Source organism: Puma concolor, chromosome F2 (genome assembly GCF_028749965.1).
Source record: "Puma concolor isolate L17-30 chromosome F2, mPumCon1.1.hap2, whole genome shotgun sequence".
Classification (NCBI taxonomy): Eukaryota; Metazoa; Chordata; class Mammalia; order Carnivora; family Felidae; genus Puma; species Puma concolor.
This window is the reverse complement of record NC_141684.1, coordinates 18,027,687-18,099,775: the sequence shown is the minus strand read 5'-3', so window position 1 is coordinate 18,099,775 and position 72,089 is coordinate 18,027,687.

The following is a 72,089-nucleotide window of genomic DNA, read 5'->3' as shown; positions in this document are numbered from 1 at the left end:
CAAATGTCATCCCTCTTGTCCCTCCTACTCCCTCTTCTCAAGCAAGCACTGGTCTACTGTCTGTCGTTCTGTAGTACTTTGAATTTCTTAGGATTTTATGAAAATGGAATCATATGGTATATGTCCTTTTAAAAATGTGGTTCCTTTCACTCTGCATAGTTATTTTGAGGTTTATCTAGGTTATACCATGTATGGAGTTAATTCCTTTTTTTTTTTTTTTTCAACGTTTATTTATTTTTGGGATAGAGAGAGACAGAGCATGAACGGGGGAGGGGCAGAGAGAGAGGGAGACACAGAATCGGAAACAGGCTCCAGGCTCTGAGCCATCAGCCCAGAGCCTGACGTGGGGCTCGAACTCACGGACCACGAGATCGTGACCTGGCTGAAGTCGGACGCTTAACCGACTGCGCCACCCAGGCGCCCCGAGTTAATTCCTTTTTAATGTTGAATAGTATTCCATTTTATGACTACCAGCTTGTCCTAGCACATGGTGATGGACGTTTGGATGATACCAATGTTTAACTCATATGAATGAAGCTGCTGTGAACACAAGCATCCAAAACTTTGTAAAAGCAGACACTTGTTTTCATTTATCAGATAACTGTCTAGGAGCAAAATGGCTGAATTATGTGTCAAGTATACATTTAGTTTTGTCAGAACTCTTTTTCAAAGTGGTTGTACCATTTTGCTTGCCCACCAGAAGTTCATTGGAGCTCCAGTTCCTCTGTATTTCTCCAATACTCGCTATGGCTGGTGTTTTCTTGTTTTTGTTTTGTTTTGTTTTAACCATTCTAATAGGCATGTAGGGATATCATTGTGATTTTGATTTACATTTCATTAATGACTAATGATATTAAGCATGATTTAATGTGTTTACTTGCCAACTATGTAAATCTCTTTTGGTGAACTTCCCGTTTAGATATTTGCGTTTTTGTTGTTTTGTTTTTGTATCATGGAACTTTGAAATTTCTTTATATATTTTGAATACAAGTCTATTATTAGTTAAGTGTTTTGCAAATATTATCTTTTCCTTCTCTTTACAGACTTTTTAATCTATTTCTGGACTCTCTATTCTGTTCATTAATCTATTTCTCTATCTTTACACCAATACCACATTTTGATTACAATAGCTTTAAAATAAGTCTAGAAATCAGGCAGTAATAGTCCTTCAACATTTTCTCTTTTGTCAAAGTTATTATGGCTATCTTAGGTCCTTTGTATTTCCATAAGTGTTATAAAGGTTTATTTATTTATCAATCGATTTATTTATTTATTTATTTAGACAGAAAGAGAGAGAAAGACAGAAAGAGTTGGGAGGGGCAGAAGGAAGGAGAGAATCCCAAGCAGGTTCCACACTGTTAGCACGGAGCCCAACACATGGCTCAATCTCACAAACCATGAGATTGTGACCTGAGTCAAAATCAAGAATCAGATGCTTAACCAACTGAGCCACCCCTTTCCATAAGCATTTTAAGTCAGCTTGTCAACTCAACAACAGAAGGAGAGGGAAGAAGAGAATTCTAGCGGAAATTTGGTTGTGGTTTCTTTGAATATTTAGGTCAATTTGGGGGATAAATGACAATATTGAACCTTCCAATTCAATGTTAATCACTATTTCTGAGAAAGAAGTGAGGCAGCATGTTTTGGTTTGGTTTTCTTGTTTCTTGTGCTGAGGTTCGCTGAGTTTCTGGTATCTGTGAGTTAATAATTTCCATCAAGTTTCTTTCAAATACATTTTCTCCTCTTTCCATTGTGTCCTCAAGTTCACTAGTCTTTGCTGCTGCAATGTCTAATCCACTCATATTCCCATTTAGTGTAGTTTTCATCTCATAAATTTTGATTTTCAACAGTAGAGTTTAAATTTCTTATCTTCCATACCTCTACTTAACTTTTGAACATGTGGAATATGGTTATACTAACATTTTAATGTCTTTACCTGCTAATTCTAACATCTCTGTCTATACTGGGTCATTTCATTTGATTGCCTTTTTTTTTTTTCTTATTATAGGGTACATTTTTTTGCTCCTTGGCAGGTCTGATTTTGGTTTTGTTTACTTGTTGTAGTCATTGTTGTTGTTTTAGTGGATGACAGATATGAGTTTTACCTTGTTTGGTGCTCAATTTTTGTCCTCTTTTTCCCCTTCTCTTCCTTCCTTCCTTCCTTCCTTCCTTCCTTCCTTCCTTCCTTCCTTCCTTCCTTCAATTCCTTGTTGCATTTTGTATTTTTCAGTTTTGTTCTGAGATGCATTTAAGTTACTTGGAAATAGTATGACATTTTCAGATCTTGCTTTTAAGATCTGTCAGGGGCAAAAGTTTTTTTTAATGTTTATTTATTTTTGAGAGACAGAATATGAGTGGGGGAGGAGCAGAGAGAGAGGGAGACACAGAATCCAAAGAAGGCTCCATCCAGGCTCTGAGCTGTCAGCACAGAGCCTGATGCAGGGCTCGAACTCCTGAACCGTGAGATCATGACCTGAGCCAAGTCAGACACTTAACCGACTGAGCCACCCAGGTGCCCCAGGGGCAAAAGATTTTTAAGAGCAATGTTCAGTCTAGGGCTAATTATTCCTTGCTATTGAGGTGTGATCCTTCTGTGTACTTTATTTGATAGACTACGAATCATGATATTTTTCCAGTCTGGTTGATGGGAGCAGGTACTCTTCCTGGCTCTTTCTGAGCTTTGTTTTACCTTTACTTCTAATTCTTTCAGGTGGATCTTTGCCTCCCTTCAGGTAGTTTCCTTGTGCACATGTGGAATAGTATTCAGCTGAATGTTGCTCTATGTAGATAGAAGAGAACATCCTCTCCAGGTCTTTTGAGTTCTCTTCGCATGCAGCTTCCTCCTTTCTGGAACTCTGCCATATAACTCCACTTGCCTTAGTCCTCCTAGACTCTCACCTCCATTACCTCATCTCAGAGAGTCCAATGTATTCTGCCTGGGTTTGCCTACTACATGTTGGAAATTCTCGCAAGGCCGTATGGTGTGGTAACCTTAGGCTTCACTCCATTTCTTTTTTCTCTCTCAGAGATCCCTCTCTTCAGCGATTGAAGTCAGATGTCTTGCAAACAATTCTTTCATACATTTTATAAATATTTTGTTGGTTTTTGGAGGGGTTAATCTGTTTCCTATTGTTTCCTTTTATCTGGAAGCAAAAGTCTATAGACTGTATTAATTAGGTGACTAATTATAGCAAATAAACCCCAACATCTTTTTTAAAAATTAGAAATTACTTCTTTCTTACACAACCCAATGTGGTTCTTGCCTGCCAAGTAGATGCTAATTCTTGGCGTGGTAACTTAGGGATCCAGGTTCTTTGCAGAGAATGGCTCTAGAATTATCTAGGTCTCAGGAGTATTTTGTATTCAGTTGGCAGGCAGGAAAAGTGAGAACAGAGAGGATACATTATTTCTTAATTACCTGGCCTGGAAGTGGTATCGCTTTTGCTCACTTCTCAGTGATGAAGGCTTTAAGGTCTCATCTGCAAGCAATGAGGACAAGGAAATGTAGTCACTTCCCACAAGAAACTTTATACTGTGGAAGGATTTGGGGTGGACAATAGTGTGCCTATACTACATGATCCCTTAATTTTTCAAAATACTGACATTTTATAAAATCTTTTATGTATGTTACTTCATTTTGTCCTGCCAGTGCTGTTTGAAGTATATGTCATTCATGTCTTCATCTTCCCAAATATCCAGTTGTAGGAAATGAGGCTCTGAGACTGAGAGACTTCCTTAAACTCACTTAGCTGGTAGTGACTTTATCTGTGACAAAAGCAAAGCCTTCTGATCCCAGTGCAGGCATGGTTTCCTCACATCATGCTATTCTCAGTGGATCCTGGGGAATTCAACTTGATTTAACTGTTTATACTGAAACCAACCCCTCCTCTCCCTGAAAAATATTTGAGATGGACTTGTATAAAGTTGTAAGAAAATTAAAACCATACAATTATACAATTTGTTTCTATTTGCTCTTGACCGATTTGGGAAATAAATTAATTGAGCAAAGTGAACATATTTATTTTTGGGTGCTATAAATCTTTTTGCAAGTTCTTAAAATTCTGGGACCATATTATTTATGTCTATTTTCTTAGCACTTTGCACAATGCTTGGGAGAAAACAGTCCATTTATTTTTATTTGAACAGTTATTATTAGGACTAAGATGTGAGGAAAAAGTACAGGTAGAGAAAGCCAAGCATTTGTTCCTAGAATTAAATGAGAAAAGCTACACTTTTTTTCTTTAACACATTTTGAGCAAAATAACTTCTAATCACTTTATGGTCACGTTTCTGTTCTTGAATATATAGCTTGGATATAGATACTGAAAATTGTTGAACTTAACATACAGTTATTTAACCAGTTAAGAATCCATGCTCCTCTAAGTGCTCTAAGATGATATAGGGGAATGAGAGACTATCTCTGTGCTGGTCCAGAAGTTTTTTGGGGGGGCTTTTAGTTACTTGGCAGACAGGCAATTTGAATAGTCAACTTTCCTCTGCCTTGGATGCCTTCTTCTCTCATTTAATAGCTTAATTCCCTCTACTAAAGAGAAATACAACTCAAAAACAACCCGGTAACCAAAGAAATATCATGGTGCCCATCCAAGTTCTCAAGTGAGAGTAAGATGTACCAGCATGTCACCACGCTAGGATTTAGGGACAGTTGCACAATACATTTCGTAACATGAAGAGACCCATCAACTGCCAAGATAATTTAATTGTTAAAGCAGTCAAAACCCATCAGCTTGAACTTAATTCAGCCTAAATAATGTGTTCTATCCCAACAGCTCAAATGGCTGAAAAAAATTTCCCAAGTTATTATATGCTATACAGAAGCCAAGGTGTACATTTTTTTATTTGCCCAATTAATCTTATGATTCTCTACAGCCCTACGTGCTATTCTTAAATGTGTGTATCCATTAAGTAATTCACACTTTACCTTTTTATTATTCTATTCAGTTTGGATTTTTTTTCAATTAGTATTATTGATTGCCTCTGATTGAATGAGAAAATGTGGCTCAGGAACAAAATCAGGCTTCTGGCTAAGTTGAAGTAACAAGCAACGGACTTACTCTGCTATATGAAACAAGAAAACATTCTCAATAAATATGAGACACAAAAGTTTGAAGACACTGTAAATCAGAATACAAAGGATGGTGATCCCTGAGAGATGAGAACCAAATGAACTAAGCCCAGAGATTGCCCCCAGCTTACTGCCTTGAAAGAATCTCCAGGCTTCTGTGCAGGGAGCAGGAACCTGGTAGAACCCAGAGAACTCCCTGAGTTGAAGAGATGGTTCTGAGTTCGGGAAGAACAAAGAGCTAGAATTTCCAGAGAAAAGTACTAGAGAGGTGACACCTGCACAGACATCTCTGGTGATTCTATAGCACTGGTGATGAAGATAAACCAACAAAACAGAAAAGGGAAGTGTAGAAGTAGACTCACACATTTTAACAACTTATTTTGAAAAAAGTGCAAAGCCTTCATTAAGAGATTAGTCTTTCCGGCAAATATTTCACAAATGACTAGTCAACCATATGCAAAATCAGTAACTTTGGTCTATACATTGCAACATATACAATAATTAACTCGAAATAAATTACAATATATAATATACAAAGTAAAATACAATAAATACCAATTTTAAAATTCAAAATGACAAAACTTATAGAAGAAAACATAAGAGAAATTCTTTTTGACCTTAGGTTAAATAAAGATAACTATAGATATAACGCCAACAGCATAGTCCGTTAAAAAAAAGATAAATTGGGAATTCATTAAAATTTAAAGTGTCTTGGGGCGCCTGGGTGGCGCAGTCGGTTAAGCGTCCGACTTCAGCCAGGTCACGATCTCGCGGTCCGCGAGTTCGAGCCCCGCGTCGGGCTCTGGGCTGATGGCTCAGAGCCTGGAGCCTGTTTCTGATTCTGTGTCTCTCTCTCTCTCTGCCCCTCCCCCATTCATGCTCTGTCTCTCTCTGTCCCAAAAATAAATAAATGTTGAAAAAAAAAAATTTTTTAAAAAAAATTTAAAGTGTCTTTTCTTCAAAAGACACTGTTAAAAGATGGAAGAGACTAACCACAGAAAAGGAGAAAATATGCACGAAACTAATACCTCATGTGTGGCTTGTATCAAGAACTCCTAAAACTCAGTAAGGAAACAAGCCAATAAAAAATGAGCAAAAGATGTGAACAGACCCTTCATCAAAGAACATGTACAGATAGCAATTTAGCATGTGAAAAGATGCCCAGTATCATTGGTCATTAGAGAGAAGCAAGTTAAAACCACACTGGGTTACCATTTTTTTTTTTTAATTTTTTTTTTCCAACGTTTATTTATTTTTGGGACAGAGAGAGACAGAGCATGAACGGGGGAGGGGCAGAGAGAGAGGGAGACACAGAATCTGAAACAGGCTCCAGGCTCTGAGCTGTCAGCACAAAGCCCGACGCGGGGCTCGAACTCACGGACCGCGAGATTGTGACCTGGCTGAAGTCGGACGCTTAACCGACTGCGCCACCCAGGCGCCCCTGGGTTACCATTAAACATGTATTAGCATGACAAAAATGTAAACGACTGAACATGCAAAGGGTGGGCAACAATGTGAAGGAACCAAGATTGCGTAAGCATTCATGGAAACGTGAAATGTAAACTATTTTAGAAATCATTTTGGTAGTTTCTTAAAATGTAAAGGTGTACCTACCATATAGTACAGTCATTTCATCTTATGTATTTACTCAAGAGAAATGAAAGCAAATGCCCGTATAACAAATTGAATATGAATATTTATAATGGTCTCAGAATAGCCTGAAACTGGAAACTCGAATCCTCATCAACAGATAAATAAAGTGCTGTATCCACACAATGGAATACCACTCAGTAGTAACTGGGAATGAATTATTGATACAGATGAAACATTGAAAAATGTTTAATTATGCTCAAAGAAGCCAGAGGGATAAAAAAGGAGTTCATACTATATGATTACATTTATAAAAATTCTAGATAATGTGAAATAATATATCACGACCAAAAGCAGATCGGTACTTGTCTGGGGAAGGCAGGTGGAGGTGGAGCTGTGAGGAGAGGCAAGAGGAAAACATTAAAAAGAGGCATACATTCAGAGAAAGACAGATACCATATGGTTTCACTCTTATGTGGATCCTGAGAAACTTAACAGGAACCCATGGGGGAGGGGAAGAAAAAAAAAAAAAAAGAGGTTAGAGTGGGAGAGAGCCAAAGCATAAGAGACTGTTAAAAACTGAGAACAAACTGAGGGTTGATGGGGGGTGGGAGGGAGGGGAGGGTGGGTGATGGGTATTGAGGAGGGCACCTTTTGGGATGAGCACTGGGTGTTGTATGGAAACCAATTTGACAATAAATTTCATATATAAAGAAAAAAAAAAAAAAGAGGCATAAACACTATCGACAATAGCCAAAGTACGGAAAGAGCCCAAATGTCTATCGACGGATGAACAGATAAAGAAAATGTAGTGTGTGTGTGTGTGTGTATATATATACACACATATGTATATGTGTGTATATATATATATATATACACACATATACATACAATGGAGTATTACTCAGCAATCAAAAAGAATGAAATCTTGCCATTTGCAATCATGTGGATAGAACTAGAGGATATTATGCTAAGTGAAATTAGTCAGAGAAAGACAAATATCATATGATTTCACTCATTTGTGGAATTTAAGAAACAAAACAGATGAACATAAGGGAAGGGAAGCAAAAATAATATAAAAACGGTGGGGGGGAACAAAACATAAGACACTCTTAAATATAAAGAGCAAACAGAGGGTTGCTGGAGGGGTGATGGGCTAAATGCGGAAGGGGCATTAAGGAAGACACTTGCTGGGATGACCAATGGGTGTTATACATAGGGGATGAATCACTGGAATCTACTCCTGAAATCACTGTTGCACTATATGCTAATTAACTTGGATGTAAATTAAAAAGTAAATTAATTAACTTAAAAAAAGGCATAGGGGTGCCTGGGTGGCTCAGTTGGTTGAGCATCCGACTTTGGCTCAGGTCATGATCTCGAAGTTCATGGGTTCCAGCCCTGCATTGGGCTCTGTGGTGACAGCTCGGAGCCTAGAGCCTGCTTTGGATTCTGTGTCTCCCTCTCTCGCACTCTGTCTCTCTCTTAAAAAAAAAATAAACATTAAAAAAAATTTTTAATAAATAAATAAAAATAAATTTAAAAAAATTTAAAAAGGCATCAATTTTGGGTGATGATGGTTACACCCTGTTTTGATTATGGTGTTTTCATACAAATATTCAAACATGTCAACATAACAAGTTATTCTCTTTCAGTATGTGCAACTTATTGTTATGTTAGTTATACCATAATTTAGTTGTTTAAAAAAAGAAATGTCAAATTTCTTCCATTAAATCGACAGGTATTTTACTGAACAACTACAATGTGCTATGAACTATTTAAGATACCAACAGACTAGTGAAAAACACAGAAGTGGATCTGATGTCACAGAGGTTCAGGTATCAGGGAGAATGTGGGTTCTAAGAAGTCGTTGCATCAAAATGTTGTACATGTTATGCTATGAGTAAGTACAAGTTATTCGAGGAAAGCAGACATAACTATTATAGGCACTGTTGTCAATGCCCAGTCCTGATCCCAGAGGATAGCAAACACTCTAGGTCACCTGTAAATTTGTGGGGCATTTCCTGTACACTCAGTTGGATTTCTACCTTAAGCACCTGCATTTTTCTGCCTGAGGGTTTTCCTTGGTTGCAGGAACATGGCTGATTAGGCCTCAAGTTCCAGGGGGTAAACATCCAAGGCAGGCACTCAAAAAATAATCCATGAGAATTGCTTTATAAATTCTCCAGCTTCTTTGCCACTCTGTGGAACAACTCTAAGCTGTGTTCCATATGGTCTCAGACTGGCCCACGGGTTGAGACCCAGTTACACACAGCAGTAAACTGTCCATTAATGTACCACTTACCACTTTCCTCCCTTTCTGCTTTCACTTCCTTCCTCCTTATGATTTCTGAGATCACCTTCACCGAGCTCCATGGGTACATAAACCTTCATCTGGGGTTTAATTTTGGAAAAACCCAAATTAAAGAATTTAGTCAGAATTGTATTTAAAAAACTAAACAAAACACCTTGTCTGCTATGTGGAAAATAGTTCATAGGGGAAGTACCCTACAAACTAGGGGAAAGTAGGGAAAGAGAGACAAATCTCTTTTCTTTATACTACACAGCTTCCCTGGGGCAATATCACTAGGCATACATTAACTAAACTAACAGACACTGGTGGGCTATGATATAGGCAATACTTGACTAGGAATAAGTAAACCCACTCTTACTTGGCTTTTGCCACTAACCAGCTGGGACATCCTAGGCAAGGTAATTACTGTCTCTGGGCATCAGCTTCTCCATCTGTAGAATTAGTACCTTGTTTGGGGTGCCTGGGTGGCTCACTCGGTTAAGCATCCGACTTCAGTTCAAGTCATGATCTTGTGGTTTGTGAGTTCAAGCCCCGTGGTGGGCTCTGTGCTAACAGAGGGCTCAGAACCTGGAGCCTGCTTCTGATTTTGTGCCTCCCTCTCTCTCTGCCCCTCCCCTGCTCATGTACATGCTCGCTCACGCTCTCTCTCTCTCTCTCAAAAATAAAATAAACATAAAAAAATTTAAAAAAGAATTAGGATGTTGTTCCAGGTATTCCCTAAATACTACTTCTGTCCTAACACCTTATAATTCTATAATTCTATAAACTAAGAAATGATTTTTCAAAAATTCACAGATAGGGGCTTTGGAGAGATATTTACCTGATTCAGAAAACATATTAAACAGGGTTGATCAGACAGTATGCTTATAACCATTCATGTCTTACACAGAATTCCTAATTTTAGGTTGTTGTTTATTTGTAATAATGAGAGATAATTAAGGTTATAGGAAAAATAGTAAAATAAAAAAGTACTTTGATTCAAGTTTAAGTTATGTCACTGCATAGTTGGGATACAGCATGTCTCCTAATATTTTTGTGTATCATGTCCTAAAATTAATGGGAACAATAACATCTACTTCTCAGGATTGTTTTAATGATCAAAGATTGACTATAATTTACAACCACTGAAGAATTCCATATACATGAGCTTTGGTTAAAATATGCACATTAATGGCTTTGATCCTTTGATTAATTTTTGTGTTATGGAAAAATTAGCAAAGATTAAATATAACATGTAGTGAAATGGTAATTAAGTTTTAGCTCAGAAAAATAATATAATAGGAATATGAGTCTTTTACTCTGGGAATTCTGTTCCCCCATGTTTGAAAATAATGGATTAAAATTCAAGGTATGATGGGCAATTTGGTAAGAACAGGACATTCCGGTCCTTACCATTCTTCCTATAAAAACCAAGTGTCACTTTGGGGTTAGGTCTGTATCTCTCAACTATCTTTGTAAAAATAAGGAGTGGGTGAGATCAACAAAAATTTGTAAAAGCCAGGTAGTAGGGATACAGCTTAACTTTTACTTAATTCTCACAAAGACTCTGAAGTGCCTGATATTATGTATTTTGCAGGTGAGGAAACTGATGGTGAAACGAGGAAAAATATTTTATTCAGATCCAGCTGATGGAGCCAAAATGCAAACACAGATCAACTTGGCCCTTGTCAAAAATTCATGAAGGTAGAAAATTTAACGCAATTGTGTATAGAAAACGAACAGACATCATAGTTATACATGGAGAGAACCTCTGAAAATATTTGTTTTCAGGATCTCCATAAAAATCATCCTAAGCTTCAAACACATGTCTTTTCTGATTCAATAGCAAATAGAGTCAAAGATGAGCAACCTTCCAGAGAAGGGAATAACTAAGCAGGCCAAGGTGGATTTCCCATGCCCTTTGTTTTTTAATGTTTTATTTTATTTTTTTGAGAGACAGAGCATGAGCAGAGGAGGGGCAGAGAGAGAGGGAGACACAGAATCCAAAGCAGGCTCCAGGCTCTGAGCTGTCAGCACAGAGCCGGATGCGGGGCTTGAACCCACAAGCGCGAGATCATGACCTGAGCCAAAGTTGGACGCTCAATCAACTGAGCCACCCAGGCGCCCCATTCCATGTTCCTCTACTCACATATCCTCAAGCAGATGTCTCTTCTTTTCCACCCATTGGGCAATGACTTCAAACTGGAAATTAGCCTCCTAGCACTATTGGATTCAAAAGATTCTTCAACATTTAGAAGACTATAAAATCCAGTGTTCACACCTGAATCTGTTGTTGAGTGCAGAATCTTACTTTGTCTCTTTGTGATTTTACAGTTCTATAATTAGCAAACTGATATCAGATATAATCAAGATGCCTAGATATTTGATTTAATTATGAACTCCGGAGCTAGCAGTGACTTCCATAGAACAAAGTATAGGAGTACAGTGCCATACCTGTATTGTTCTTGGTTTCTCTTGAGATTTTTTTTTGCGGGGGGGGGGGGGGGTAACTAAAATTCAATTCATGCATACTTTCTTTCACTTTTTAAAATTTTTTTTTTTCAACGTTTATTTATTTTTGGGACAGAGAGAGACAGAGCATGAACGGGGGAGGGGCAGAGAGAGAGGGAGACACAGAATCGGAAACAGGCTCCAGGCTCTGAGCCATCAGCCCAGAGCCTGACGCGGGGCTCGAACTCACGGACCGCGAGATCGTGACCTGGCTGAAGTCGGACGCTTAACCGACTGCGCCACCCAGGCGCCCCTCTTTCACTTTTTAAATGAATATTAACTGAGCATTTGCTATGTTCCAGACAGAGTTCCAGGGCCTGGGATGCAATTTCGAATAGGGTGATAAGGGCAGGTCTCAATCAGAGTGTGATATTTGAACAAATATCTGAAGGAAGTAAGGAAGAGAGTCACGCAGGTGTGTGTGTGTGTGTGTGTGTGTGTGTGTGTGTGTGTGTGTGTGTGTGTGTGTCAGAGGTTGGGGGAACATTGTAGGCAGAGGAAAGAGCAAGTGTAAAGGCCCTGAGAGTGAAGTGTCACTGCATGGTTTGAAAAAGAGTACTAACAGGTGACTGTGGTTGGAAGGGTTGAGCAAGTAGTAGAGTAATAAGAAATATGGTCAGGTAGTTAACAGGGGCAAGATCATATAAGGCTTGTGATGCACTATGAGGGCTTTGGATTTTATCCTAAGTAACAAGGGGAAAAGGTTTTGCTAAGTTTCAGAGGGTTCACTTGAGCTGCTCTCTTGAGATCAGACTCCGCCTGGGTGGGGTGGGGGGCGGGAGGACAAAAACAAATAGGCTTCATAGGCAGTGTTTGCAGTAATTTAGGGGAGACAGTGTGGCCAGAGTAGGCGCATTTTTAATGGTAGAAAGAGGTTAGATTATGTATTTCTTTTGAATGCAGACTTAAGGGGTAATAGATTGGATGTGAGATGTTGGAGGACAAGAATCAATGATGTCATGACTCCAAGTTTTGTGGAAGGATGGACTTACTATAAATTACAATGAGAAAAAGAGTGGGGGGGGTAATTTTCAGTAGGGTAGGAACATGAGAGGAAATCAGGAGCTCAGGATAGTATGAGATTCTATTAGACATACAAGTGGAGACATTGACTATATATTGAATATATAAATCCTAAGTGTAAGAGAGAGGTCTTGGATAGAAATATACATTTGGAGACTATCAATAAGTAGAAAAATAAAAATAGAACATTTGAGGCACCTGGGTGGCTCAGTGCTGTCTGAGTGGCTCAGACTCTTGACTTCTGCTCACGTCATGATCTCATAGTTTGTGAGTTTGAGCCCTGGGTTGGGCTCTGTGCTGACAATGTGGAGCCTGCTTGGGATTCTCTCTCTCTCCCTCACTCTCTGCCCCTCCTCCACTCATGTGTGTGCATGCGCTTTATCTCTCTCTCTCTCTCTCTCTCTCTCTCCAAATAAATAAATAAACCTTTAAAAGAGATATGATATTTGACGAGACCATCAGGAAAGTGAGTGAAGATAGAGAAGTTAAGAAATGTAAGGAAATGCCTTGGAGCACTCAATTGTTAAACATCTTAGGAGATGAGAAGGGAAAAGCACAGGACAATCAGAATGGGGGTTGATCCTTTGGGGAGTAAACAAGGAGAGTATGATATCTTGGGCACCATGGAAACAGTCTTTTAGGGAGAAGGAGGTAGTCAACTAAGAAGTGAGAATTGACCATTAAGCTTATCAGTGTGGAGGCCGATGGTGACCATGACAAGGGTCTTTTTTTTTTTTTTTTTTTTTTTTTTGATGGAGTAATAAAGGCAAAATTCCATTTGAAGTGGTGGGTTTAGGAGACAATAGGAGATGAGGAACTGTACCTGTCCAGTCCAGACAATCCTTGCAAGGAACTTTGCTTTAGGGAGACTAGGGAGTTGGGTGATAACCAGCACACAGAAAGTAAAATCAAGAAATGTTCCCTTGTAAAAAAAAGAGAGAGAGAGGGGCACCTGGGTGGCTCAGTCGGTTAAGTGGCCGACTTCGGCTCAGGTCATGATCTCGCGGTCCGTGAGTTCGAGCCCCGTGTCGGGCTCTGTGCTGACAGCTCAGAGCCTGGAGCCCGTTTTAGATTCTGTGTCTCCCTCTCTCTGACCCTCCATTCATGCTCTGTCTCTCTCTGTCTCAAAAATAAATAAACATTAAAAAAAATTTAAAAAAAAAAGAGAGAGAGAAATATCAGTATTTGTGCTGATAGGATTAATTCAGAAGGTAGGAAAAAATAATGATACAAGGGAAAGAGGGCATTTAAGAGGGCGGCATTCTTAGTAAGTAAAAGAACAGGACTTAGCTCACTTCAGCTAGGGCTATGGGCAGCTTGCTGACCATAAAAAGGGAGAAAGCAGAGTACGCAGATATAAATACTGCAAAGTGGATAGATATGAAAACAGGAGTTTATAAAAATTCTCTTCTGGATGATTCTATGAGAGGCAGTGGTCTTTTATGCCTGCTTTTGCCGTACAAAGGCAGGGTTAAATAGTTGTGACAGAGACCATATGACCCACAAAACGAAAATATTTTCTGCATGGTCCTTTTCAGGCAAAGCTAACCAAAGAGATTGGAGCTTCTAAGTTCCAGCTTAGTCATGTATTCAACATTTTTTAAAAGTTTTTGTTTACTTATTTTGAGAGAGAGAGACAGAGAGACAGAGACATAGAGAGGGAACGAATGAACACAGGAGAGACAGAGAGGAAGAGAGAAAATCCCAAGCAGGTTCCACACTCAGCACAGAACCCAATGCGGGGCTCTAACCCACAACTGGTGAGATGATGACCTGAGCTGAAATTAAGAGTCAGATGCTCAACCGACGGAGCCACCCAGGTGCCCCATATTCAACAAATTTTTAATAAATGTCTACTATATACCGTGTTCTTTGCAAGGTAGTGGGAGAGAAAGAGCTACTGAAATTGACATTATCTCCCATTATTTCCCCTGCTCATGATGTCTGGTTATTTTCTCAACATACCATTGAAACAGCCACTGCCAAGATCATTGGTAAGAACTTAAATAAGAGTCTCTATCTTATTTGTTCCCTTGGCCAATTCTGAACATTTTAACACATACATAGATAGACTGGACGGACCCATATTCTCCAGACCCTATAGTCATCCTTCATCCTCCTTACATGGAAAGTTTTAGCTTGTATTTCAAGAAACCAGAGATAATCACAGATGACTTGAAAATCACTGTCGTGGGAGTTTGGAAGGCATTCACCAAAATGAAATAATGGAGGAGGTGTTGGGTCCATAGGAAGAAGTCAGAAATAGTGATTTGGGCCAGAAAGAAATGCAATTTTGAGAATCATTAGCATATAGATGATAGTTGAACCTATGGGAGTAGGAAAAAATGAGAAGCCTATGGGTTATTCAAGGAAGTTAAAAATAACCAGAAGACAACAGAAGAGTGCAAGTCAATTCAATTTAACTAACTGAGTTTTCCCCAGTTCTCACTATTTGCCAGGATGAAAGTGGAATTTGAGCAAAGTAATATAATCAAACATTAAAAAGGGATGAGGTACAAAACCAATCTCAAATTTCCATATTACTTGGCAAAAAAAGGTGTAAGGTGGTATTTCATTGAATGAATTTATAAAATATAATGTATTTAACCATATTTTGAATACATTTCTACAACTATGAATTATTTAGTGCCTTGTCATTACATTTACACAGAGAAGCCACCCAAGCAGTTTTTTCATTTAGATTTCCACACAATATTTTTTTTTCAATTTTTACAAAATTTATTCAGAATAGTATATTCCTTATCTGCATGCACTACTTCGGAGGTTATTCAAAAGGGGTATCTTGGCATCCTTCTGGCCACTTTTCCCATTAGAACATGTTAAAAGTGGCTGTATTGTTGAATGATGGCCTGAATTTTTTTTTAAGTTTACAACTTTCCCACTTTTTTTTTTAAAGCCTTGAAACATTGTTTCCCATGATGGCTGAATCAAAGCAATGTTGCCCTGTGATAATCTTTCCATCTTTTTGTTTCAATCTGTAATGGGCAATAAAACTGTCAGCTTCCTAATTCTTCCTCTGCCCACCTCTCTTTATGAGCCTGAAGCTCATTTATAAAAGGGGAAGCTGTTAGGTGCTCCGTTGGTGGCCTGGGTTCTCAGAAGGATACAATTTCACAGAGAAAGCAGACTTTGGGTATTTCTCTTCCTTTTTTTTTTTTATTTTACAAAAGCACTTCTTTTTAAGAAAGGCAAGAGAAGCAAGTCAACGTGTAGCCAATTTGATTAGAAAATTATAAATCACGTGGCACTGATTTCAAAGAATTATGTAAAATAATAAAACTAAAAAATAAGTGTTTATTTTCACTAAGTATTTAAGCTTCATTTTTAAAGCAAAGTTTTTTTTCTAATATATATAAAATGCTTTTATAATATATTATGGTGGCCTTAGTTTCTCAGTTGCAGTTTGAGAGGACAAACAGTTGTTTTACAAAATGCAGTCCCTCTCCGAAGCAATATTCATCTAGATCATGGTTTTTCAATCTTGGCACTAAAGGCATTCTGGATCAGAAATGTTTGTGAGAGCCCATCGTGGCCCATACCCACTAGATGTGAATAGTATCCCCCAAGTTGTAGCAATCAAAAATGTTTCTAGATATTGTCAAATGTTCGGGAAAGGCGGAGGGGGAAGAGAAGAAATAAGATAAATTTAACAAAACTGGTTTTATTTAATTGTAATTATTGAAGGAAGAATTTGATGAAGAGGTTTTGGAGTTTTGGGCTTGTTTTACTCTAAGTCTTTGTCCCTCCCTCTCTCCCCGCCTCCCTTCTGGCCAGCCTCCCACCACCCCACTCCCTGCTGTCCTGTCTCCCTTCTTTTTCTCCTTCTTTGCTTTAATGGGTGAACCATAATTCAACAAAAAACTTTATATGGAAATCCAAAGTGTAAAAATGTACATGAAAGTCCAAGTGTAAAAGGCCAACAGATGAGCTGCACTCCTTAAAATGTATTTATCATGATTTTTATTTTCTATATTTTATGATGTTTTGACATCTTAAAAAGCTTGCTGGCCAAAGAGAGATGGCTCCTCCCAGAGCTAATCCTTTCTAAGTAAAGGGATCGACTGAGAACACTTCTCTCCTAGACAAGCCAACCAATCTGAGTACCTAGCTACAACCTCCTGCTTGTCTAACTGCACACACCAAGCCAGTAAGTACCCCCTTACCCTCTCTTCCATGTATCAGGCAACTAGAGATCACCCCTAGAGCTCAGACCTGCTGGAAGTTTTCAACCTAGTGAATCCCAAACTCTACCCTCTGCCCAGCCTTGTCTTTCCCCATGGAATCCCCAATAAAGACCCTCACCCAGGATCTGCCCTTGCTCCTGTCTTCTGCCACCTGACTCAAACCTAGTACTTTGGCCCAGCATGACGTGTGATGACCCCTCTCTGGGACAGGGGAGTAAAATTAACTTCTTCCCCCCAAGGCCCATTTGCATTTCTTCCTATGGCAAAACCAACTTTACCATAAAAGTCAACACTTAACTGTTAAAAGTACATATCTATTTACTTTTCCATAGAAGCCCAATTTGGAAAATGTTACATGGAAGGCTAATGTTGTACAAGTCTGATAGAGGGGCTGCTCTCCTTGGGATGGTGTGGTCCTAAGACTGACTGTATTAATCACCTTCCCCCACCCCTGTATTTTGTGATAAGTAGGAGTTATAACCAACATTTACATTCTTAGAACATTTACCCCCTTGACTTTGCCTTATCTTCCAACTATCCAGTCAGTGATCACTGAACAGGTGCTGTCTATAGCTTGGCTTCTTTATCCTCATAAATGAACTAAGATATATATTATCACCCCAAAATTAGAGAAGTGGTTAATTAAATGATTGCCCAAATGCAATTGTTATTCTTTTCCATTGCAATATACTTTCTTTTTCTTTTATTTGAGAGAGAGCACAAGTAGGGGCAAGGGGCTGAGAGAGAGAGAGAGAGAGAGAGAGAATTTTAAGCAGGCTCCATGCTCAGTACAGAGCCCAATGGGAGGCTGGATCCCATGATCCTGGAATCACGACCTGAGCCAAAATCGAGAGTCAGACACTCAACCAACTGAGCTACCCAGGCGCCCTGCAATATACTTTCTTAACTTGAATCTCAAATAAGAATGAGCTACTATGTTTGGGTTATGCCAATTACAGTATATACACCAACATAAAAGGGTAAATGTTGTAAGCCTGAAACTAATGTAACACTGTGTGTCAACTACACTCAAATTACAAAATTGAAACTTAAAAAATGTTTAAAACGACTAACTTGTCATGCTTTATTTTATAGATTAGTTCAACCTCATCCATCGAAGTTTTCCTGGCCTTGGTTTGCTTCCCCACAACTGACTGCCTTCAAACTAAAATGCAGATGTAAATGTGCCACCTTTGCTAGAACACCATGATGACTTCCCATTATTTGTCATATATGAAGTAAGCTCCTTAAAGGAGCAGACGAGGTTCCCTAAGATACATCTTTTGCCTTCCTCTCCAAGTTTATAACTCATTCATAACTGTTTCTGTGTCTACTCCCACCTTCTCTGTGTTTCTGACCTAAGTGCATGTGTGTCTCCTCTTGGAAGAGACCCTTCCTATTAGCTAATTCCTTTTTCTCTTTTGTGATGCAATTTATGGATTGTCAACCTTGGTAAAAATAATTCTAATCTTAATTCCAGGTTATATACCCTTCCATTCTTAATACTTTACAACAGCCTGTTATCTCTATCATTATTCTTAATACAGAGCAATATAATTATCTCTTTTGATATGTATCTCCTCTATTATCTGATACCTTTTTTGGCAACTAGATTCTGAAATTAATTTTGTTATCAATACGTTGAATAGAGGTAGGGATGTAGGGAGCATTGTATAAGTCTTTGTTAGATACATGTATTAATTTTATCTGAATAATCTCAATTTACAACTAGGTTACATTTCTGTAATGTTACTTAAAAAAAAAACTCCTTTAAATATAGTACAGTCTCCCAGGCTTGCCTAGAAAGTAGAATTGAGTGCAAATCTCAAGATGAGAAGGTGTGGAGATATGCACAGAAACCTATCACCTTTTTTGAAAAGCAATTATATGACATATTTTTTTCTTACTTATTGCCACAGGCAGAATCGTCTTTGAGAATAAAGGATGGCATATGATATTTCGGGGAAATTTAATAATAATCAGAAATAGACCATGACTCACTGAGCTTTTAAGTGAAAGGAAAAATAGTTTCAAGTTACAGTTTCCAATTTAGATAGACATATAAGCCACCTGGAAGGCATATGTGTTTTACACTCTGAAATTAAAGTAAATGAGTACAGGGAGGGGAGTCAGAAGTGAGAGGGTCAAATGGTCTATGGACATTTAGGTGATCTTGTTGAAGTCAATTGTATTCTTATAAGACCCAAAATGATGAAGGCCATAGTATATAAAAAAGCTCAGGCTGTCCTTAAATGAGGTTGGTGGTCAGAAGAAAAAAAGTTTTGCAATCAGGTAGGTACAGGTTTCAAGGTGGTGTGCATTTCATGACATTATTGTCCTGGGCCAGCTGCTCTGTCCTTTATAAAACCTCAGTGACTCCTCATACCACACTCATTCGCTAAAACTCTATTTGTCTTTCTTTGCCAATATAGTGAGATTGTACTGGAAGTTCAAAGGAAAATTATGTTCTACCCTAACCAGGTTAACTTCTTTCTTTGACTCTGGAAATGAAGTCTAAAGTCTCACTTGATTATACCTGTAAATTAAGGGTGACATATCACTCATCAGGGATAAATTTCAATGATCTATTCTCAGAAGGCACCTTTAGGCTAAGACCACAAAAGCCCAGCATGAACACAGTATCCAACAGTGATGTAATGCGTGAACAATTATGAAATGAGTCACTAGGATCCTCTACCTTTGCAAAAGCATTTCTTTTTGAAAGCTGTATTTTCTGAAATTATCTTTCCTTCCTCTGCTCAGTAGCCTCGAGGGCTCAGCACTCTACTACTAAACTTTTCCTTGAGGTAAAAGTAAATGCCTGACCTTTCCCAGCTGGTCATGCTTGAACTTCACTGAACCACACCTCAACTCCAATTCTGTGGAACTAGAATTTCTTAAAATCCTACTGAAGTGTCAGTGATTACCTAATTATCATTAGACTATACAGAATTTTTATACCCATTTTACAGATGATAAGAAGAAGTATTAGTACAGTACGTGATACCTTTCCCTACTTCTTAGAATAGCCTATACAGCTGGCTAAAAGTAAGGAACATTTCAAGGTCAGAGGACAGTTTGCCTTTTGGTTTGGGATACTCAGCAAGGACTGGCAGGGATGTCCAGGGTGCACGGTGGGCTCTCAACAGACTCGGAGATTTATTCACAAACCCAAGGTCATGCGGTTGATAAGGAATAAAAGAGCCCTTTAAATTTAGGCCAGTTTGAACATAAGATCTCTGTTCTTTCTGCTCCAATGTACTGAATTCGTTTCAGACTCTCCAAAGTAAATTCATACTTGCTTCATGTGATTCCCACTGCAGAGATTTATGGTCCATTGTTTATACCCTGTCTTCCCAAATCTGGCTCAACATTTTCTATTTTCCTTGTGATTCTAATTACATTTTACATGCTGACTACATTTTTTTTATTAAATGTCCCCCAATGTCTGCTTTACTAGTTATATGAGGTAGAATCACTGGCTCAGCTTTCTGCTCTGAAATTATTTTTATGGAACATGCTTTAGAAGGAAAAGAAGCTGTTTTTCTCCCCTCAAGCATTTTGAAATCCCACTGGAGAGGCAGAACATAAAAATCTAACCCCTAAGGGAAAATTATTTGTGCATACACACACAAATTAATAGCATGGATTTTGGAGCTTTAGATTATTGGGATTCAGGGTAATTTTGATGGTGCTCTGGGATGATATTAAATTGAAAAACTTAAAACAAAAGTGATGCCTTGCCAGCTGTCTCCTGAAAGTATATGGACTTTTCTTGAGCAAACTGGATAAAAAGACATTGTGAGGCGCTCTTGCAGTATCCGGGCGGGAACGACCAGACACTTCTGGGCTCAGTGTCATTAATGAGACGGGATTAAGGCCAAGTGAAGACTCCATATATTTTCCCAAGTGTTTACCTCCAGTTCTAATGTCTTCTTTGCTTTCTAGACTTATGCATTCAGTTGTTCAGACGTGGATATTTCATTTTTTCAAAGGAAACTAAACCTCTGTGCCTGGGGCTTAACATCTCATTCTCCTTTCCACACCATGAAACTCCCTCTCTCCCAGGGTTCCTTTGTGTTGGTGAAGGAACAGCCTCCACTCTAGTTGAAAAAGCCAAAAAGCCAGGAGTGAAAGTTAATACTTTTTGCTCCTGGAGTCTCTAGAGGCAGCCCCGCAGTATCTAAAGATTGCTAACGTGCTTCAATTTCTTTCTCCCATTCATGCTTCCTGATTCAAGTCCCAACCAGAGCTTGCACAGAATCCCGAAATCTCCTTCCAGAGGTCCCTCCTGTATTCATACTTGCCTTCCTCTAGAATGTTACAGTGTGACAACAGGTGTGTGGGGTTTTTCTTCTTTTTGAAAGTTAAGCATGTTTAACCCTGAAATAACTCTGCTGAAAACACTTCAGCAGCCTCTCAGAGGAAAACTTGACATGCCTCTGAAGCCACACACAGTCTGGTTAAGCCTCTTTTCCAAACCCAGCTCATACCATGGTCCTTCTGCCTTACAGGATTCATCCTCCCTGGTCTTTCATTTCCTTAGAGGAGACAAGTGGAGTCCCTTCCCGTATAAAAACCACTGAACATACTGCTGCCTCTGCTTGGGGGAAGGGGGAGGTCTTCCCCTAGAAATCCTTGTATTTTTTTTATATGTCACTGCAATCATTCCTCACTTTGGTCTATCATCACTTCCTAAGGAAACCCTTCCCAACTCCCTAAATCAACTCAGGTTATTTCTAGAATGAACTGAAGTACATAACAAAAACAGCAACAAACCCAGAAGTATATGGCTGGGAGATCAGTGTCCAGGGCTTAAATTTGATTCAACCATTATAGCCTTATAGAACAGTTTGGAAAACAAACCCTATAAACCTTCTTCCTAGAAAAACAGAATCACAGGCATAAAAATTTGCCTAAGATTGTATAAACCACTTCCTGAAGACCATGTATTTTGTAAGCACACGTTAAAAATTCTCGTGATTCTTCGGATTTCATGGGTAAAATGCATTTTTGCAATCCCTCCCACAGAAACCTAGATTAAAGCGATCTAGAGGCCACTTCAGGAATTGTGTGGTTTTTTTCCTTTTTTAAAAACACATATGTGTTCCCAGTATTGATCTTCACACCATTGTGAGAAAAGATACTCTAGAAACATCACCTGATAGCTGAAAGACCAGAGACATTCTTTGAAAATATTCTGGTTATAAGATACATAGGTGCCGGGGACAAAATGTACAACATGATGACTATAGCTAACAATAGTGTTTTGTATATTTCACAGTTGCTGAGACAGTAGATCTTAAAATTCTCATCACAGAGGAAAAGAATTGGGACTGTACAAAATGTTATATTTTGTTTGTTTTGAGGTGATGAATGTCAACCAATCACACTGTGGTAATCCTTTCATAATATGTACAAAGATGAATATTATATATTTTAAACTTACACAGTATTATATGCCAATTACACCTCAAACTGAAAAAAAAATATTCTGGATCAGGAAAAGATGAGATCAATAAATTTAAGATGTAATGAACTTGCCACACCACATGAATATGTATGCAGACCTATATACCAGCCTGTGCAGAGCATAAAATATACTTTGTAAAACTGTTCATTATTGTCGCAATTTTCTCTTTCCTTATGGACATCTTCACCGTATGCCATTACAGGTTTGCCTTGATTCAGTTGTTACCTCAAGTTGGTGCTCTGGGTTCAACTGTCATCAGTAACCTGACCTCTTGGTACTCTGGCACGTTTTATTTCAACTCCAGATAGGGCACCGTTTGTAAGAAATTGGAATCGGCTACTGGAACTCCTATGAAATACGAACCACAAGGCAGTCCTATATGCCAGACGCTGTTCCATCAACTTCAAGTTTCCAATTGAGACATTTAGATGGAAACAAGGAAGTAAATTTACAGATCCTGTGAAACTGTGTTGGCTGAATCTAATGCTGAAATGCTTGAGTCACTGTGTTACATAATCATTGCCTTTATGTGGGATTACGGTCACCATCACCACCACATGGGCACTGGTCACTTCACACAGCAGTCGTACCCAAGACTTCAACAGAGCAAGTTGTGCCCAAGTTTCAAACTTAGAATACCCACTGTGTTCCAACAGCTTAGAGCAGACCTGGCACGTAGTAGGTGTCACGATGTGTTGAATGAGCAACTATGTGCACACATTGAATGCACGATGAAGGAATGTAGAAAACGAAGAGCGATTTTTTTTTTCTGTCTCCCCCATACTCTCTTGCTTAGGCATCTGGAAATGAGTGTGGTTTGAGGGCTGCACACTAATATCTGATCACATTCTGGCTGGGTGATATTAGGAAATAATTTCAGTTGTCTGTGATTTTACTTATTGTAAAATTTCCAACAGAAGTCTGACTAATTGGAAATGTCCTGTGACCCATTTAACTCACCAAATGAGAATGGCAATATAAAAAGCAGACAAAGATATTTGAAAATAAGCTTCAGTGGTTTGCCATGACTTCTCTACACCTTGAATTCATTTTCCTGTGACTTCAAATCCAGTGGCTTCGGGCCTGTAGGAAGAGCTTTGAGTTCAAAATTGTGACCGGTCCTCCACAAATCACTGTAATAACTCTGGAATCATTCAATACAGGATCACTTCTAGTCACCACACTCTGCCTATTAAGGCTAGAAAGTGGCTGGTATATTTTAGAAGATTTTTTATCAGGTAAAAAAAAAAAAAAAAGTGCTCGGTAGTCCCTATCTACAATTCTTGAGTCCACTAACTGTGAATTAGTTTATCTTTTGTCTCCTGCAATTTGATATGTATTTGTCCTCCCACTGTTTTCTATTCATGTTTGTATCCTTAGAGGAGTTTTTGCTTCTCTACTTTGATTCCCACACTTCCCCTTTTCTCTTCTCTACCCAATGTCATCCCCTATCTTCTTGCCTTGATTACTCCCATTGCACAGCCTCATTCCACCCCACCTTGGAATATGCACACATACCTCCTATGCTAAATGAATGGTGACAGCTATTAGAAAAAACTTACTGCTCTCCCGCTCTTTTCAAGTATGGCTTAAATTTTGCTTTCTTTACCACCATTAAACACAAACTCTTAGAGGTCTATTCCCATCTTTTGTTTTCCATCATTTATTTTGTTCCTTTAAACTCTGTACTCAAATTTCTTGGCAACATAGCATAATGCTTCAAAGTGTAAATTCTGGTGCCAGATTGCTGGACTTCCCATTACATCCTCAGTTCTTTATAGTTGAATGATATTGGGCACCAGATATAAAATCGTAATGCTTCACTTTTTGCCTCTGTAAAACAGGGATTTAATACACACACCTCAAAGAGTAATTATGGGATTGAGTTAAAATAGATCGTACAATTAGAAGAGTACTTGTCACACAATGGGCACTCTAATGATGTTAATGTCTTCATCATCATCATCACCATTCTCAGTAATATTTAGGTCACTCAACTTTTATTTTTATTTTTACTTTTCATTCAATTTATTTTTTTTATTTTTTCAGAGAGAGGGAGAGTGCAAGCCAGGAAGAGGGGCAGTGGGAGAGAGAGAGAGAATCCCAACACATGGCTTGATCCCATGACCCTGGGATCATGACCTGACCTGAAATCAAGAGCTGGATGCTCAACCAACTGAGCCACCCAGGTGCCCAGGTCACTCTTTTAAAATCAGATTTTCATCAAGCATTGTTCTTCCTGATTTACATTTGCAAAATGTGGCCCTGTTGACTATTTGTGTCAGTGAAAGTCCAGTGCAGAAGCCAACCACTCTACATATTTCAAGCAGTATGGAACTGAATATTGGGAATTCGTTGCTTCCAGCATTGTTTGATGGTTAGGAGGAGGAGAAGTCAGAAAGGACACCACTGCTCTACTGAATCCAAGAGCAAGCTGTCATTGATATGACTCAGAGGTCAGGATACTGTTTCTGCTCTTGCTGCTTCCATCACCACACATACCACTCTACTCGTGAAGCCAGGGTCTAGCTACTAGAAACCAAATTCTATGACTAAACAGTTTCTACAGAGTCATATTTTACCCTATTGCTGGTTAACGGAAACCGCAGCAGGAAGGAAATCTATATCTCCTTCAAATTTTAGGCAAAAGAGTTTTGGACATGTAGTTTTAGCTTCTTTTTTTCTTCTGTTTTGTCCTAAAACTTCTATCCTCATAACTTCAACTGTCACTTCTGTACAGCTAACTATTTACCAAACCCCCATTCACAGCTCTGACTTCCTTTCTCTAATTTCAAATATGTAACTGCAAGAAATATTGGAAACTTCCTCGTGTGTATTATACCATAGCCTCAAACTTGATATACTTATAGAACTAAACAACCAAACACAAAACTGAACTCAACTAACTCTCTGTGTATATGATTTATAATTAGTGATCCATTTTTCTCCCAAGTGCTCAGGTGCAAAATCTGTGTTTATCACAAGCTCAGATTTCTCTTACTCTTTCTTGGTACATGGTTACATAATAGAAAATCTAAAACAATGAAAAGACTGCACGATCTCCAAATGATCTTCCATACATATCAAATCTCTGATTTTGGCTTTTCTTAAAAATGATCAGTAACAGCTGGAATTTACATTCCTTATCATGGCATGATATTACAGTGAATTTCTTTAGCTCTGAATTACAGTGGATGTTTATATTTAACCACATACAAGTGGGAATACTGACATCCCACTGTGGAAATTCAGGAGTCTAACAAAGAGACTCACTGGATAGAAAAATTGTTACGGCATATAACCTACTGGCTAGGAATTAGATAAAATCAGACAGATTCAAACTTTGTCTTCTTTCCTTGTTTCAAGTTTTTACTTAAATTCTAGTTAGTTAACATATAGGGTAACTAGGTTTCGGGAGTAGAATTCAGTGATTCAGCACTTACATATAACACCCAGTGCTCATCACAAGTGCCCTCCTTAATACCCATCACCCATCTAGCACATCTCCCACCTACCTCCCTCCATCAACCCTCAGTTTGTCTCCATAGTTTAGAGTCTCTTATGGTTTGCTTCTCTCTCTCTCTCTCTCTCCCTCACTTTTTTGTCCCTTCTCATTTTTTTAATCTGTTTTATTTCTTAAAGTCCGCATATGAGTGAAATCATACAGTATTTGCCTTTTTCTGACTTATCTCACTTAGCATAATACACTCTAGCTCCATCCATATCATTGCAAATGGCAAGAATTTCATTCTTTCTTATGGCTAATATTCAATTGCATATATATATATATATATATATATATATATATATATATATATGAACACCACATCTTTAGCCATTCATCAGTTGATGGACATTTGGGCTCTTTCCATAATCTGGCTATCGTTGATAGTGCTACTATAAACAAGGGGGTGCATGTGCCCCTTCAAATCAGTATTTTTGTATTTTTTGGGTAAATACCTAGTAGTGCAATTTCTGGGTCACAGGATGGTTCTATTTCTAACTTTTGGACAAACCTCCATACTGTTTTCCAGAGTGGCTACACCAAGTTTGCATTCCCTTTCTATGCATCCTCACCAACATCTGTTGTTTCCTGAGTTCTTAATTTTAGCCATTCTGACAGGTGTGATGTGATATCTCACTGTGATTTTTATTTGTATTTCACTGACAATGAGTGATGTTGAGCATCTTGTCATGTGTCTGTTAGCCATATGTATGTCTTCTTTGGGAAAATGTCTGTTCATGTCTTCTGCTCATTTCTTAACTGGATTATTTATCTTGGGGGTGTTGAATTTGGTTAATATATTATTGCTGATATTGATGCCATACTCCCTTCTTTAGAATATGTCTTAGGATAATGCTGCAGTTGGTATAATTTGATATTCATTATTACACTTTATAGATCCACAGCTATAAAACTTATTGGAACCACTCAGGGACCTACGGTACAATTCAATGTCAAGTCCTAGGGTTTTGTGTAGGTAGCAGATGAACTATGTTTCACAGTTTGGAAGATGAGAGGAAATATGGAGGTCTGGATCAAGTCCCCACAATCAATTTATAAATATTGGTATTTAAAGTGATTACCTTGGGGCGCCTGGGTGGCTCAGTCCGTTGAACATCTGACTTCAGCTCAGGTCATGATCTCGCAGTCTGTGAGCTCGAGCCCCGCGTCGGACTCTGTGCTGACAGCTCAGAGCCTGGAGCCTGCTTCGGATTCTGTGTTTTCCTCTCTCTCTGCCCCTCTCCTGCTCATGCTCTGTCTTTCTGTCAAAAATAAATAAACATTAAAAAATTAAAAAATAAATAAAGTGATTACCTTTGTGCATGGTGGGGGGAGATTTAGGTGCTAACCAGAATTTGAGACCCATTAGCCTGAGTCACATTAAAATTGTTCTCTCCTACTAAATATAATGATAGGCTATGTTGATATTTACTAATAAAATGTGAGGTTTTTTTTAAATTAGCTACACACTACAAATATGCTAAAGTGAACAATGTAAGACAAATCTTACAATACTAAAGAAAATGTGAACACTCTCACTATGCCTCTATTTCTTTGTTTCTATAGTGGCTTAGATTGTATGTTGAAATAGGACTGAAGGCCCACTATAATATTTTATTGCAAATCACCAGGGATCATGCACTTTGGGTGAGAAACTGTCTTACAAAGACATTGCAACTGATAAAATAAGGAGTTCCCCAAACTCTATACATGGAGCTGGCTTAGTAATAATGGTAACAAAAAAAAAAGAACTCCTTCAATACATGAATGAAGGAATTTATTAATTAACTACTTAATTAGCTTGATTTGCCATTACACTTTTCTCCTCTCAGTTCAATTCCAAAATTAAAAAAGCCTTTATTTTTTACATGAGATTTCAAATAACTGAACTGTGTCAAATGTGGACAAGTTTTTCCCCTGCCTAAATCAGCAGCTTTTAGAACCATTTTTCATTATCGGCAGCTCCTAGATGTACCCATGGTGTATAGTTGCCAAGCAAATTTGAGAGTCCTCAAGAGAACTGGGTCAAAGAATTGAGAGCATCATAGGGAGGAGGAAGCATCACCAAGGCATGAGCACATGTTGTTCCTCACCACGCCGAGCACACCAGTGCACAGAGCACACCCTGGGACATCCCACCCGACACGTATTTCCGGCTTCATCTGGGGGAAGCAACAAATTCACAGTCTCTGCTTCCTCATGGCAGCAAGAGACTTGCCGAAAACTGATATGACTTGAGCTTGTCTCCCTTCAAGTCATAAAACATAATATCCAAAAGAGTCAAACATGTTCTCTCCACTGTGACGGGGGTGGTGGTGGGGAAGCTCTGCCTGCTTGGCACAGCCAGCTCTTTAACGGGAAGGCAGCAAGGAGTTTTGCAAGGCAAGGGAGCTGGGGGAACGCTCTGAAAGCCACACCTCTGCCTTTTGGCACTTTAAATCAACTGAAACCATTCTTTGGGGACTGGGTTTTGGAAAACTTTCATGCTCATGATGAAAGCAAAAGTTCTAACAGAAGGTCTGTCGCAGAGCTAGGAAGTAAACTGCAAGAGGACCTTCTCAAAGAAAAGCCAATGTTCTCAAGAGATGGCAGCCCACTTGGGACAGATGTTGAAGGCTACCTTGGGAACACAGACCCTGCCATTATGGAGTCTGCAGTAGAGTAGGAAAGTAACATGCACAGAAATACAACCTTGGTAGAAAGTAGTACATGCTAAAAGAAAGGTACAGATAAATTGCTCATGGGATCAAAGAGTGGAAGAACAATTACTTCCATTTGGGAGAAATTATCAAAAGGTTTATAGAATATGTGCAACCTACAAATAGTATACAGTAAAACATAAAGTTGGAGTAGGGGCGCCTGGGTGGTGCAGTCGGTTAAGCGTCCGACTTCAGCCAGGTCACGATCTCGCGGTCCGTGAGTTCGAGCCCCGCGTCAGGCTCTGGGCTGACGGCTCAGAGCCTGGAGCCTGTTTCCGATTCTGTGTCTCCCTCTCTCTCTGCCCCTCCCCCGTTCATGCTCTGTCTCTCTCTGTCCCGAAAATAAATAAAAACGTTAAAAAAAAAAATTTAAAAAAAAAAAAAACATAAAGTTGGAGTTAAAAAAAACTGGAAAATAATTTGAAGCCTTCACATCTCAAGGAAAACCATCGTGTGTCATGTTATTTTACCTTTATTGAATTAAAAGTAATTAGAATCCATTCAGCTAAAACACCCTATTGAAATTTTAAATGGGATTGTATTACATTTATAAATTAACTTGGAGAGAATGGATATCTTCCAAATATTTAGTCTTAGTCTACAGGATTATCTCACTGAATTAACCCACTTTTTTCTTTATTTGACCAAGACGAGTATGTTGGATTTTTTTGCTCACATAATATCCATTTCCATTGTTCCATTATGCACTCTGTTTTGTCTTGGTAAGTGTTTGGATTTCTCGTCATTAAAATATTATTGGTATTGGAGTGTGGGATAAGATCATAGAATGACCCTGTCCAAAAATAATGTCTGCCCCTGAGGTGGGTGTAATAAAGACTATGTGGCCTCAACACAGAAAATGCATTTTCCAGTGAGATTCACTCTTGTTGTGTGTTTTCTTAACCTTTGCCACACTCATCTTTCAATACACACTATGCCTTCTAAAGTGTGAAAACAAAAAGCTAAGACTCCTTGATTTAGAATGGATTAAAGGAATGAATTCATGTTCAGAAATGTATTCCCTGCTGAGAGAACATGTTTCTACCCATCTCACAGGAGCACAACCTTTGAGACTAGCCATTTCTGTGGGAAATAGCAATTATAATCAATTTTTAAATTTCAACTAAAATATACTTAAGAGATAATTTTTGGGGGAACTTCTATGTCTGAACTTAGACACCAACATCAAAGCATTATGGTCTCTAGAAAAAGAATGATTATTATTGCTTAACTTTTGAATTAACATATACATCCTCACTGATTATTGTTTCATAAACACTTAAGAAATAAGCACAGACATATGTGGTTTGGGATTCAGTTTGAAGGAATTTACTGAAAAGTAGATGTCTGTTCTTGGACCCAGCATCAATGGATGTCAGGTCAGGAAACTCTGATCTATCTTATTTAAGATTACTTTTAAAAGTAGTAGCTGCAGGTACATATGGTAGAGATAAGCCCAACCCCAGTGTGGGATGATCACAGCATCTGTTGAAAACTGGAGAGGGTCTAGAGATGAAGAGTATCTATGATTAAGAACTCAAAAGATAGTATTCTCCTGCAAAAAGAAAGAAAATGTTTTTAAACAAATTATTTAAGCCTTAGTCACATGCTCTGAAAATGAGCACTTATAAAATAAGAACTTTTGTGAAACCAGTTATTTTATATCATGTGTTCAAAACCTGTCTAATCAGAGACCAATGCTAATTTTAACTGAAAATAATCAAAATTTTATTCTACAATTTCAACATTATTCATTATATTGATCATATCTTGCTCAAATAAAAGCTGATCTCAGTGTAGAGCTGCTTTAAAAATATTTGATAAAAATTATTAGTTTTATTAACATAAAAAAATCCATCTGTTTTGAGATTTTAGATCAACTTTCAACATTACTGTTATAATCAGTGCTATACTTTTAAGTGAAAATGACTATATGCCCTAGTGATAAGTGACAGGGGAAACTGTTGGGACAGAAAATAGAGCTTCTGAGAACAAACAGGGTTGAAAGAGAGATTTGGCTGAAAGCTATGGTATCTTATATGGAGTAAGATCAATGCTCAGAGAACCACTTTCAAGTCTTGCTCTCACACCCCTAAGGTCAGAGGAAAGTTACTGGAAACAATTCTTTGGTGTACAGGCCAATTTTCTTCACATCCTATCAACGTGCTCCAGCATGGTGATGAGGCTAGAGAATTTTGAGGTTGAAAACTTAGAAATCCTGATAATGAGGAACCCCAGTATTTCTGTCCCAGAAAATAATGAAAGTCTTGGAGGAACAGCAATCCAAACCTAATGAAAGAAACTAAGCTTTCACCCAAAACTTTGATCAAATTACAGGAAAAAAATCAATGGAATAAAATTAATGCTGGCTCTCACTTAGAGCCAATGCCCAATTTGCACTGAGAATAGGGCCAATATGAAAAAACCCAAAACAATGAATAACACCAGAGGCAGATCGAGGTTTTGTGTGGCCTGAAACTTATATAATTTGTGGGTCCCTCCCTTAGAAAATTAATTTTAAATTCCATACTTTGTGAAGTTTACAACCAAGCCCACAGTGCTATGGTCCCCCCAAGAGTCTTGGGAAGAGCCCATACAAGTTACAGGACTGAAGCTTAGGCTTCTTTGCCTTCATAGTAACTACCTCTGAGATACCTACAGAACGAAGGAAGCAATATAAAAGTTTAATATCTACTCCATGCAGCTGTTACAAAATTGGATGTGATAATATATCACCTAGAATATAATTAGCACACATTTCAATAAATTTTCATTTCTTCTCCCACCCTTCCTTTTCTATTTTACACAGATAGCAACAATTGATTTCAAAAGATAACAATACATCAGGAGGACACTTTGAGGTAGTTCTTAAAGAAAAAAGCCCATAATATTTTCATATAGGTGTTTCGAAATAGCATATATTTTAATATACTTATTTCAAAGCTGGCATTCTCCAGCAGGCTGTGAATTTTGACATGTTTTTAAAAAACACTTAAACTTGGATGGATGGATGGATGGATGGATGGATGGAAGGAAGGAAGGAAGGAAGGAAGGAAGGAAGGAAGGAAGGAAGGAAGATTACTATTGCAGATCTGGTTCCTGGAGAAGCAGACTCCAAGATGGAGATTAGCATGCAGAAACTTCATCACAGAGTGCTCACAGGATTCAGCCTGGGAAAGGGAAGGTAGCAAACTGGGAAGAGGGAGAGGTTGGACAATGATGCAGTCACACTGATGGCCTCAGCCAAAACCATAAGGGGCTCTAAAAATGAAATTGTATTGTTAATCCTCCTGAGTTGGGGCACCTGGGTGGCTCAATGGATTAAATGTCCAACTCTTGATTTCAGCTCAGCTCATGATCTCACAGCTAGCGGGATCAAGCTCCACATCTGCCATTAGAACAAAGCCTGCTTGGGATTCTCTCTTCTCTGTCCCCCCACCCCCACCCTCAGTCCCTCCACCTCTCAAAATAAATTTTAAACATCTTCTTGAGTTGCGTGAGGGAGCCGTGTTTCATAGCCCTACATTAATGACAACGATATACAGGCTACCTCTGGGAAGCAGATGGGACCTTGATGAGGTGGCTCTTTTTAAGCGAGAACAACTTCCAGAGAGAGTTAACAGATTAAAAGGTTGTTATTCAGCTACCCTGCCAACATTTGGGGGAATAGGTCCTTTTGATCCTGCAAGTTGGATGTGGGACACATGGCACACAGTCCACTATACTCCACTCTTTGCACCATCTAGATTCTCCTCTTCAAAAAAGTTCTACAGCATCTCCTTCAGGATACTGGTTAGTCTCTCAGTTGAGGGAGGGTATAAAAACAAGTTTAGTAGGGCCAACTACAGCTCTCTTCTCCCGATAATCTCCCTTGTCCCACTGATACTAGCATTGTGATGCTCATTATCTCCTTCCTCTTCCATCAATTATAAATTCATCTTCCACTCAACCAGCACCTGTACAGGTCTAGGTGGCTTACCTGGAGGTGTGACACAGATTCTTATACCTGAAAGGTAGAAGCCTTTAGTCATCATGCCATTCTCAGGCTGTCACTACTGTCCTCTTTCATTTGTCATAAAACCTGGCCAGGGGTATAATAAGAGATAATGAAATGGGTCATTTCTCTGCCAAACATCTCCTTGCTAGGATGGTGACTTCTTTTCTTGTGTGCAATTCACATAGGGTAAGGAGCCCAAAAGGCACATGGGCAGCAGCTATAGTTTAAATATAAATAGGACTTTTGCTGTTTAACCTAGTGGAAATATTCCTCCTTTAGGAACCAAGACCTCTAAACCCAGAAAGACTAGAAAGCCCACATTTGTGAGCATGGAAAGCACAAATTACTTCTTAAGCAAGCCATGAGAATGATGATGAATGAGCCCATTCCTACTTTTACACTTTGGTAACTGGGCCTTTGCACTGTATATGTTGGGGACATAGTGTCATATAAAATTTAGTGTATATACTGAATCCAGGAGGGTGGCTCTTAATCCTCACAAGTCATTATTTTTGGTACCTCATCTGTGCCTTCAATGGGCCATTCCACTACACTATCAGGCCAAAAATGTAGTCAGACAGGAATATTGGATCCTATTTTAAATGTTCTTTGCCTCTCCTTTTTGTTGTAAAATCGATTCTATGGTCTGTGACGATCATTTGTAGGAATCTTATGTTAGTAGTTTAAATACTTTGCAAGTCCTGAAATAATGTTGGTTGAAGCTCTGAGGGTAGCAAAGGTAAACTAAGCTTAGGAAAGGCAACCCAATATCTGGAATATGTACCTTTTCCAGACGGTGGGATAAATCATTGTTACTTTGTAGTGGAAGAGACCCACTGTAGTCAACTTGCCCTCAAATGGGGGATTTGTCTTCTGAAGGGATGACACTGTGTTGGACAGTCTGCATTGGTCTCTGCTGCTGACAGTTTGTATATCTGCCAAGAACAACAGCTGAATCAACTTTTTGTGAGTGGGAGCTTATGTTTTGGGTCACGTGCATAGCCTCCATCCCGGCCCAAAGAGCTACTCCTTTCATATGCCTATCGTGCCAGCACCAGGGTGGTCAGTGACAGAAGATGGCACTTTTAGTCATCAACAGATTCAGTCCCTTTATCTAGTTGGTTGTTTCTGGTTAATAGTACTTGCTCTCTGGTGGCATTAACTTGTGATAAAAAGACCTTCTACACATTGTGACTGCTCCCATGCATACACCCAAGTGCCTCTACTCCAAACCTCCTTTTCCCCGATCTGCCAATTATTCTCCTCCTAGGCCTCCTGAAAAACTGACCAAGACATTTGCCATCACCCGCAAGTGTACATATATACTAACTATGGGCCATTTCTCTATAAACAGAAAGTAGATGGCCAAGCATACCTCTCAGAGCTCTGCACATCAAGATGTTTTAGGCTCACTAGACTATTTCTTTAAAGATCACTCATTATTGGGAGCTATAGTATGTGATGCTTACTTTCACTTTGCCCACACATATAAAGCCAATATATTAGTAAGTCAATGTTGCTGTTTTTCTCCTCTGTCAGATGGTCTTAGGGACCATCCCCATCTGGCCACAGATAGCAGTTGAGGTATAGGTATTGGTATAACAGTGTTGGATATCATGGGGCTCTGGGCCATCAGCTCATGAAGCTAACCTCTACCTTCTAGCCTTGTTTGTGCCCAATCCCTGATTTACCACTTCAGTCTTAATTTGTATTGATTCTGAGCTGGTTTGAATTTATAATTCGGTGGGTCTGACATAACTCAGCTCTTGATAGGCCATTCTGGCACTTACACTTGGGCATTAATGTTAAGATCAGGGAATAATGCACCCTGAGGGATAGTTTTTAAAAGCAGTAGTTTTTAAAAGTCCTGGACTACAGATGGAATAGCTTTGCTCCAGAAAAATAGGGATCTACATTGTGATTCCTCTAGAAGGGTGGTTTTTTTTTTTGTTGTTTTTTTGGATTTTTTTAAAGCAGTACAGATATGTTCAATCCTATAGTATTTGCTGGACTGATGACACTATACCTTGGACATGATACTGAGCCCATTTCTGCTCTGGATCCCATTTAATCTTGAAAATGTAATTAACCATAAACACTTTCAAGATGTTTCAGGATTCTGCCTCTTTGGGGAACTAGCCTATTCAATCAGTAGATTTTAAATCTGAAAATTGGTTCAGGTCTGGAAAACAAAAAAGGACTATGATATTTTGCTGGAGACAGACTTCAATTTCTTAATCATCCATCTATGATATATTTTGGTTTTTTAAATTAAGCATTGGGCATACTGAATGTGCATTAGTCTTGTCCCTAAGGATGCCATATTTCATTAACTTCTGAAATATCATTCTGTGGATCAATAACTGATGATTGAAATGTTGACCTTGCTACTTACTACAATAATTGCATCTTCCTTCTACTGTTTATGTACTATCACATAGTTTCTTTATCCTGAGGATCTCATCCTTCTCATTATTATGAGTGAGGCAGTTCAGTATTGGTATCAATTACCATCACCCCTCTATTGCAGAGCAGAGTGAAGAAAGTGCCCCTCTCCCCAGTAAATTACTTAGTTGCTTTGGTAAACAGGATATTCTATAGGTGTTCCTGCAGGATTTAGTAATCTGGAAGTTTAGTCATCCTTAAATAGAATATGCACTCCAGCATGTCTATTCTGATCATTTATTCCATCATTTCCCATGGCAGTTCTGACATTTCCACTTAGTTTACCCTAAGTTGTTATTTTCACCAACTTTTAAGACCCATCCTAACAATGTGCAAACCCCATCTTAACTGGTTTTCACTAGGAATTAAATAGTATTGGTCTCATATCATTACATTCTTCCTTATCAAGTTTTGTGTTCTGTCTCTCTTGATGGTATCCTCAAAATCCAGACCTGTATGTACTCTCTAAGTTCCCACTGCACAGTATGGCTAGTTTTTGAGGATCCTTTAGATATACTTCTTTATATCCTTGGTAGTCTCAGCACTTTTTTGGACAAGTTATACTGTGATTTCACCTTAATTTTTGGTTGAGTAGCCAGAAATAAGAGGTGGGGGAATTTCCTGGAGACAGCTCATATTCTTTTGCAAAAAAGTGTTGCCTGCATCATCTTCATGCAAAATCGGGAGTGATGGCCTCTAACAGGGAGGGGCGGACCCCATTTGCCCACCCAGAATATTTACAAAAGAAACAGTACCAAGTCCTACTACAACTCTTTCAGAAAATAAAGGAGAAACAAATACTTCACTCATCACACAAAACCAAAGACATCACAAGAAATGGAAACCACAGCTCCGTATCTCCCATAAACACAGACACATTCCGGTCCGTTAATCTATAAGTATATAAACCACTGCTGAAGGAGATTGTTTCCTCTATAAAAAACTGGGCCCAAAAGCATGAATATGTTTACAATACTGTGAGTTAGAATTAATATTAAAGTCATACAAATCCAGGGAAACATGCATCATCGTTACCCCAAGTACTCTCACTTATTTTGTATGTTTTAGTTGATTTCTCATACAATTTTAGGCTTTATGCTATTTTAATCAGAATAAAGATCCTTTGGCCATTCTTCATTTTTCCCTGAATCCGAAACAGAACTAATAAGAAATCAGCAACACAGAACCTGCAGTTTGTGTAAATGTGAAATAGCTGTTGCTTTCGGTGAAGGGAATGTACAGTATGATCTATTAAATACAACAGGAAAAGAGCTATTATTGCCAGACCTACCTTCAGAAGAGACAAACACTGAGTTGGAAGACTTCAGTTCAAATCTCAGCTTCTTTGGATGGAGTACTGGGAATATTAAGCAAGTTACCTATTTAGTTAGGAGTATCCCTAACTCAAGGTAAATGTTCCACACCTCTCTCTTTTTTATTCAACTATCACATAATATTTGTTACTTCCTTCTAAAAACATACCTTCAGAAAAAGATCTGTGGTGTTTTGAAAGAACACAAATCAACAGAAAGGTGGTCTTTAACAATATCATGGAAGGATCTTTGCAGTATTTAAATTCTGAAATAGCTTTGGTCCATTGTCACCTACCACCTGCATATCTGAGCAGTTATCAGACTGATGGCTTCCAGGATCATTGTATTCGTGCATTTTTTGGATTTATGGGTTTTCTCTGGGTATATTGCAGCTGTGGCTTTTAGAAACAGACAAAAAGGGAGCCCAAAATAAAATTCTTGACTGAATGAGTTATCCAATTAATACTATTGAATGTGTTTCCTTTTATTCGTTCATTCTGTCTGGGGCAATAGGGCCAGATGTCTAGACTCTGTATTCGCTGAGTCCTTCACTTTAATTGAAAAAGTATCTCTCTCTTCCACACTCCCTCTCTCCCTTTCTCCCTCCCTCTTCCCTCTTTCCATCTCATAGCTAAAGCTCTATTTAGATATATGGAAGAACAAACTTTAGGATTTGCCAATCAAAACTTTTAGGTTTGTTTTATTTTGTTTGGGGGATGCATTTCTCATTTAGATCTCACCTAAAACTTTTAATCTGGTGAATATAAAGTTGAAATCTGTCATTTCTCACACATAGCATGTCCCTCCCTTGTATGCTCCTGAAACCACAGGTGCCTGTGCCTGCCTATCTCTCCTACTTGCCTCTGGCATCAAATTTGCAAATAAGATCAGCTGGGCTTCAGTTCCAATTCTGACAGTTGGTTATAGTAACACTTGGGTCTTTCCCTTGGTTTCTGAGTCTTATTTTCCTCTGGAATTTACACTTTCCAGGGCCAGCCTCAGGCTAAGAGATAATGAGTCCTTTCTTGTAAGATAAAAATTTGGTATTCTAGGCAGATATCTCTGTTAATGAATTCTACGGCTCCAATGGGGAGGGGCTCTAGAGAACATATACTTTGTGACAAAATACTTAACCGTTTTATTCCAACATAGTTTAATTTTCTTTGTATGTATGTTTCCTTTATCAGTGCACACTTACTTGTTTCATCTCTTTGGTACACTTACACATCCTGGTAATAGTTATTCTTATCTTTATTAAAATAAGCTGGTATTCTTAAAATTATCTAATTTCCAACATAATCCTCTTCTATAGGTCTATTCTTACTTGCTTTTCCTAATCTTTCCTTTATGTTGTTGAGGACTCTACCGTTTGCTCTACTTTTCCTAAAGTTCATTTTCCTTTGTCACTTTTTAAATAGGTTTGTTTACCTTTCTCAAGAAATCCACCACTAATTAATCCTCCCTTCCTGGTTTTTACCAAACATCTTTTTGGAATCAATATGGCATGTAAGAGAGATGCTGTTATCCTCTGTCATATCAATTACATACGATATTACAAAGAACCAAATTTAAGAAAACCTCAAATGGAAGTCAAAGAAACTACATTTATTAGAAACAAAATTGTCTTCCTTAGATGTTTTCAATTTTATTTGAGAGAGAGAGAGAAAGAGAGAATATGTGAGCAAAGGAGGTGCAGAGAGAGAGGGAGAGAGAATCCGCAACTGATAGAGCAAGCCTGACATGGGGCTTGAACTCACAAACCCTGAGATCATGACCTGAGCCAAAACCAAGAGTTGACATTTAACCAATGGAGCCACCTGGGCACCATTCCAAAATTGTCTTTAAAAAAACCTTCTAGGGGCACCCGGGTGGCTCAGTCAGTTGGGTGTCCGACTTTGGCTCAGGTCATGATCTCGCAGTCTGTGAGGTCAGGCCTGCGTCAGTCTCTGTGCTGACAGCTCAGAGCCTGGAGCCCGTTTTGGATTCTGTGTCTCCCTCTCTCTCTGCCCCTCCCCTGCTCATGCTCTGTCTCTCAAAAATAAATAAAACATGAAAAAAATTTTTAAAAAACTTCTAAAAATATACCAACCCATATTTCTCACAGTTGATTGTACAATGGCAGCCTATGTGTACACATACATGTATATTTACACACGGCGGGTCAACATGTCCCAGAAGGAATGTACATAACTCTTGTCACTGTATCCTCTATTTTGTATGTTTTATATTAAACCAACTGAACAATTAATTTATACACTTGATTGTCAGAGCTCTTAATTATATATTTTTGCAATGATAAAATTCATTCAAAAGGGGTTAGTAGTAAAAAAAAGTGTTGCCTATGTTTATGTTTGTGTGTCTGCTTCTGTGTGTATGAAGATGCACACTCTCAGTCAGCGGCTGTGTCCTTCTTTTGTTTCCTCCCCACTGATAACTTCTCTTTATATTTGGCTCCCTTTCTATAAATCCAGTTTTCTCTTTTGCACGTCCCTTGCCGAACTTGACACTGACATCCTACATCTCCTTAATTCATAAGTCTTCCCCCAAAGTCACAATGCTGATAGACGCTAATTAAAACTAGTATGTCTCGATTCTATACTCCTAGGGCAAAATCTAATTAATTTCATTTGTTTTGAGGAAACTGTGAACTCAAATCCTTTCAACCCAGTTCTCCCAAGCTTATACACAACCATTAGTGGCTCTCCTTGTAGATAATCCTTTAACTACCGGCTACGATAGAAGCTGATCAGCATACTCTATTAGGTACTGCAGGTGTGACTTTTTAATATTCACCATGAAGAGGAGTGTGAAATTTAGGCTCTATTAAGTAGCAATTGTTAGGAACACAGCTACACTAAGGTAGTCTCAGAAGAAGAAAAAACACTACATTTACTCTCTGGGACAACTCTATGCAGCAGATACTGCTCTTGCCATGCTGATACTACTGCACATGCTCAGAAGTGGTTTCTGTCTCCTACCTGGAAGAAGAGGAAGAGAGTTCCCCATGAGAACCAGATGCTGCTGAGATAGACTCAGGCACTCTTTCCCCTGTGTTGATCTGTGTCAGCTACTGAGAGAAGGGGGGCTTCTGGGGCTGGCCTCTTGCTAGTGAGTACTCCTTCGTGTCCAAAGTCTGAAGTCTGACTATAGACTTTTGGCCATTACTGAGAGACTTTGCTTAGATTATGCATCCACACCTTGTCCGGTCAGTAAGAGCCAGAGGGGCAACACCAATTACTGTACACAGCAGGCCTTCTGGATGGCTGGGCTTCTGTGAGTACACACGTTACTTCTCAGAAAAGTGGGGCATGGATTAGGAAGACAACCAAGAAAAGCACGTCTACTACAAACCCATATTTGATACTAAATCATAGCTCTTTCGTGTACTGAAAATAAATCCCTAGCAGAAATGTTAAGAAATCAACAGCATATAAAATAGTGGGTCCAAATGGCAATGGACCTCTGTGAAATTTGAACTTTTTGCCAGAGTACTCCAAAGAGTTGGCTCGGAAAGGCTAACTTTCCCAGAGTATTGGCATCCTTTCCCCATACTAAATTCTAATCAAGTATAAATTCTAATCTAATATATTTCAGATTGAAGTGTTTTACTTCTCAATCACATGTGTCCTTTCAAATACATTTATGGGCCTCCACTAAATTCTAGGCATTGTGCTGGGAGGCAGGGAGGCCGCAGTGAAAAAAAAAAATGAGAGTAAAATATAATTTTTCCACAATTATAAAAATAATTATTTTCCACAAAAATAAAATTTTGCCAAAGGGCAAAAATTTCAATGCTTAATATTTTCCAGGAACTTGGGAAGACAAGTCCTCTCTCGCACTGTCGGTGGCAGTATAAATTTTGGCAATAAAATTGGTAAACAATGTGGCCAAAGTTAGTGTAAATCAATATAAGCCCTGAAGCCCAGTGATAATCCTTCTGACTCAAAGACACAAGTCTTTAAAGGGAAATGGACACACATGTCCACCATGGCATTAGCTGTGTAGACTTATAGGCAAACTAGAATTGTATTAGTAGGCAAATACGCAGTGGCGGGAGATACGAGCTATACATAGAGTGATAAATCTAAAAACTATAATGCTGACCGAAAAACAAGTGAGAGGTGTATACCACAATCATATTCATGTATATTAAAAGTTATATATATATATATATAAAATACCAAAAATTATTATCCAGGTATATAATACACATACATTATATGTACACAATATATGCACACATGTATACATAGAAAACATTTGAGTAGTTATCTCTTAGAAGGAAATGGTACTAAGGATTAGGAACAAAGTAGGAAAACCAAACCAAAACAAACCAAAAGAAAAGGGTGTCCTTGTACAGACCCAAACACCAAAAGCTAAGTAGACTTTCTGTGCCTGTGCATCCTCCCCTCTCCCCCCACACACACCAAATAACATTTTTTTAAGTGAGAAACATGGCATAACCATGACCTTCCTGGAGTTCTCATTCTAGAAACGTAAATTCATTGACTCAGGGGTCGGGGGTGGTGTTGGAAGAATAACGTCACATTGCCAATATAATGCTTACCCATTCTACCTGGAATCTTCTTGAAATGTGTTAGTCAAGAACCTCAGACTAGAAGAATTGGGTATATCAGTGTATCCTGCATTTGTAACACTTTCTGTGGGGTGAGATTCTTTTCAAGTTCTCCTCAGCAGTTCTCTCCGGCTCTTTCTTCTTTTTCTTTCTATCCTCTTCAAATACTCCTTCTTACACCACCTGATCTTAGAAACATCCACTACTTGTGGCCCCAGGAGCACTTGGATAGGCATACTTGGGAGCAACTTTGTTTACCTGGTTTAATGGCAAGACAGAGCAGTTTTTACTTACAAACTAGAACTGTTTTCTGGACTGTCAAGGTGTGCCCCTGGGGTGAGGTGACAAATAGCCTCAGGCACTCTCCTTTGTGCCCTCATACTTTGAATATCCTCCACCATTTTGTACTGCAGTCATTGGCTGAGAGCCGCACTAAGCTTGAAGGTCTGATAAAAATCGCCCAAACGTCAGCTTCAGATTCCATGGCAGCTGAAGAGTCTTCTCATGAATTCCACAGTTCCTCACGCTTCTTTCAGCTTCCGTGTTCTTGCACCCTTGCTTTCTGTCTTGCCTGAGTCCCAAGTCAGTGATAGACAGACTTGACCCCTTCACCTCCATTCATTGGAAATCAGACGTGTCTTTTTACTAGTCCAGCAACTTTACCGCATATTTCAGGATTACCAGGGCAAGATCACGTTAATAGTCCCTCAACATTTTGCTGACCCTCAATTTACCCTTTTCCAAAACCCAAGCTCCCAAAGCCTAGCTTTCACGTTCTCCATTCAACCACCCAGAAACCTTATCCCTTTCTTCAAATTGCTTCTCACATACCATTTATGTACAGTCAGTAAAAATTGTTTTTATCTTACAACTATAATTACTTATTAACATGTTGATCCTCTGCGTTATACTGGGCACACTCTGGGAGCAGAGATCTTCATATATTCATCTCTGTAAACCCAACCCAGAATAATAGGTACCCATAAAGGTTTTGTTGTATTAATAAATGTATTAATTAATTAATAGAAAGGTGACCGTCAACAGAAAAAGGAAACCAAGAACATTCAAGTATCTCTAACATGAGGCACGATAGCCACACAGTCTTTTGAAAATTCTCTGAATTAAATTGAAAACAGTATTATAAGTGAAATGAAAGGAAAGGTGTTCCACTGAACTATAAAAAGCAGTTTAATGAAGTACAAGGAGCAGTGTGGTAGCTGGTCTCTGAAGATGGTCTCCAGTGAACCCTGCTGTATTTGTATCCCTATGTAGTATCCTCCCCTTGAATCTAGACTGGCCCTTTGATTCTCTGTTGAGAAATGGAATGGAGTGGAATTGATAAGGTATGATTTCTGGGACCAGGTCCTATGATGCCTTGCAACTTAAGCCAGATCTCTTGGAACGCATGCTCTGGGGACAACTACCACGTCAGAATTCTAACCACCTTGAGACTGCCATGTTCTGAAGAAACCCAACTCAGCCACATGCAGAAGCCATCTGAAGAGAAAGATGAGTGACTAGGCTCCAGCTCATTCCAAATGAGGTGCCACATGTGAATGAACTGTCTTGGACATAGTGTCCAGTATAGACTTCAAAGGACTCTGACTCAGTCATGGGTACTGGCAGATTCTCTTGGATGACTGGTATTCTAAATGCATCAGAGTGTCAGTCATCTTGAAACAATAGTGTTTTGGAGCAATAAAACCTCTGATAAACTTCCTGATTTTTAACTTGTCTTGTATGTGATTGAATTTCTCATTTTTGTCCTACATAATGTTCAGTTTTTCTCACTTTCAGCCTAGATCATTTCTTAGGAGATTTTCATCTCTAAAATTGTGTGATTTTGTTTTGCCTTAATAGGCAAATTTATATCATGCTATCCTTATCTCCTAAATTAAAATGCATTGTAGAATTATATTTCAGTAGGATATATTTTCAAATTCGGTTCTATTCTCAGTAAAGTCACCTACTTAACTAGGCCTTTTGTAACAAAATTTATTTATTATAATAAATCCCTCTTCACTACAATCATCTTTATCACATTTCCAAAGCCTAAGAAATAAAAACATAGTTAGGAAAAATTATTTAAGATAAAAAAAATTTAAATATCAATTTATACAAATTGACTTTTCAATAGAGAATAGGCTGGTGGTTACTAGTGGGGAGGTGGGCGATATAGGTGATGGGGATTAAAGAGTGTACTTATCGTGATGGGCATAGAGTATAGAATTGTTGAATCACTATATGTTGTACAGCTGGAACTAATATAACACTATGGTAAAAAGTCAATTTATGCACATAATAAATATTTTAAATAATTAAGAGTATGGGAAATTATTGATAAACTTAAAATTTGAATTCATTGTTTGCCTGAATCTGCTTTTTGTTTCAGCTCTTGACTTTTTTTTAAGTTTTAGAGAAAACTGGATAATTTCAGCCATTCCTCAGTTAGGATCTTGAGGTGGTCATGGCTCAATTTTCTGATCAGTAACCTTCTGATCAGCCCAGGACTCTGGCTTCAGATGAAGGGTATCTGATTTTATTAGGCAAATTTCATTATAATTAAATAATTTCCCTGACAGTCTATTTTATACTATACATATACATTTTTTCCTCCTAAAATGAAGTGCATAAGAAAAAAAATTTTCTGCTGATTTGGGAGTTTGGTTATTTCAGCAAATATTACTACAATGATAACGCTTCTTGGCTAAATATGCTATAATCAAACATATATGCAGGCATTTGTACAATCCCTGCTTACAAAGTGATGGGAATTTGACCTATATCTTATATTTCCATCTGTTAATGGTTTCCCAAGCAACAGTCTCTTGTTATTCACTAATTCTGCTGGATACATGTGTCTCTGTACTCTAATTCTGGCTTGAGTCCCTAATATTTGGACTTATTTTTTGGAGGCAGCATCTTGTAAGTGCCATATCAAAAATAATATTGTGCCCACTTATATCTACTCTATATTATGCTTCCTTTTATGGCACCCAGTCTGGAAAGCAATAATAACAGAGCTTTTATAATGTTTTTAAAAATAAAACATTAGGGGCGCCTGGGTGGCACAGTCGGTTAAGCGTCCGACTTCAGCCAGGTCACGATCTCGCGGTCCGTGAGTTCGAGCCCCGCGTCGGGCTCTGGGCTGATGGCTCAGAGCCTGGAGCCTGTTTCCGATTCTGTGTCTCCCTCTCTCTCGGCCCCTCCCCCGTTCATGCTCTGTCTCTCTCTGTCCCAAAAATAAATAAACGTTGAAAAAATAAAAAAAATAAAACATTAAATCTGCTACCTCATTTTTTTCTCTCATAATCTGGAGGGCTGGGGTTTAGTCTTAGTGACTTTAATCTTTCAAAGCCAGTCACTAGCATAATGGGAACTTTTTTCCTAAGTATCATGCCCTATCCAGGGGAATCTTTTTTTCTAGCCACGAATTCCTAAAGTAAGATTCCCTGACACATGTCCACTAGGAAAATTTAATTTCATAGGTCTATTAGACTGAAGTGTTCAAGAGAATTTTCTTCTCATTGACCTTGGTGTGTGTGTGTGTGTGTGTTTCAAAATTTTCAATCTAACAACAAAACATATGCCCTCTACTGCCTGTCTTCTTTCCTACTTTCCATTTGCCTTTTAGTTTCTGTATTACTCTTTCCCTCCATTCATGGATTTTCCCCCATGCTTATCTGGAATCACAGCACTTCTCTTATCGGTGAGGCAGCTTTTTCCAACTAGGTGAGCTCATGCTACTCCCTGGATACTGAAAATAGCCCAGTGTGACAGGAGGATCACGTCTACGCTGAATGCTTTACTAATTCTACAATCTGCCACATTTCTTCCCGTGAGTCCTTTGGGAAAGGAGGGGACTTTCTTTGTAATCACAAGGTGACTGAGTCCTAGACTAAAACAGACCCCAAAAAGAGATGCATGTGTTCACTGACTCTCACATGCTAGGTTAGTTATTCTTCCCTTGGGTTCCCGGAGCACCTTCCACTTACACCTATTATATTGTATTTATCACGTTGCATTCAATTGTATTTTTTATCTACTCATTAAATGTACATTAACTGTGTGTCTATTATGTGCCAGGATCAAACAGAAAAATATCCCTGTTCTCGAAGAGCTTCTAATCTTTTTTTAAGATGGTTTGGCGCACACGTTTATTTCTCCTTCTCACACAGCAAGACAACACACATTGTGAGCCAGTAACTAGGAGATCTCTTTGTGGATAAAAACACTGATGTCAGAAAGTTTGAGGGTAAGCCATTGGTTGTCAAAATTCTTGATCTCTCAGGTGTCTGATAAACTGGGCATTCAAACATGTAGAGTTCTTCAGAAGCACCTGCTCTCTCAGTACAAATCGTTGTTGGCAGGAAGATATTTCAGGAAAATCACAACAGATCTCACGAGGCAGTGAGTCTTCTAATATCCTAGTTTTCTTCTAGCATTCTTCGTTCATGATTCCACCTTGCCACCTTGATGAATAAATCAAAAAACGTGAACGCCAATGTGTGTGCAGTCTATGCCTCGAAATGCTTTCCTGACTATGTTGAGTTCCTTGGAGGATTATGGAGAATTCCTGCTCTTTGATGTCAGCAGTGTCCACGATCACATGGTGACTGTAATGGAAGAATGTTAAAAAACAGGGTCCTTTCTAAAGAGCAAACTTCAGTCCCATCTGGGGAATCAAGAGAAAGTTCCCCAGGAACAAATATTAAGAACTGCAGTGAAGTACAACTGTGAACTTATTTATAGCACCTAACAAAGATTCTTTTATTTCTTCCTTAAAACAATCTTGTCAGAAGTTTTTTTTTTTTATATATAAATATATTCACATGGTAGGAAATAAATAAGACACTTACGGTGAACTTGAAAGTTATTTTAAAAATCAAATATCCAAAACTCAAACTTTAAAGGGCGCTTCCAAAAAAAATATTAGAAAATCAGCTATACTGGTCTGTGCTATGTTGTCTTATATATGAGTAATCCAGTAGGATGGGCGATTTCCTTCTTACAGTACATACACAGCCACATTCTTGTACCACCTTCCTAAGGAATGGGGAAACTAACTCCAGAATTTTCTCTTTTCCTTACACCAGCAGCCCACCTCACTCCACCTCCTACAATTCAAATCCTGAGAAAAAAGCAGAGTCCATCTAAACATTAATGTCTGTGCCAGGGAAGGCTTCTTATGTTAGGATAAAACAGAGGAAAAGATTGCGACAGGGCCTGGAATTGAACACTCCCAAGTAACCTCCCCTCCCCTCTGTCACCCTGCCCCTGCACACCCCATGCTGGAGTGGAGAAGGCGGCATTAGTCCAAACGGAAGCCAGATGCTTGGAGTAAATGAAGTGAGAACCTTACCCTGGGAGGTCAGCTAGGTGAATCAACCAGTTCCTCAGAAAATTACAGATTTTGTAAAAAAAAAAAAAAAAAAAACAAAAAAACAAACAAAAAAAAAAACCTTTGTAAATTTGAGGAATATGAGCATCCTAAAATCCTAGCTCACACATACATCTTATTGATATAACCATTTTAAAAATGCTGTCACTACCAGAGCCGGGGTGGCTCTGTCGTTAAGCATCGGACTCCTGATTTTGGCTCAGGTCATGGTCTTCTGGTTTGTGCGACTGAGCCCCATGTTGGGCTCTGAGAGCCCAGAGCCTGCTTGGGATTCTCTCTCCCCCTCTCTCTCTTCTACCCCTCACCCCCACTCAGGTGTGCATGCTCTTTCTCAAAATAAATAAATAAACTTAAAAAAAAAAATTCCTGTCACTACCAATGTTGTTGGTCTCCCGGAGGGCACCACTGTTCTCTCCATGTTCCCTGCCTCACTCTTAATTTTATCACTCAGTACAGTGACTTCTCAACTACATTGTCTTTATATCTCATGACCTTGACTGAGAACATTACCCTAAAGTAAAATTGGTCATCAATGTAGATCTTTTTTCCTTATTACAAGATTATACATGAGAGAGGGAGAGAGGGAAGATGGCGGCGTAGGAGGACGCTGGGCTCACCGCGCGTCCTGCTGATCACTTAGATTCCACCTACACCTGCCTAAATAACCCAGAAAACCACCAGAGGATTAGCAGAATGGAGTCGCCGGAGCCAAGCGCAGACGAGAGGCCCACGGAAGAGGGTAGGAAGGGCGGCGAGGCGGTGCGCGCTCCACGGACCGGCGGGAGGGAGCCGGGGCGGAGGGGCGGCTCGCCGGCCAAGCAGAGCCCCCGAGTCTGGCTTGCAAAAAGCGGAGGGGCCTGACGGACTGTGTTCCGACAGCAAGCGCGACTTAGCGTCTGGGAGGTCATAAGTTAACAGCTCTGCTCAGAAAGCGGGAAGGCTGGAGGACAAAGGGAAGGAGAGCTGCTGAGCCCCCTGACGACAGAGCTCAGTTTGGTGGGGAACAAAGGCGCTCGCCAGCGCCATCTCCCCCGCCCATCCCCCAGCCAAAATCCCAAAGAGAACCAGTTCCTGCCAGGGAACTTGCTCGCTCCGCGCAAACACCCAACTCTGCGCTTCTGCGGAGCCAAACCTCCGGCAGTGGATCTGACTCCCTGCTGCTGCCACAGGGCCCCTCCTGAAGTGGATCACCTAAGGAGAAGCAAGCTAAGCCTGCCCCTCCTGCCCCTGTGCACCTTGCCTACCCACCCCAGCTAAGACGCCAGATCCCCAGCATCACAAGCCTGGCAGTGTGCAAGTAGCCCAGACAGGCCACCCCACCCCACAGGGAATCCCGCCCCTAGGAGAGGGGAAGAGAAGGCACGCACCAGTCTGACTGTGGCCCCAGCGGTGGGCTGGGGGCAGACATCAGGTCTGACTGTGGCTCCGCCCACCAACTCCAGTTATACACCACAGCACAGGGGAAGTGCCCTGCAGGTCCTCACCACGCCAGGGACTATCCAAAATGACCAAGCGGAAGAATTCCCCTCAGAAGAATCTCCAGGAAATAACAACAGCTAATGAGCTGATCAAAAAGGATTTAAATAATATAACAGAAAGTGAATTTAGAATAATAGTCATAAAATTAATCGCTGGGCTTGAAAACAGTATACAGGACAGCAGAGAATCTCTTGCCACAGAGATCAAGGGACTAAGGAACAGTCACGAGGAGCTGAAAAACGCTTTAAACGAAATGCATAACAAAATGGAAACCACCACGGCTCGGATTGAAGAGGCAGAGGAGAGAATAGGTGAACTAGAAGATAAAGTTATGGAAAAAGAGGAAGCTGAGAAAAAGAGAGATAAAAAAATCCAGGAGTATGAGGGGAAAATTAGAGAACTACGTGATACACTAAAAAGAAATAATCTACGCATAATTGGTATCCCAGAGGAGGAAGAGAGAGGGAAAGGTGCTGAAGGGGTACTTGAAGAAATAATAGCTGAGAACTTCCCCGAAGTGGGGAAGGAAAAAGGCATTGAAATCCAAGAGGCACAGAGAACTCCCTTCAGACGGAACTTGAATCGATCTTCTGCACGACATATCATAGTGAAACTGGCAAAATACAAGGATAAAGAGAAAATTCTGAAAGCAGCAAGGGGTAAACGTGCCCTCACATATAAAGGGAGACCTATAAGACTCGTGACTGATCTCTCTTTTGAAACTTGGCAGGCCAGAAAGAATTGGCACGAGATTTTCAGTGTGCTAGACAGAAAAAACATGCAGCCGAGAATCCTTTATCCAGCAAGTCTGTCATTTAGAATAGAAGGAGAGATAAAGGTCTTCCCAAACAAACAAAAACTGAAGGAATTTGTCACCACTAAACCAGCCCTCCAAGAGATCCTAAGGAGGACCGTGTGAGACAAAGTACCAGAGACATCACTACAAGCATAAAACATACAGACATCACAATGACTCTAAACCCATATCTTTCTATAATAACACTGAATGTAAATGGATTAAATGCGCCAACCAAAAGACATAGGGTATCGGAATGGATAAAAAAACAAGACCCATCTATTTGCTGTCTACAAGAGACTCATTTTAGACCTGAGGACACCTTTAGATTGAGAGTGAGGGGATGGAGAACTATTTATCATGCTACTGGAAGCCAAAAGAAAGCTGGAGTAGCCATACTAATATCAGACAAACTAGACTTTAAATTAAAGACTGTAACAAGAGATGAAGAAGGACATTATATAATAGTGACAGGGTCTATCCATCAGGAAGAGCTAACAATTATAAATGTCTATGCGCCGAATACCGGAGCGCCCAAATATATAAAACAATTACTCATAAACATAAGCAACCTTATTGAGAAGAATGTGGTAATTGCAGGGGACTTTAACACCCCACTTACAGAAATGGATAGATCATCTAGACACACGGTCACTAAAGAAACAAGGGCCCTGAATGAGACATTGGATCAGATGGACTTGACAGATATATTTAGAACTCTGCATCCCAAAGCAACAGAATATACTTTCTTCTCGAGTGCACATGGAACATTCTCCAAGATAGATCATATACTGGGTCACAAAACAGCCCTTCATAAGTTTACAAGAATTGAAACCATACCATGCATACTTTCAGACCACAATGCTATGAAGCTTGAAATCAACCACAGAAAAAAGTCTGGAAAACCTCCAAAAGCATGGAGGTTAAAGAACACCCTACTAACGAATGAGTGGGTCAACCAGGCAATTAGAGAAGAAATTAAAAAATATATGGAAACAAACGAAAATGAAAATACAACAATCCAAACGCTTTGGGACACAGCGAAGGCAGTCCTGAGAGGAAAATACATGGCAATCCAGGCCTATCTCAAGAAACAAGAAAAATCCCAAATACAAAATCTAACAGCACACCTAAAGGAAATAGAAGCAGAACAGCAAAGGCAGCCTAAACCCAGCAGAAGAAGAGAAATGATAAAGATCAGAGCAGAAATAAACAATATAGAATCTAAAAAAACTGTAGAGCAGATCAACGAAACCAAGAGTTGGTTTTTTGAAAAAATAAACAAAATTGACAAACCTCTAGCCAGGCTTCTCAAAAAGAAAAGGGAGATGACCCAAATAGATAAAATCATGAATGAAAATGGAATTATTACAACCAATCCCTCAGAGATACAAACAATCATCAGGGAATACTATGAAAAATTATATGCCAACAAATTGGACAACCTGGAAGAAATGGACAAATTCCTGAACACCCACACTCTTCCAAAACTCAATCAGGAGGAAATAGAAAGCTTGAACAGACCCATCACCAGCGAAGAAATTGAATCGGTTATCAAAAATCTCCCAACAAATAAGAGTCCAGGACCAGATGGCTTCCCAGGGGAGTTCTACCAGACGTTTAAAGCAGAGATATTACCTATCCTTCTCAAGCTATTCCAAGAAATAGAAAGGGAAGGAAAACTTCCAGACTCATTCTATGAAGCCAGTATTACTTTGATTCCTAAACCAGACAGAGACCCAGTAAAAAAAGAGAACTACAGGCCAATATCCCTGATGAATATGGATGCAAAAATTCTCAATAAGATACTAGCAAATCGAATTCAACGGCATATAAAAAGAATTATTCACCATGATCAAGTGGGATTCATTCCTGGGATGCAGGGCTGGTTCAACATTCGCAAATCAATCAACGTGATACATCACATTAACAAAAAAAAAGAGAAGAACCATATGATCCTGTCAATCGATGCAGAAAAGGCATTTGACAAAATCCAGCACCCTTTCTTAATAAAAACCCTTGAGAAAGTCGGGATAGAAGGAACATACTTAAAGATCATAAAAGCCATTTATGAAAAGCCCACAGCTAACATCATCCTCAACGGGGAAAAACTGAGAGCTTTTTCCCTGAGATCAGGAACACGACAGGGATGCCCACTCTCACCGCTGTTGTTTAACATAGTGCTGGAAGTTCTAGCATCAGCAATCAGACAGCAAAAGGAAATCAAAGGCGTCAAAATTGGCAAAGATGAAGTCAAGCTTTCGCTTTTTGCAGATGACATGATATTATACATGGAAAATCCGATAGACTCCACCAAAAGTCTGCTAGAACTGATACATGAATTCAGCAAAGTTGCAGGATACAAAATCAATGTACAGAAATCAGTTGCATTCTTATACACTAACAATGAAGCAACAGAAAGACAAATAAAGAAACTGATCCCATTCACAATTACACCAAGAAGCATAAAATACCTAGGAATAAATCTAACCAAAGATGTAAAGGATCTGTATGCTGAAAACTATAGAAAGCTTATGAAGGTAATTGAAGAAGATTTAAAGAAATGGAAAGACATTCCCTGCTCATGGATTGGAAGAATAAATATTGTCAAAATGTCAATACTACCCAAAGCTATCTACACATTCAATGCAATCCCAATCAAAATTGCACCAGCATTCTTCTCGAAACTAGAACAAGCAATCCTAAAATTCATATGGAACCACAAAAGGCCCCGAATAGCCAAAGTAATTTGGAAGAAGAAGACCAAAGCAGGAGGCATCACAATCCCAGACTTTAGCCTCTACTACAAAGCTGTCATCATCAAGACAGCATGGTATTGGCACAAAAACAGACACATAGACCAATGGAATAGAATAGAAACCCCAGAACTAGACCCACAAACGTATGGCCAACTCATCTTTGACAAAGCAGGAAAGAACAGCCAATGGAAAAAAGACAGTCTCTTTAACAAATGGTGCTGGGAGAACTGGACAGCAACATGCAGAAGGTTGAAACTAGACCACTTTCTCACACCATTCACAAAAATAAACTCAAAATGGATAAAGGACCTGAATGTGAGACAGGAAACCATCAAAACCTTAGAGGAGAAAGCAGGAAAAGACCTCTCTGACCTCAGCCGTAGCAATCTCTTCCTCGACACATCCCCAAAGGCAAGGGAATTAAAAGCAAAAGTGAATTACTGGGACCTTATGAAGATCAAAAGCTTCTGCACAGCAAAGGAAACAACCAACAAAACTAAAAGGCAACCAACGGAATGGGAAAAGATATTTGCAAATGACATATCGGACAAAGGGCTAGTATCCAAAATCTATAAAGAGCTCACCAAACTCCACACCCGAAAAGCAAATAACCCAGTGAAGAAATGGGCAGAAAACATGAATAGACACTTCTCTAAAGAAGACATCCGGATGGCCAACAGGCACATGAAAAGATGTTCAGCGTCGCTCCTTATCAGGGAAATACAAATCAAAACCACACTCAGGTATCACCTCACGCCAGTCAGAGTGGCCAAAATGAACAAATCAGGAGACTATAGATGCTGGAGAGGATGTGGAGAAACGGGAACCCTCTTGCACTGTTGGTGGAATGCAAATTGGTGCAGCCGCTCTGGAAAGCAGTGTGGAGGTTCCTCAGAAAATTAAAAATAGGCCTCCCCTATGACCCAGCAATAGCACTGCTAGGAATTTATCCAAGGGACACAGGAGTACTGATGCATAGGGGCACTTGTACCCCAATGTTCATAGCAGCACTCTCAACAATAGCCAAATTATGGAAAGAGCCTAAATGTCCATCAACTGATGAATGGATAAAGAAATTGTGGTTTATATACACAATGGAATACTACGTGGCAATGAGAAAAAATGAAATATGGCCTTTTGTAGCAACGTGGATGGAACTGGAGAGTGTGATGCTAAGTGAAATAAGCCATACAGAGAAAGACAGATACCATATGGTTTCACTCTTATGTGGATCCTGAGAAACTTAACAGGAACCCATGGGGGAGGGGAAGGAAAAAAAAAAAAAAAGAGGTTATAGTGGGAGAGAGCCAAAGCATAAGAGACTGTTGAGAACTGAGAGCAAACTGAGGGTTGATGGGGGGTGGGAGGGAGGAGAGGGTGGGTGATGGGTATTGAGGAGGGCACCTTTTGGGATGAGCACTGGGTGTTGTATGGAAACCAATTTGACAATAAATTTCATATATAAATAAAAAAAATAAATAAATAGTAAAAAAAAAAAAAAAAAGATTATACATGAGAAAATGTAGGTAAAAACATAATAAGGAAATCAGAACCAGAAATAATAAAATCACCTGTATTATCAATGAGAAATACCACTCATAAATATTTTGGTTGACAAATGGACTGTTACTGATTTCCATCATGGCATTATGGAGAAGGTGCTGGATACCATCTATCAGTTTTGAATACTGTTTCCTTCTCCTTCCTTGAATCAAATATACATATAGGATTCTGGTGATGGCCTAAGTAATCTTTTATTGAGGGTACAGTTAATACCAGGAGGTTAGGGGAAGCAAATAAGAAATTAAGCCTCTCATCCAAAGGATCTTATTATATCTCACCAAGTAAAAAGGCTCATTGCTTAAATCCTTAGAGAAGGTCCATAGGGGTTCTCTCTTGATCTCTAACTCTCTCTCTTCACTTCTCATGCCCTATGGTCTTTTACTAATATTTTCTTTCCTATTTGGAATCTTTGTGCTACATCTTCTTCCAGAAAAATAATTCCCTACTTACTGCCCATTTTTCAGGTGTTCAATCTCAAGAACAATTGAAATTCTCTGAAAGTCAGTACCTTCTACCTAATTCTTGCTGGTTTTAGGGTGGAATGAGGTAATGGTATGTCCAGTGTCTTTATCTACTTGGGGAGAGTCAGTGGGGAATTTCCATTCAGGCAAGTGTTTCACATTTTCCTAAGGTTTCTGAAATCCTACACCTTATAACCATTAGGATTCATTGCCTTGTGAAACGTACCTATCTAACTAACATGATATAATTCATTACATCTACTTAATGCAATCTAATCCTTTTTTTTTTTTTTTTGGCAAAGTAATGACTCTGACCCAAAAAAACATTTTCACTATCCCTCCCCCGACCCTGACCCACGCTACTCGAGGTAAATTCAGAAGTCTTTCTAGTTTTAACTGGAATCACTTTTCATAATTCCTAGGTTTATCTTTGATGGCCTGAGAAGTTTCTAGTTCACTTGCTATTTTCTCCTTCATAAATATTTGTCACAGCCATCATTTGGCTGCATTACTTAACCAATGGTAAATTTCTCAACATTTTGAGAGCATCTCTCTTAATCCTATTATATTCTAAACAATGCTATCATCACTCCCCTAGTAGCTAAGTCTTTTAAAACTATCTTCAACTCTGGCCTTTGAACAGTGCCCTAGAAGTGGAATTCTCTATCACACTATGAACTTTATATGAATATTAATCCGTATGGCCAAATTTGTTTGCTGACAGATTATATCAGTTTTCACGCTAACAGCCATGCTTCCAAGTATTTGGGTTTTTTGTTTTGTTTTGTTTTGTTTGAACACACTGGACATCTTGGCTTGCTAAAATCTTTGTCCATTTGGTAAGCAAAAATAGCATCTAATTGTTATGGTAATTCATGCATTTATAAAGAAAATAATGAGGATGGGTTTGGGGAAGAGAGAATTAAAATAGGAATCAAGTAATGAATGTAATACATATGGTGTGACTAAGTTGAGCAGAAGCATACATTTTAATATTGATGATTTTTTAAAAAAAATTCAGAGTCCAGAGCTTAATTCTTTCTCAAACACCCTGATTTCCTCAATTCTACTGTTTTAATCTATAGAAACATGTTGTCGTTATTTTAGAAATTCTAGTAGGCAAAACTCTTCATTTCTATACTTTTAATGCATAACAAAGCATGTTTTCAACCTTTGTTCAGTGGATGATTTTGCTCTTATTTAAAAAGAAGGAGGAGGATGTTGGGGCCCCCGAAAGTTCAGTGACTTCACCACAATCACATATCTAGGAAGTGCCAGATCCCAGGCTGTACAGGAAAAGAAGAGAATCAGTCCTTCTTTTTGCTCTACCTCCTGGGAAATTCCCACATTAACACTGGCTCAGTGAGTAATGAATAGATTCTTTCAGAAATAGAGTTGTCACAGTCTGATCTAAGTTAGCAAGCTTTCATTTTGCGTAGACAAAGAAAACAAAATGTTAGGCTGGCTTCTCAGCCTGAGGGCCTCAGAGAGAAGGAAGCTGTCTAGAAGCTGGGATCCTTTCGGCTACACTGAGCATGAATTAGCCCGACTAGAAGATACACGTTCTGCATGAATATGGGCACATCCGGATTGTTATTTACCCTCCCTGGAGGGCAGGTAACCCGATGCGACCACAGACTCTGTAGACTTTAACAGGCAGAGGAGAAGAAGAATGTGGATTTGGATCCTATATTTGTATAGCGCCTTTAAGGCAAGATGTTCCCAAAAGTCCAAGCTACAGGAAAGTGTGAAACACTAACTGTCCATCAGTATGTTCGCAGGAGATCCTGGCCAACAGAAGTCTTCTTTGCAGCTGAAGAAAAAATATCATGGAGCAAGGCTCAGAAATAACTACTCGTTTGATTTGGGGGCTAAAAGCTCCTGGAAATTATGTTTAAGACCCGAGGGCTATCATTTAGTTTTCTGAAATCTATTTGAAGAGAACAATTTCCAAGGTGGCTCGGTCATAAGGTTCGTTTTAGTGCTTCGGGGTTACATCCAGCCACTCTCCTCCGTGTTTTATACCAACATGATTGCATCTGATTTATGCTGAGCACAAGCATTTAAGTGCCGGTGTCCCTGTTTTAAAGGAGAGTACTAGGAACATAGTACAGTTGAAACAAATCATTGTGAAATACCATTACTTTCTAACAGACGTGGATCCTGGGAAAAAGGAGGCCATTTTGTTTCAGCATACACCTTGGATTTGGAAATAAGAAGGAGAACCCAAGAGTGGTTGCCAGGAGCTGGCAGGAAATGGGCAGTTGCTGTTCAATGGGGATAGTTTCAGTCATACAAGATGAATACGTTCTAGAGACCTGCTGTATAACATAGCACCTATAATTAACAATGCTGTATCACGCACCTCAAAATGTGTTGACAGAGTAGATGTGATGGTACGTGTTCTTACCACACAAACAAGAAGTCATAAGTTACGAGGAAACTTTGGGAGGTACTAGATGTGTGTATTCCTTTGATTTTGGTGACGGTGTTATGGGTATGTTGGCATGTTACAAAGATAAATGAAAAAGAATAAACAACAAAAGATGAAAAAAGGAGGAGGGGGTGGAGGAGGATTCTGGAAACCATCTGTGCAAATATTTCTCTGATGGGCTGGTGGAAGGTTCCTTTAAGCATAATGTGCAAGTAAACACTTATTTGTGTTTTTGTGTTGCTGTGATGTCAAACCATCATAATGTTTAGAAAACTCAGGCTTTTAGTAGGAATTTATATTTGAGCTGAGCTGTAAACAGTGAGTAAGGTGGAATTGATGGAACTCGTTTCTTGGTAAACCAGTCAGACATTTCTTGCGTCTCAGTAAAGCCAGATCTCAAGCTGCCTGTGTAAATTAAAGACAGTAAAGCGCGTCCTGCTGATGGTTTTAGAAGATACATTTTCCAAGGTTATGGTTTAATGCTAGAGTTTTGTCTGTGCAGTCTAACATTTTTTACCAGAACTGTGGAATGATGCAATGAAGGACAAAGAGGAAGAAGAAGAAAAATGAGGAGGAGAAAGAACAGAACGACAGGAGAAATCATTGCATTTTATCAGGGACGATTTTGGCTTTTGCAGCCATGACTTGAAATTACCATCTTTATTTTAACTCCCCCAACAATAAGATATCATCAAAGAAAATTGGCTGTCAAATTATTTCACAAATTAAACTGCAGCATAACATATCTCTCTGGGAACTAAGGAAATGAGAGACCTAATTTTTTATGACATTAGAGATCATTTCATCCAACTTTCTCATTTTACATATAATGAAACTAGTGCTGAGAGAGTTTAAATGTCAGCTGCCAAATTCCACAGTGGATTTGCAGCAAAGTCTTATTGAAAAATAATAAATGTATCCTATGGAGATATAGTGGTAAAATACAATAAGAAATGAACCCTGAGAAACACAATTTGCAAGTACGTCTGCTTCTATTCTCTAATATTTTTTCTGCGAACCACAACATCTTTACAAATTAGAAACGGCCATGTATTTACATAGTGCTTTCCTTGTTCTCCCTTTTTTTTTTCCTATTTGTTGCCCAAGGTAATTTAGATTACAGCTTTCATGCTACACCCCCCTTTCATATTTTTCCATCTTTGATCAACGAACTTTAGTCACCCATAAAATTTAGGTAACTTGCTCTACAAACAATAACATGGAGCCTATTGGATCTTATTTTTAATATTTTTTAACGTTTATTCATTTTTGAGAGACAGAGACAGAATGTGAGTGGGGGAGGGGCAAAGAGAGAGGGAGACACAGAATCCAAAGCAGGCTCCAGGCTCTGAGCTGTCAGCACACAGCCCGACGCGGGGCTTGAACCCACAAACCATGAGATCATGACCTGAGCTAAAGTTGCACACTTAACTGACTGAGCCACCCAGGCATCACTGGATCTTATAAATCACTGAATGTCAGCTGAGATAAAGGATATGGAATACTCAGGTTGTTTGTTCAACCACATATATGTGGTACCATGAGACTGAAAAAAGAGTAGTTAAAATACAGTAATACTTCAGTGCTGAAGTATTTCTAAAACATCTTCTCTCATGGGACACCTGGGTGGCTCAGTCAATTAAGTGTCTGACTTCAGTTCAAGTCATGATCTCAAGGTTTGTGGGTTTGAGCCCCGCATCGGGCTCTGTGCTGACAGCTCAGAGCCTGCAGCCTGCTTTGGATTCTGTGTCTCCCTCTCTCTGCCCCTCCCTGGCTTGCACTCTCTCTCTCAAAAATAAACAAACATCAAAAAAAATTTTTCTCTCATAAATTGGCTATAGCCTGAGACATTACCTACCAAAGTGAATGGCAAGCAGTCAAAAAACTTAAAAAAAATTTTAAATAAGTCCTAAGATTTTTCACATAAACTTGGTCAGCTTTCTCTTTAACCTTAGAAATATGTATATGTGCATATATGCATATATGTATGTATGTATGTGTGTGTATATATGTATATATATATATGTATAGGCATACACACACACACATATATATACATATCTAAATTGTGTTCACTAAGGAAAATGATGAGACACTGGTGTTTTGTTTTGTTTGAATGGCCCAGAACTAGTCTAAGATCTTTACATTTTTACATGCTTTGCTTTATTTAATTATGATATTGATTTGGGGGAAGTATTTTTATTTTAAATATGTGGAAACTGAAGTTCAGAGACAGAATCACCTACAGTAGGTCACACAGATTCCTTTAGCATTTAAAAATAAATGTCTTTACCTTGGCTTTGTGGCCTACATAATTCTAAATAAATCTGGCAGTAACTTAGGTCTCCCACTCTCTCATACCAGTCTTTACCTTTCTTCCTATATCTTAATTGCACTGGCTTTCCATATATCGGAGATTTTCCCACCCTATGGCCTCTGTCTGTGCTCTCCCCTTGCCTCTTCGTACACTTCTCCTTACTCGGGTGTGGTTCATGCCCTTGCTTCAGAAGGCCTGAATTTCTCATCTAAAATAGGTTGCGGGCCCCTGGATGGCTCAGTCAGTTAAGTGTCTGACTCTTGGTTTCGACTCAGGTCATGAACTCATGGTTCATGAGTTCGAGCCCTGCTTAGGATTCTCTCTCTGTCTGCTCCCCTACCTCTCTCAAAATGAACAAACTTCAAAATGAAATAAAATAGGTTGGAAAAGTTTTTCACTCTCCCAGAAATCTGTTACTTAATACTTATCACAATATATAATTACATAATTAGACTTTCATTTCACAATCTCTTTGAGGGCAGGGATCTTAGTACAAGATCTAGAACAAACTATGCTCACAAAAAATGTGAAGAAATGAACACACTTAAAAATGGGGGAAAAAAAATAAAAGGAATTGAAACCAGGTATGCTTCACAATGCCCCGCTCACCCCGCCACCACCCTGTTTTAGCTGTTATCCTCCATTGCCCAGCTCACCTGCCCCTACTTTGGACTCACTGGAGTATCTCCTCCCTCCAAACTCTATATCCTGGAGCTTATAACGAACTAATGGGACTTACTGGTCAATAGTTTGTGGGTTTGTAGCTTATCTTCCTATCCTAATTATATCTACACAAGCCATAGTTTTGTGTCCATCACTGTGCTACGTGATTTCTCAGCAGTGGCACCTTCATATACCATGTACAGAACTAGACACAGGATCCAGTGAAACTATTAGAGGGCCAGGAAATGGAAACCCACCATCTTTCCAGAGAGGAGGAGAATCAGAAACTTGGACTACAAGTAATGGCTCTGTAGGAAGAATAAAGGAAGAGAGAAAAGAATAGAGAGAAGGAAGAAAAAATAAAGAACTAGGAGCCTGAAAATAGTAACCGAGGATTACAGTCATGACAGTTCTTTGGATGTGTCAGCTTGGTTGAGCTAGTCCCCAGTTATTCGATCCACACAAATATAGGTGCTGCTGAGAAGAGATTTTTAAAAATGTAATTGAAGCCCTTAATCACTTAACTTTAAGTAAGGGATGTCAACCTTAAAAATAAAAATAGCCAGTTATTTTATCAGTGTAAAGAGTTATTTGGCAAAAGGAGAGGAATTGCAATTTGGGACATGCAAACTATGGCGAACCTTAGGCAAGTTCCGAGAACAAAAGAGAGGAGAGTCCTTTTACAGAGAAAAATATCTGGGGGCGTCACGTGGTGAGGGGATGATGGGAGGAGTTATTTTGAACAGAAGTCTAGGAACTTAGATGCCCTCCATTGGAGGAAACTGGGAGTTTCTCATTGGCTGGTAGATGGCAGCGTCTTATTGACTGGGCTATTGCTAGGTAAGGAAAAATTTTTTCTTCCTGCTGCTAAGGTAGTAAAGTAAGCCTCTTTCTGCCAAGGAATGTAAAGTAAACAGAATAGGTGGTGGTACCTGCATGAGACTCCCCCTCACCAATTCCTCACCCCATTTTCAGTGAGGTTTCCACTTATTAATTTTCACACAGAGATTGTCCTGGATAATCTGGATGGGTCTGACTTAATCACTTGACAGTCTTCAGTGGAGGGCTGAGGCTTCTCCGAATAAAGACTTAAGAAAATGGCTTCAGGTATAACCTGTTGAATAAAATACACCTCCCATTTTTAATGAGGGAGGCACTTTGAGTGACACCTAAAATTTGTGAAAATTCACATATTCAGTTAAAACTCCTGAATCGTTCTTAGCTGCAAAAAGTTGATATTAATTGAATACTTGATCACACAATTTTATGAAATTGCTCAAGTAAAGTAGCATTAAAAAAAAAAAAAGCAGACTACAAGTTAGAAAGGAGGGTGTGAGAACCACTCAGGGAAACAGAAAATGTTTCTCCCATTCTCTTAAAAAGCAAAAGCAAAGCAAAAACAAAAACAAACGAAAAGCAACTTTTTCTCAGGGTTGTTCAGTAAAGCAGTAGAGATAAATTACCAAAGTTCCCACTTCCCACTGTCTCCCTTGTAGAAATTTGGCTTTGGGGGACTTTAAACCTAGGAGCTGCCAAATTTTGATTCATTCATCTTGGCAGGTGCCATGGAGACAGGCTTCTAAGATGGCAAACCCTCTTGTTTTAACTGAAACAGACTGCTGTGTTTAAAAGAGACACCTGAGCTCATCGGCGGCCGTTTCCCAGGGGTGTTATTAAGATGGGGTCTGCGATGTTTCAAGACTTCTGAAATGCCACTGCATTTCCTAATGCAATGAGAAGGACAAACAAATACGTGCTTGGGGAGAGAGACAGGACAAGGGGCCAAGTCAGGAAGAACTCGAAATAAAAGGACGTCAAAATGTGGGAAATTCTCCTTTCTGCAAGCATCACATTTGCAACACATGGCCAAATTAACCCAGAGCCCCCATGCTCCCCTCTTCTGAGCAGAGTTCCACAACATGCTGAATGTACACTGTGAAGTCTTGGCAGCTGTGTTCATTTAGAACAGGTCCAAAATCACAACTCTGGGGGCCCTAAATTGTACGTAGAAGCAAATGGGATATATGTGGGTCAAGTAAGTACAAAGGTGGAGAAAGGAAATAGGTCTGGCTTCAGGAGAAAGCCAGCTTCTCACAGGCCATGTTCATGTTGCTTTGTCACCAGCCCTTTGTTAGAACCAGAGCCTGGACGTGTCACGCTGATGGAGAGAAAAGATGTGGGAGGAACCTGAGGCAGGTAACTTCCCTACCAAGTAAGACTAGTTTGAATCCAACTTCTGCAAAAGTAAGGAGCTCCAAGAGCTTGGACAGAGTCATTGGCCGTGTGTTACAAAGGGTTGGATATTACCTGCCCTCATTTACCACCTACTTTTTGCTAGACATTTGCCAAAATAAAGGGTCTGCAAACTATGACCCACAGGCGAAGTATGATTCATAGTCTGTTCCTCTAAATAGTGTTTTATTGGAATACCACCACACTCATTTGTTTATATATCATGGTTGTTTTCTTGTTACAACAGCAGAGTTGAGAATGCTTTGGAAAACCTACATAGAAAAACTATTTCCTGACTCCAGGCCTAAATGTGAAGGCTATGCAGAAAAACAAAACATGGCCCTTTCTTTGCACAAAGATACAATAAATTTGAAACAGGTTATTTTAAAATAAGCTGTTACATGTGAGGAAAAAGATATCTTTGCTGTGGGAGCAAAGATAAATATTTAAGTCAACCGTTCAAAAAAACCCTTCCTTACGAGAGAATTCCTGATCTTAGTTTGAAGGAGAGGTAAGAGTTATTTGGGTAATGAGCAGTATGATAAAAGGGATACAGTATGTTAGACAAAGAGAAAAATAAGTGGATGTTATTATTGTAGTACAGTAATACTATGATAATAATATCTTAATAACGAAGTAGCATAAACACGTAAAGGTTGAAAGCCGATTGGGGACAAGGTATGGAGAGATCAGAGAGAGTCTATGCTAAGGAGTTTGGACTAGATCCTGTAAGATGTGGAGCCACAAAACGCATCAGAGTGTGGTAGCACAATTGGATTTATGTTATTCTCCGGTTAAAGGTAGTTTAGAGAAAAAAAAAATCAAGTAGACTAGTACGGTCAATACTATCATCCAGCTGAAGGAGGATCTGAGCTTAACCAGAGGTTAGTCAGTCAATTAGGAAAGGGAAGAAGGAAGAGACTACCAAAACTATTTAGGTAAAATCTGCAGGTATTGGGGCGCCTGGGCGGCTTAGTCGGTTGAGAGTCTGACTGCAGCTCAGGTCAAGATCCTGCTGTTCCTGAGTTCAAGCCCCACGTGGGGCTCTGTGCTGACAGTGCAAAGCCTGGAGCCTGTTTCAGATTCTGTATCTCAGTCTCTCAAGCTCTCTGCCCCTCCCCCACTCACACTCTGTCTCTATCAAAAATAAACAAACATTAAATAAATAAATAAGTAAATAATCAGCAGGTATTGATATGTAGTGGGTTTGGGAGGGAGGAGGAAGGAGAGAGCATAATTAAGGATAATCTTGGGATTTTTGTGTTTGAGTCACCCAACAGGCGGTCACATTGAAGACACTACCTTAAACTTTTCGGACACTGAGTACTTAATTACTTTTCATTTCTTTTCAATTACTTCATTATTAAATATTTTATAATTACATTAAAAAAACTATGGAGAACAAAACAATAAATAACCTTTCTTAAAGCACCTACCTCATGCCCTCCCTGAATTCATACTCCACCTTAACCTCTAATGAAATAGTATCCTATACGTTAAGCTTATTGTTCACATGTAAGTCTTTCTACATTTACTCTACGTGTATAGATTTCCTAAATAATAGCTGAGACGGTTATACATGCTTTTTAAATTTACATATTTGGAAAAATCATATACATACATCCACCAGTTGTTTTGTTCCTTCAAATTTATGTGTTTGAGATTTAGCAGTGCTTACCTACACGGATCTATTTTACTCCCTGTTCTTTTCCTTTTTAAATTTTTTTTAATGTTTATTTATTTTTGAGAGAGAGAGAGAGACAGAGCATGGGCTGGGGAGGGGCAGAGAGGGAAGGAGACACAGAATCCAAAGCACTCTCTAGGTTCTGAGCTGCCAGCAAAGAGCCCGATGCAGGGCTCAAACCCACGAACCGTGAGATCGTGACCTGAGCCAAGGTCGGACACCCAGGCGCCCGTTACTCCTTTTTCTTTTACTCAGGATTCATTTGGATGCATATCCTGCATTTTTATGTTCTTTTATCAGAAAGTTATTGTTTTTTTTCTACTATAAACAATATTCTTATAAATTTTTCTTGTGGCCTTTTAGGAGAGTATTTCATTCTATTACTGGGTCAAGGTGGATGTGAATAACTACATTTAGTAAATACTGTTAAATCGCTCTCTGATGCCATTATATTATTCAAAACCAAATCAACAAGGTATGAGAGTTCTGGATGTTCCACAACCTTGCCAAGATTTGTATTGTCAGGTTTATTAAATTTTTTCTCAATGTGATTATCATAAAAGAACATCTTATTTTGATTTTAACATGCATTTCTTTAAGCATAAGTACAGTTAAGATGCTTTTCATATGCCTACTAAATGATCTGGCTTTCCTCTTTTGGAATTGCCCACATATCTACCTTCCCCAGTTTGCTATTTTTGTGTCTTTTAATTATTGATTTGTAGGCATTTGCTGTGCTGTGTACACACCGGAGACTACCGTCAGTTTCTGAGAAAGAGAGAAGACAGAAGAAATTTAAGCTCCACAAAAATGGACTTTTTCTATTCATTGATACATTTAGAGTATCAAGAAAAGTGTTTGATATATAGTAAATGTTCAGTAAATATCTTTTGACTGACAAACTATTTTTACCCTATTTGTGACTTAACTTTTACTTTTTAAGATTTCCTTGGATGAAGGGGAATTGACAACTTTATTAACTTTATTCAAGAATATGTTAGGGAAACATTAATGTAGGCGTTCCCAGTCAGCCAGTGCTATTCTTCATGTGTTGATTTAGGAAACCAGACTTCTTTCCATCCTTGATTCCTTCATTCAAATTACATACGGGAAAAATGAAAGTAGAAAAGGCTCCTCTAAATCTTAAAATCCCCACCCCCACATTTTGAAAGTGCCACTTCAAAGGAGAGTTCAAGGATGGTGTTTGCAACAAAAGAAGCCAAGATGATTGGTAACACATATAGCAAAAAGTAACTCATACTTTATACAAAAGAATCAATCTACATATGAAAGGCAACAGCACCAGCCATTTATGATAACATAGGAGAATAATTTGATGGCCTTGAAGGAGGGCAGTATCTTCTGGAATGACACTAAAAGTATTAGCCATTTAGGATACTATTCCTAATTATATTAAATTTAAGAATGATTAAAGAGATCTTTTTAAAAGATACATCAAAAATGGGAGAAAATAGTTAACAACTGTAGACTCCCTGCTACACTGCCTAAAAGGATTTAGATACAGAACCCGTTCCAGGAAGGAAGCTATCACCATAAATAACTATAGTATAATATGAACTAGGTAACGGTGGACAGGAACACGGCAAGGCCTGTTTGATCAAAGTCTTCTATGTCCCATTGTGCCTGGATGGCCAAGCAAATATTTATCAAACATTTACTCTTTCCATTCTTTCTGTGAATTGCCTTCCTTCCTTTTGTAGCCCCAGATAGTCTAGAATAACATATATACCTCATTTTACCTGTCTTTGGACTCTCTCATGTTTATGTTTGTTTATTCCCCATATGCATGTAATTAAATCCAATTTTCTCGTGTTAATCTGTCTCATGTCAATTTAATTCTTAGACCAGCCAGAAGAATCTTGAGGGATAATTTTTTTCCCTCCCCAACGCAGCCTTTGTAGCCAACTAGTACTAATGTTCAAAAGACAAAAAAGAATTTCTGCAAAACAAATTAGAAAAAGACTGATGACACAACAGAAAAAAAAAAAAAAAACACTTACAAAGATTAAACTTGAATGGTCATTAAATATATGAAAAGTGTTCAATCTCTTTATTATTAAGAAGAGGAAGTAAATTAAAACCACAATGAGATAGTACTATGTACCCAGTAAATGAGTGGCCAGTCTGAAAATAATACCAAATCTTGACAAAGATATAGAGCAAGAAAAAGACTCAAATTCCTGATGGATGTATAGTTTGAAAAACCATTTTGAAGGCAGTTCAGCTTTATCTAATAAACTTAATAATACGCATATTCTATGATCCACATTACCATTATTTGGTATATTCCCTACAAAAACATCTTCTCATTTATAGCACATTACATGCACAGGAGTAGTCATAGCAGTACTGTTTATCATATGTAAAACTGGAATAAGCCCAAATGTCCATCAGAAAAAGAACGGATAAGTCATTGTGTATACTTAGCAATGAAAATAAATGAACTATAGATAACAGTGTTGATTAATCTTAAAATATAAATGTGAAATGGTGAGCAAAATGTAAGATCCAAAAGATATACAATACATAATGCAATTTATATGAAGTCCAAATGCCATTTTCCTTGAATGAACAGGGTACCTCTATTAGATTTAGGTTTGCTTTAGTCGTTTATATATAATTATCTATATAAAGATTTTGTAGTCATTATGTTAGGGTATTTTTTGAAACATAATTTTATTGTTCTTTGAAATGCTATCATTTAAAAAATTTATTATTTTCTTGGTTCATGGGAATTAATTTGATTTTTTAACATTGCATTTGTAGCCAGCCATCATTTTTTACTAGTTCCAATTATTTTTTATTTTTATACTAGTTCCAATTATTATTCAATTTAATTTTTATAAGTGGAAAGTCATCTCTTTGTAGACAATAGCTGTTATTTCTTCATTTCTAGTCCCCTTCTTTTATTTTGCTTTATTTTATGTATCTATAGCTCTTGTCTGAGATGTCAGAACTTTAAAGAAATGGAAAATTAATGTGGTAATAAGCATTTTGATCTTTTTCCTAACTAAAATGCTTTTATTTTTCAAATCTCTATATTTATAACTCTTAACCTTCAGCCATGTTACATGTGAAAAATGAACTAAAATCTCATATGTTATTTTTATCTGTTCGATTATTAACAGCTTTGAGTAAATTTTCAAGTTTTAATCAATTCCTTTTATTATCTTTTATGAAGTGCCTGGTTTTCTCCCTGATCAATTATTTTTCTTTAGAATTATTTGAATTTTGGGACACCAGGGTGGCTCAATGGGTTAAGCATCCGACTTCAGCTCAAGTCATGATCTCATGGCTCGTGGGATCCAGCCCCGAGTTGGGTTCCGTGCTGACAGCTCAGAGCATGGAGCCTGCTTCAGATTCTGTGTCTCTGTCTCTCTCTGCCCCTCCCCTGCTCATGCTCTGTCTCTCTCAAAAATAAACAAATATTAAAAATTAAAAAAAAAAGAATTGATTTTTTTCTTCACATATTTACTTAAATTCAAGTTAACATACAGTGCAATACTAGATTCAGTGTACAATTTAGTGATTCATCACTTACGTACAACACACCCAGTGCTCACCATCACAAATGCCCTCCTTTAATCCAGCCCATCCCCCACTCACCTCCCTTCATCAACCCTCAGTTTGTTCTCTACAGTTAGAAGTCTCTTATGGTTTGCTTCCCTTTTTCCCCTTCCCATGTATTCATGTTTTGTTTTTTAAATTCTACATATGAGTGAAATCATATGGTATTTGTCTCTCTCTGACTTACTTCACTTAGCATAATATATTCTAGCTCCATTCACGTCCTTGTAAATGGCAAGATTTAATTCTTTTTGGTAGCTGAGTAATATTCCATTGTATATCTATACCACATCTTCTTTATCCCTTTATCAGTCAGTAGACATTTGGGCTCCTCCACAGTTTGGCTATTGTTGATAATGCTGCTATAAACATCAGGGTGCATGTGCCCCTTCAAATCTGTATTTATTTTGAATCTACTTAGTTGTTTATTTAAAAAAAAATTTTTTTGTCCACAAATGTTTTTGTCTACAAACTCTGGCGTGATACATGATAACTATCGATGATACAGTGATGTACAATACAAATGTGATTCGAAATTTTATGGAGCTTATAGTCTAATGGTAGTAACAGCTTCTATATTTGGGTAATTAACAATATCAATCATGTATTTCTTATAAATAAATAATTTTCTCAACTTATCTTTTGTGCAGTTTATGTCCTTCCCTCTCATCCTCTCTCTTTCCTTATTCCTTTCCCCTTCCCTCCTTCCTTCTTTCCTGTCATTATTTCTTTTCTCCCTCTCTTTCTCAACCCTTCCTTCTCTCTCTTATTTCTTTCACTCATTCTCTTTCTAACCTACTCCATCTCTTTCTAGCTTCTTTTACTTCCATTAGCTCCCATCATTTTTCCCTCTTGGCTTTTCAGCCATTTGTGTTTTATATATAAATGGAATTTATCAATTTTTCTTCTGTATGAATTCTGGGTGTTAAGTTATGCTTAGAAAAATCTTCTACTCTATGGGGCACCTGGGCGGCTCAGTCAATTAAGCATCTGACTTTTGATTTCAGCTCAGGTCATGGTTCCAGGGTCATGGGATCGAGCTCCACATCGGGCTCCACTCTGAGCCTGGGGCCTGCTTAAGATTCCCTCTCTCTCTCCCTTTGCTCCTCTCCCACTCACGCACATAGTCGCGCACTCGCTCTCTCAAAAAAATCTTCTAGGGGCGCCTGGGTGGCGCAGTCGGTTAAGCGTCCGACTTCAGCCAGGTCATGATCTCGCGGTCCGGGAGTTCGAGCCCCGCGTCAGGCTCTGGGCTTATGGCTCAGAGCCTGGAGCCTGTTTCCGATTCTGTGTCTCCCTCTCTCTCTGCCCCTCCCCCGTTCATGCTCTGTCTCTCTCTGTCCCAAAAATAAAAAATAAACGTTGAAAAAAAAAATCTTCTATTCTATGATAAAATTTAAGTATTAATATTTTACATTAATCATCTTAATTAACAATGATTATATTGGAATATATATCTGGAATTTGTTTTGGCATTTATAGATTCAGCTGTACTGTTCCAAATGACCAGCCGATCCTTTATAAAATCAGTATTGTGTAATTCCTTTTTTCTACATTATATTGGAATTCTGCTTTCAATTTTCATATCTCTTTGGGTCTAATGCTTAACTCCACTCTGTTTCACTGACATTACATGGGTCCTTATGCCAATACCTTACATGTAACTATTACTGAAGTTCTGAAATATGTCTTAATACCTGGCAGGGCTACTTTGCTTTCATTACTCAATTTTTAGGGCTTCATTTTTTAAAATGTCATATTTATTTTTATACACACCCCTTTGAATAATAAGGTTATCAAATATTTCTCAAAATGAGGGCTACAGTGATTTTACCTGTTAATTACAGATAAATACAGAGTATATTGGCATCTTTACAAATGGGCATTTTTCTAATCAAAAACAAATACATGAGGGGTTTTATTTTCTAGCATTTCTAGACATTCAGAGAAATCTTTAGGTATAAAATACATAAAATGTTCAATGCATAATTTAAAAATATATGCTTGTGTTAGTAGAGAAAAAGTATTTTCAGAAAAAAAATGTGAGAATGTATAAATTCAAACAAACAATTGTTAAATCCTGCATTTGTCCTGGGGATGTTGGATTGTCCTTGGTAGCTTAGCACCATTGGTTTATGTGAATTACCAGTCTAGAGCTAAGAGATAAAGCCTTTTAAAGCCCCTGAAACATGAGATGTCTATCTCATCAGAGACCCCTGCATAAAACGTGAACGCTGAGAAAGATAACCCGCAGTGACTGAGCCAGGAAAAACAAAGCAAATGCTTACACTGAAAAGATGTGAATGTATCTAGGCATGTGGAGAGTGGAAAGAATAGAAAGGAAAACTCTCCCCCTGGGGTTTCCCAACCACAAGTCTGATCTCACGCCTGTGTGGAGAGAGAAGACACTCTTCTTTCACAACCTAAAAATATGGCAAGCAGAGCATTTAGATTATAAAGACCCCAGGGAGTAATGCCTCTATGACTCTAGAGACACAAACATAAACTGACCCTGGGGAAATGAACTAAATAAATAAATAAAAATAAAACTGGAATTTTAAAGGTCAAGTTTCAAGGATTATTATCTCTCAATGAATGCATAAGAAATAAAGAGACAGAACCAAGATTAAGCATTCACATTAAAAAATAGAATCCAGAGACAGAAGCACTGCTGATGTTGGAAGTGTGGGATACAGCATATAAAATCATTGATTTTAGGGGCACCTGGGAGACTCAGTCAGTTTAGCATCCAACATTGATCTGCTCAGGTCATGATCTCACAGTTTGTGAGTTCAAGCCCCATGAAAGCTCTGTATTGACAGCTCCAAGCCTGGACTTTCGGATTCCATGTCTCCCTCTCTTTCTGCTCCTCACCCCCCCCCCCCCACCACACTCTCACTCTCTCTGTCTCTCTCTCCCCCTCTCTCAAAAAACAAAACAAAAAAAACCACTTTTAAAAATTACTGATTTTAATATATTTAAAAGTTTATACAGGGTACCTAGCTAATCCAGAGGCTATTTTTTTTTTAATTTATTTATGAGACAGAGTATGCGTGTGCCTGTGAGTGGGGGACGGGCAGAAAGAGAGAGAGAGAATCCTAAGCAGGCTCCGTGTTGTCAGCACAGAGCCCAAAACAGGTCTCAATCCCACAAACCATGAGATCATGACCTGAGCGGAAATCAACAGTCAGAGGCTTAACCAACTGAGCCACCCAGGTGCCCCTAACTGTGAGGCTATTAATAGCCTTTTTAAAAAAAAATAATAATTGCAAGAAAGTTTAAAAGCACAAAAGAATTAAACTTGGAAATTTAATAGCTGGTTTAAGCATCGAGTCAGATATAGTCAAAAAGAGAGTGAAGTAATTTGAAGACAGATTCAGGAAATAATGCAGCACAAAGTCAAAGTGACACAAACCATGGAAGAAATACTGAGCCACATAATAAATGATAACTATTTTTTAAAACATCTGTCTACTTAGGATTCCAAAGGAGCTAGAATGATGAGATAAAGGGTATACTCGAAATATGATTGAACATTTTCTACTCTTGAGCAAAGGTAGGAATCATCATATTCAGGAAGCTCAAATACTCTTAAACATTGACAACTCAAAATATTAAAGTAAAATCAAAGGTTATGACATTAAAGACATGAACCAAAAAAGCAGTCAACATTTAAACACAAATAGTTTACTTACCAAAAACGAGACAGGTGATTTTACAACAATTAAGAAGAGAAACCTTTAAAAAGTGGAAGACCCAAAATGTGAGAGAAGAAAACAATTCTCAGGACACCTTTCTAGAGCCAATTAAGAATTCTGACATACAAAAATCAGAAAGATTTACTAAAAAATTATTGAAACAGGCTTAAGGAAGAAGAAAAAATGTCAGAATAAAGATGAGATCAAAAAGGAAGAATAACAGAAAAACATATGGCCAAGTCAAGAAAAACTATAAAAAAAAAACAACAATCATACACACAGTAAATGTCTAATTTTTTGGACTTACAGTTTACAAGATGGAACTTAGTCACTCAATTGAAATAGCATTTCATTCAGGAGAAAAGACAGCCCACTTGAAAGTATTCTGATATCCTTGTACTGTTTAGAAAAAAAAAAAAACTGTTTTATTCAACTATATATAAATTTTGTTAAGCTAAATATTAATTTAAATAAAAGTAGAACCAGTGTGGAAAGAGCATGTAAGCTTCAAGGTCATGAAGAGAAAAAAAAATAATGAAATGGAAACGAAAAATACTGCATCCAAAGAAAATGAGCATTAATTATAGGACAATGAGACCTCTTCTGCTTTGGTGCTTCAGTGGGGCTCCAGCCCTGGCAGCCAAACTGTCTCTTGCTTTGCTCTATTTCCTTTTGCCTTTTCAGGCTAAATGGGGTCCTGCAAGGTGCGCCTGCCAGACCCCACCCGTGGAGCCAGTTCGTTCATGAGTTTGGGTTTCCTTCCAACTCTCTATTCAGCTCTTGGATGAAGCTTAAATCACAAATGTTTAAATCACTTGATGTGGGTGTCATCAAGTATAAGATACAAAGAAGCCTGGAAATGTAAAACCCTTTTACCTCTTTTTTTTGAAACACAAAGACCCAACCACAGAATGTGACTCCTACTGTAAAAACTTTGATAAAACTGCCCATGGGGAAATGACACCTAGATTTATTAGGTGAGTAACATACCAAAGAAGTGACATTAGTACCACCAAGAGAAGAGCAAATCCTCAGGTAGGACCGTTTGGCAAGGACCAACTGTGCCTGAGTGTGATGATGACCCATGTCTTTACAGCAGAAGAAAGTACCCTGCTGGGTTCCATGGACTTTTGTGTCTTTCAGAAGCAAGAAGAAAAAGAAACAAACTCCATAGAAACACGTAAAACTCAAGCCCAGTTTCCCAAGTTTGTTTATTTTCTTGTTCCTGCTGGCTTTTAATATAATATAATCATCCAAGAATTTTTGCACCAAATTATCTTTGCTTTTGCTATTTCCTATGTAGATTTCGGACCAACTGGCTTCTCAAAGAACAGGTTCTGAAATCTAATCTTTATTTCCTTGTCTGTTTACCTTGTTGTTTTAGCCCAACTGTTCAGCTTTGGTCTTTCCATCCTATAGTGTTTGTGGTATCAGTAAAGTGGTGGGAGAGTCCTGGAGATAGAGGCAAACTGCTTGGGTTTAGATCTGACCTTTGCAATATCCTAGTTGTTAGTGTAACATTTGAGGAAACACGGAATCTCTGAAATACCATTTTCTCATAAGAACAATAGAGAAAAATAATCTGAACCAGAAAAACAATCAGAAACTGAAAAATGATTATAAACATGCAATTCACAGAAGAAAAACTGCCAACACCCCAATATTAAATTAGAGATTAAATTTTTTTAGAGATACAGTTTTCTTCCAGATTGTTAGAAATGATAGATATTGGTAATATCTTGTATAGGGATATGAGGGAACAAGAACTCTAATAAATTCCTGCTGAGAATGAAAAATAATTCTGACTTTTTGAAAACAATAGCATCTCTCCAAAGAGAGATTTTTTTTTTTAATTTTTTTTTTCAACGTTTATTTATTTTAGGGACAGAGAGAGACAGAGCATGAACGGGGGAGGGGCAGAGAGAGAGGGAGACACAGAATCGGAAACAGGCTCCAGGCTCTGAGCCATCAGCCCAGAGCCTGACGCGGGGCTTGAACTCACGGACCGCAAGATCGTGACCTGGCTGAAGTCGGACGCTTAACCGACTGCGCCACCCAGGCGCCCCTCCAAAGAGAGATTTTTAAAATGTACTTGATGGAAATATTTGCATGTGTACAATACATACATAATATGGTGTTAATTGAAAATTTCATTTATTAGAAAAATTTGAGAATATCCTAAATTCATCAATAGAACAATTAATAATAATTAATATAATCATGCCAAATATTATGAACTTAATATTTTCCTAATATACTGTGAAATGGAAAATCAGGTCATAGAACAATATATATGTACAA